Here is a 60,948-nt window from a genome sequence, read left to right on the forward strand (position 1 = left end):
CCCAGTGCTGACCGGTCGAACACTACTTTCTTATTCTTAACTATATGTTCGATCGATCGGGATGACGTCATAAATTTGCAAAAAGACCAGACATACGTGTTACACGTACCGGGTGTACGTGTATACTTTAGAGGTTATACAATGTTTCCCTTGCTATCCATTCAGTTACGCAATCTGGTTAAATGTTACGTCTAGACTGCATACGTTACCACAAGAACATATGACTACCATTTTCACGACGTTGTTTGAGACACGACATGCCCAGCCAAGTGGATGCTAATTGTACAGCAATTACCTTATTCATACGTCAGGCCCGGGTTACGCGTCTATGATCAGCGCTTATACTCAGTAACTCAAGATGACGCAACAAACAGTTGCATGCTGAGAGCCACGTTTATCAACGTGCGTGTGGCAACCTGCAGGATTTACAGCTTGCTCTGCATCATTCTGGGTCGATGTTATTTGTCTCATGTCCTTAATGCGCCTCTAGAAGCTGTAGTACCGATGGAAATTAGATACAGTTATGGATGTATTATTATTGTTATTATTGTTAGTAATAGTATCAGTAGTAGCAGCAGCAGTATTAGTATTAGTATGTCAGTATATACTGGTACATTTATCAAGGATATAATAATAATAATAATAATAATAATAATAATAATAATAATAATAATTATTATTTGTGTTGTATAATGCAATACAGGACAAGTTAAAACGAATAAAAAACAACATGCGGCCTCAAGGTCGTAGAACCACAAAGAGAACAATATAAAAGCATAAGGTTTAAACAAAATAATGATAAAATTAATAACACAAATTTTACATTAAAAATTCTACAATCAAGTTGAAATCCATACGTCAGTCCCGTGCGCTGTATTCATATATTTCTATTTGTCCCGTATTTGGATACTATAATAGCACAATGTATCTCTTGTGCAAATAATTTAATTTCTACGAATGTCGTTTTCTTTTGATTGGTTGTGAAATGTTTTGTTCATACAGCTGTGATACTGTGGATGACGACACGTGTTGTGTTTATTGTATCCGAATCTGACTGCAGGCGTTTGGTACACGTGTTACGTGTGCAGGAAGTGACGTCGATGTGACGCACGTGGCTCGGGACACGTTACCGACAGGTAGATGACCCAGCTGCCAGCTTAGATCCACACAAATGGAAACATGTGACTGATATTTCCAGAATGGCATAAAACAGGAGCTACTAAGCATTAACACGTGCCCTTACTTGAATCACTTTCATGTGTACACGTGTTTTTAAATGGCAACATGTAAACATCTTAAGTGGCATATATCATACGTTTGCGAAAATATTTAAATCGCTAAAAATAATTACAAGGTATTTGCTTTGCAAAATTATTCAAAATACTTAGGTATTACGAAAATTTCCTATAAAGTAAAATATATTTGATCAATTGTAAGGCTAAAAATGGGACATGTTTCTCGAGCATCGACGCGTCATTATAAATTGAGCGTCAGTCATATTTATACTGTCCCAAAATAATTTGTTTTTAATAAAAAATGCATTCCTACCGCCCTCGTCACGTTTTGAGTTCCCAAGAAGCATTTGATATTTTTATGCAGTCTTCCAAAGGAGAACATGACAGCATACGTTCAGGGTGTAGACATTTATTTCTATTGATACCCTGTACACGCCAGCAGCTGCACGGAATACTGGTTGTGTATCGTATTGTGCTTTGCAATGCACGCTGGTTCTATCGTGTTAGTCCGATCTCCTAAGTGAGGCTGCCACCCGAGAGACAGAACGACCCATGCATGTCCACAGTAATTCTGTCATCCAGACCCTTAGGAATAAATTAAAAAAATAACCCAACTCAAATCTAGATTGATTTGTCACGTCTGTTTGTAGAAAATAGCATTGTTGGCTCCATTTGTGTTTAATATTGTAATTTGTAGATATATATTTTAAAATTAAGGATAACTTTATTACTTGGACTGAATGTTAGCCTCATCCACAGTATACCCGTATAGTTCCATGCAAATGATGGACACAATGTTAGCACGTTGTTGTTCTTCTTCGAGATAAATGTATATGTATATGTTTCTACGATGGAGAGATAAACTGTAGTCTCATAGACTTCAGTCAGTTCCTGCCTGTGAGGATTAACCGCTGGAAGAACTTATATACAAAATCCCGAAGTTGTATATTATTGTTTGTTTGCTGTTTAACGCCGCAATATTCCAGCTATATGACGGAGGTCTGTAAATAATTGAGTCTTGGCCGACCAGACAATCCAGTGATTGACATCATGAGCATCGATCCACGCAATTGGGATACGATGACATGCATCAACCAAGTCAACGAGTCTGACCACCCGATCCCGTTAGTTGCCTCTTACGACAAGCATAGTCCCCTTATACGGCAAGCATGGGTTGCTGAAGACCTAATTTACCCCGGATCTTCAGGGGTCTGTACATCATTCAATTCATCTATACTGGGAGAAGAATTCCATTATTTGGTTGAGTGTATTGCACTACCCAAAAAAAAAGAAGGAAAATCTTTGTAACCTATGTATTATCATATAAATTCAAACTGTAATGTCTGTTTAATGTTTGGAAACAAACCCTTTATATAAAATTGCCAGGATGGTGCCATGTACACACCCAGAGATTTCCAGTCGTAAACCTTAACCAGTACATTTACTTTTGTACAATAACTCTCTATGTACACGCACCACTGTGAGTGGTCGTGTGGAACGTTGTTGTTGCATTAGGTGTTTAAGAGGTCGCCTTCTGCCTAGGCAATTTCGGCTGACCTGTCCCTCTTTGGGACTCCTGTGTGTGAGAAGGGTTCACATATCTATTGTGAGTTCGGTGTTCACATAATTTCTGTTTTTGCATTGATATGATTTCTATTTTCTTATATTGATATGATTTCATTTTTATCCTTGGCTGCTCTGTTTATATACGTTCGAGCAGCTGTCCATCTCTCAGAAATAGAGTTAGTTTGGCCTTCGCTATTGCATCTCTTGGCTTTAGGAGATCGTGTGGAACAAACCGATTGATTGTGAAGTAGATGCAAGATACGTGTGAAAGACCAAGACCAGGTGAGCTGTAAGGTGTGTCAGGAACGCCCAGGACGAACTCCATCTCTGACTAGGAATTATCTCTCACACGCCTGATCCTGCGTTTAATCCAGGCTTGTATTGGGATAAACTAATACATGCTCACCAGCGTGGCTGTAAGAAGTGACACTGTTTTGTTATGCCGGCAGACAATATGTCAGTAAATAATATAAAACACCTCCCTAATGACGGATTAACCAGATGTACAACAAGGGCTTAGCGAATGGGGTTAATTAGCAACAAGAAGCTAAATTACCTGGACTGGCCCTACACCTGCACATGGCATGCTAACGAAATGTTTATTTGACAGAATCCTATTAAATGGTAACATCATTAATCCCTCCGCCAAATAGTCCTATTATTTGTAATGTGTTTTAACGACGCGGATCTTCTGAAGATTTTGTATAGGGAACAAAATATAGTATACATATATAGTATACATATATCAATCGTGTCACGTATGATACTAAATGGCATGTGGTGAACATTTTATGTACTTGTATATTAGTGAATTATTTGATACAACAACACATATCTCATTTCAATGTGCTTCGTCGCGTCATAAACAATGGGAAATACATTTACCATCACGTTTTTCACAAGTATTCACAAGCAGCTGGTGTTTCTCGCTGGTGAAGCTGTGAAGGCCATATATGCAAATTAGGTTTACTTGTAATCAAGGAGGACATTCTCATGATTTGAAATGTGTAATCTGGATAAGTAATAAAAATTGTAACACAATTATGTAGATTTTACATTAAATGTGTTATAATAAGATATATTGTAATTATTACACTGAAATACTGACCGTTTCCAAGTCAAAGGATTAATGTTCATACAAAAACAAGACGTCAACGCCAGAAATAATTATCTACCTTTTCAGATTCTGTTTGGCATAAGCGGAAAATTAGTGGTGAAAATTAAAGGAAGGCATAACTGATATTCATTGATGACACCAGGTGTTGAAATATTACCAATGCAAAATAAGTAAACTACGGTTAAAACGAACACAAGGGGACCACTAATTTTAGTTCGTAATAACCGTAGTTCGTTATAAGCATGCATACAGCATATATACAACAAATAATCGGGACTAAAATAAAAGTTCGTTATATGGGTCAGTTCGTTATAAGCGTGTTCGTTATAAACGTAGTTTACTGTATCAGACTCATTGAGGATGCACACGCTAGAGTTAATGATATAGATCAGCACGTTCATGCACAGCTATAGATACACGAGAGTATAGAATCCATGTGACATAGTGGTTCAAACACAGAATTATTACACACATTTGAAATATATACTGGCACAGTAGAACAATAGTTATCTACTGGCAGATACATATTTACTCACAAGCTGCGGTCATGATACATGCAACAACCTCATTAACATGGGATCTCAGCGCTTGCTTCAGCCAGATTGTATCTGTCATCAACACATACATTCCTTATGTACAGCAGATTGGTGTAAATGTAGGTGTGGGAATTCAAGGCAGATGTAAAGTGTACATGTCTGATCAAACCGTACATACGTTGTGTAAAGCAATAAACGTTCAAAGGTTCAAAAACAAACACACCATCCCCCACACACATACACCCCCCCCCCCCCCCCACACACACACACACACACACCATCACACACCATAACACATGACACAATCACATACACACACACTACCAGACATACACACGATCACATATACACACACCATCACACATATACACAATCAATCACACATGACACATTCACATACACACAAACACACACTACCAGACACACACACACACTAACACACACACACACACACACACACACACACACACACACACACACACACACACACACACACACACACACACACATATACACAATCAATCACACATGACACATTCACATACACACACAAACACACTACCAGACACACACACACACACACTATCACACATATACACAATCAATCACACACCATCACACATGACACAATCAACCACACCCACACACCCCATCACACAAACTACCACACATACACACGATCAATCATACACCATCACACATATACACAATCACACACATACACACGACATTACATAATTGTACTAACTGTTAATATGTTCAAAATAAGTTAATCTTCTTCAGTCAGACGTACATCGTATGAGAGTAAAACGTCAGATTTTAATAAATTCGAATTGTACAATAGAAACAATAAACAATTCCCGTTCAAGAATATTTAAGCTGTTAAGAAAAGTTTTATGTAGCCTTCAAGTCAAGTTTTGCCTCTCCTTACACAACTGAGAATACTGTAAGATTTATGTCCTGGGCATCACAGTTGGTGACACAAATTTCCTACTGACGCAATCATATCACTTACAGATAGGGAAACGCGATTCCTCGAGAGAAGGATTTTTTAACGACCTTAATCATGACAGAAAACATCCTGGTAGCGACAATATAAACTCAAATTCAAAGTTAACAAGTTTCATTGTCAGTTTGAAAAAAAAACCCAACATAACCCTTGACCTAGATTTAATACACCTATGAAGTCAGCAAAATATACGTAGACTGATGCAACGTTGTGATATAGTGGGCCAGTGGTAATGCGCGACAGCCACTCAAGATGTGCGTGGGTGTACAATGATATTACTGTTTGCTGAGTGTCTATATGTATATTTTGAAAAGGTACCGATACAGCTGTGGTATATGACGTCGCGGTGTTTGGAAGCAATCAATGTACTAACTCGTCCAGGGAGGTGTAGATATCATGACATGACTATCTGCATTCCTGGTGTTAAAACAAAGCAAGGGTTGATTCATGACTAGATATGACGTGGAAATGGAACCTTGAATGTTTATGTATATGGTGTAATGCCATATCTGTTTGTTTTACGAACCGTGTATAATTGCTGTTGAAATACTACACCGTGAAATAGTACACTTACATAAAAAAAATCAGTTTTAGACAACGCACTGTGCATTCGCCACTTGCAGCTTTGATAAGGGATGCATTAGGGAGCGACGGCTGTAACAAGATCAATACTGACAGCGATTAAAACATGTCCGGTGACAATTATATATAACACATTGTTAATAATGGGAATAATTGCAGTTTCAACCCAAATCTACTTGAGGTGATAGCTACTACTACTACTACTACTACTACTACTACTACTACTACTACTAGTAGTACTACAACTACTGCTACTACTACTACTACCGTAAGACTATACATAATATTGCATACTTGGATATAAAACCTACTTTTGGTTTGTTGGGAGGAAAACCCGTTTTGCAATACACGTATATGAAATATTGATTACTATCGTTACAAGCTGGGCATTTATAGTATGAAAGTACATATAAACAATCATATTGGACACTCATGGATATGTGTTTACCTCCGGGGAAAATACGATATAACAAACAGTATTATGAACGGATACCCTGAATTTGGTGACATGTTCCAATATGAGATTTCACCCATGTTCTGTAGATTATTACCTGTGTAAGATAACGTCTGTTTAACAATGAGTAATGGTCGTTTAGGTGTTATGTGGTATGTATGGGTATAATATACTTGAACTTTGGCAACACGGAGGACAATACGAATCGTTACAATATAATACCCCATGTTGTATAAGTGATGTTTATTAAATTTGTGTCACAACATGAGTGTTAAGTTGTTTTGTTTACAGGAATGTTCTACACTATAATTTGTTTACGTGAACATAATCAGAACTAGAACGAAGTTATTTTCATTTTCGCTTTGTTGATATATCAACAGCCGGGCCTTGCATACCGAAACACATTGCGTCAGCAGAGGGATTCTCCCCGAACAAAGACTATGATTTGTCTGTACTATAGCAACGTCTGCTACGTCACACGAGCATGAGTTATATGGGTTATTGAATTTCCTTATATAGACCAATGAATAACCGGAGAGGGTTTCCCAAAGCCTTGTCATAGACCACGTGACTGCACGGTGCGCTCATATCACCCCACCTCGACTTTCATTCAGGAAACTCATAGAAAGAAAATAGTCCTTAATGCACACTGCACTAGAAATATAACTGCAAATCGGATTCTGGATTTTAAGGTCTACATATACTTTGGAGTACAGTTTTGCAGTTGTTGGTTTTCTTTAGTGAGCATTTATTGCGTATTAGAAAATCGAATACACATTCGCAATAGCCGGTAATATTTGGCGGAGGGATCAACCATAGTTGGTGTGTGACGCGTCGTGGTTTCCTCACGTCGTAATTACACGTAGCTTCACAATGGCGTCTCAGGCAGATTCAGTCGGTTGTCGGTGCGAACTCTAATAAGGGGAGGGGGAAAGAGGTCCCTTCCCAGGTTAAGTAACATAGACGACCAGCTGCCGGAATCATCCAAGAGTTACGAGACGCAAGACAGAACGGGATAACATTCAGCAAGAGGTGATCATCGTGATATTCGGACGCCGGCCACACGAAAATTTGTGACGATCAAGGGCATCATCTGGTTATAGGGAGAAATCATTTCGTCATCTGTTGAAACACATTTCGACGTGACGGAATATTTCACATACGCAGCAGAAGTTACAGGACCTGGGAAGAGGGAGTACCTTTATTAATTGATGGAATACAGACCACGTTTGTCCCACGGACTTCGAATTACGTCTCATGGACTAAAGAAAACAAACACGAGCACCCTCGAGCTCATTGTCAGTTGAAATTGACAACGGTGTGTATTTCACAACTTGCTTGCCATTTCCCAGAGTATAATTTCATTATTTCATCTTCGGTATGAAAGTGTGCCTTAAGTAACTTTTCTACATTTAGAAAGGATTAACTAACGGCGTTGTTCCTTTTTATCTCACCAAAGAACATTCCGATTTCCGGGAAGACATTTTGTTTGAAGAAGCCGCCTCACGTGTTGCTACACAAAGGCAACCCCCCAACAAAGGCACAGCTACGGATACCTTAGTGCAGATTCCAGGGTCTTTCCATCAGTTGAGAATTGGTGCTCTCAACAGATAACTTTATTTTATCGTGTTCATATGAGCTTTCCACGCCAACGGCCCCGGCCCTTAATTGTGAGTCATGGGCCACGTAAAAAGTTTAATAATTATGAATCGCAACCAAACGTAGGCAACCTCAGTCCAGATTTACAACCCAACACACCACCGGTCTTTCAGAAACCAAGTTCACAGAATGTTTTTAAGATTGGAAAATATCTCTTGGTTGAACAAAGTGAAGGGAACGAAATCTACAAGGCTGTTAACTTGACATCTGGAGATGAAAGTGTTTGCAAGGTATGTACCATTTATTTACTTCTACAATATTATCCATTTTTCAATATCCTCTTTGTGGGTCATTTACATGTTGTTAGAACCTTTCACTTAATGCGTTTTAGTGTATATAATAAACAGATGGACCATTTGGGAGACACAATGGGATTACCTTTCTACAGGTTAATTAGGTCCAATACATTGTTCATACAATGTCTGGATGGCTCAGAAACTGGCTTACCTGTTTTCTTTGCAAATTATTTGATCCTTAATTAACAATACTTTAAGGTGATTGTTTAACAGGCTTTGTTTTTATGTCCGCCACAAGTAGCTCTTTGTTCCCATGGAACAAAGCCTGTAATTAATGAGTCTCCATTAGAATTTACCTAAGAAAACAATTACGATTCTTATGAATGCTTAGACCATGTAGACTGCAGACTTTATACCCATTTAGTGATGTTAATATATTTTATATACCAAACTAAATGAACCGACCAGCTTTACAGTGTTTGTTGTCACTGCTTGGTTTCCAAAATAAGATATTATAACATGTCAAGTTTCAATATTGGCATATTTAGTTAAACCATTGCACTATTTTGTGAAACTGTTTGGTCCATCGGATGACCCCCAGTCTAACGAGTCACCTGTAACATGGGATAGTGTGAGTCATGCTGACTGGGCTCTGCATACCTGCTCCAGTACAAAGTTGCACAGCATAGTGCAAGACTGGTGACAGATTTCAAGCTTAGTCATTGGCTCTGGGACTAAAACATCAATCACAGTAAATACTAGGTTGTAATTTTGTGTAAAATAATAAAGCTAATGTTTAACCTGAAACGTTGTATAAACTTGTTGAATTCTTATTAGGTTTTCAAGTTATGACTTACCAGTTATGGCTCTAATTATCAAACAATATCCATAACAATATATGAATATGATGTTCGGTTGTGTAGTCCATATCTTGTTATTTGCAGTGCGATATGATGTAACTTCAATATTTCCGATTGTTCATTGTTCACACCACAAAAAAGGAATTATTAAAATTCTTTAATTTTTATAATTTGATTAAATCAAACTATTCTTGCACACAATCAATTACTACAGCCCCTTGGCATTAAATCATTTAGTGCGCATTCTTTCAGGTACAGTCAAGTTCATTGTAGTAAGCTGGGTTAAGATTTGTCCATATGTTACGACCATCTACTGAAAAATGATATTGTAAGTTTCAATTAGTTTGGTCAGTAGGCTTAAAAGATTTTGACGCTTAAGAGTCATGTGATCATGAGCATTCCATCTTGGTTGCATTTTGTTTTCTGTATATTTTTTAGTTTTCTTAACTATATTTTTGTAATCTCTTTCCAGGCCTTTCCAATAAACAAGTACCGGGATATCTTGTCTGCCTACTGGCAGGTTGACTGTCATGAACACGTGACAGAGGTTGCAGAAATCATCCTTGGTGAATCCAAAGCCTACATCTTCTTTGAGAAAAACTTTGGTGATCTCCACTCCTACGTCAGGTCTAAGAAGAGATTGAAGGAAGAAGAAGCTTGTCGACTGTTTAAGCAAATAATTCAAGCCGTACAGCACTGTCATGAGAATGGCATTGTGCTTCGAGACCTTAAGCTTCGGAAGTTTGTCTTCAAAGACGAAGCAAGGTGAGACGTCATTGCATCACAGTGGCACATAATTCTGTCTGATTTTCCATGGGTACAGATATTAGGATAAATTGGGTGTTCATGGTCTGCGAAATTGGTGGCCTTTTTCAGGACTCTATGTGAGAAAACAATTGGGATTTGAGGTGAAAGTGTGATTCTGTAATTGCTGCATCAATATTAACATTATTTCCGTTTATTAAACCTTTTGACAGTCGGAAAAACTGAAAATGAAAGGTGTGTCATCAACAACTCAGTCTGTCACATGATTTCTATATATAGACTGCTCTGTCATGTCTGTGGGAAATAGACATGAAGCAGTGTCTGACAGTTGGTGTTTCCTGCTTGATCGTGTGATTGACATGCAGTGAAATATATGGCTGTTAGTTTCAAATGCCCAACACAATGTATAGTAATCATGTTTGATGTGATATACTGCAACTAAGTAATCTTTGTTATGCGTCAGTTTTTAAAACACATTATTTTCAATTTGCTGATGTGATTTTTTTTATTGTTTCAGAACTCAGTTACGTCTTGATGGGTTGGAGGATGCTGTTGTTCTTGATGAAGAAAACAATGATATGATGACAGACAAGCATGGTTGTCCGGCGTACGTGTCTCCGGAAATCCTTAGCGCTGCTGGTAGTTACTCCGGAAAAGCTGCGGATATTTGGAGCTTAGGAGTTATGTTGTACACCATGTTGGTTGGACGATATCCATTTCACGACTCAGTGCCTGTCGCACTGTTTGGCAAAATACGCAGAGGACAGTACACAATTCCCGACAGTGTGTCGTCTAGGGCAAAATGTTTACTGAAAAGTCTGTTAAGGAAGGAGCCTAATGAACGACTTTCAGTGGAACATGTTTCACAACATCCATGGTTGAAACTGACATCCTTTTCCAGTTATGCACGTTCAAATAGACAAAGTCAAGATCAGACTGTTCCGGAAATGTCGATCGTGGATAATACAGACTCGTTCTATGTGTGACGCTGACGCTGTGATCTAGGTACTCAACAAGAAGTGTCAAGGGACATGCTTCTCAATAGTCATTTGCTGAAATGAACACAATCAAATGATGTGGAAATGACATAGGTCGCTCAGGTCCTGATCTCAAACAGTATTTTCTGAATAACTGAAAGGTATGACCGACTTTGAAACAGATGTGATATTTACTGTGTACGCCAGTGCTGATTTCAGTCGTCCATCTTTAAATACTGAAGCAATTTCGGGTAATGGTTCATATGTAATGGTGCAATCTTATTGGCTGACGAATGGGTCGAAGCGTCCTAAGTGGACAGTTATTATTCAGATTACATCTTAATAGCCAATCAGAATTCATCTCAGAGGCAGCGTTGCTATGGAGATATATTATATTGATGAACATCTCATTTTCCAGCATACATTTAAGTAAGTGTAGGGACGATGTGTGTACTTGGATTGCCTGTGGTTTGCCCTTTCCTTGGTGCCAAATGCCCTCATGATCACCCGTGTGACTGTGTGCTAGCTGTGTGAAAGTGATGCCCATGAGATTAAGTTTGCCATGAGTGAAAGATTGCTATGCTTGTGTGCATGTATCATTTTCTTCATTCATATGCTATCAAAGCATGAACTCAGTGAGCTGGAATTTCATTTTCTAGGAAGTTGTATATCTCCATAGCAACTTAATGTAACATAGTGTCCATGTATCTATGCTTACAAGCAATCCTTGAAAAATGGCATCCATCTAATAACTGTATAGAGATGTTATTGTATAGAGATGTATATCAGATGTAAAGGGCTGCTTTGTACATTTGCTTTGAAAGGTCAAGCTTCAAGATTAACGTTTACCCACCAAAGACTATGGGAGCGGCAATGAGGTTGTGAAATACATCTAAATTTGTGTCAATCTTTTTCCACAATTTTCACTAATCTGATACAACAGAACAACAATGAAAGAGACTCACATTATACCAGAACCCAGGGATTTATTTTACTTTTAACAAAACAGAGGACATGGTCAAGGAAGAGTTATTTCCCTTGCATTGAACCATCTGAATGTATTGGTTAGGCTGTTCACTGTGAGAGAACTGAAGTATATATCTAGTTCTGGTTAGAGGGCAGTTGATAGGGTGTGATGTTGTCAATGTTTAGATGGAAGTCACCATGGAAATGAATGTTTAGGTATGATAGGACCAACTGTAGTTTGGGAACATGTCCTCTTGTTTGTGGTGTCCTATTTGTCAGTTTGACTCAATATTATTGTCATTGTTATGAAACCTAATTTAATTCTTTGAAGTAAAACCTTCATTTCTGTTGTATAAATATTAATTAATTATTAATTTATCCCCTTCTTGTTGCCAGTGAAAGAATTGCTTTCATTGTTCAAAATGAGTTACACATGGCTGTTTTGACAGGAAGCATGGCTGTTGTATGCTCGCTGAATAAACAATAATGAATGAAACATGACACTTTGTTGTACTTTTTCAGACCATTTGCTATGTTTACTGTGAACGTTTGTATGAACTGGTCATCCTCTGCTGGTCTGGAGCTAAACTCCCTAAATGACCTTGGTCTTGATCCTTGTCATCCTCAATTATCCAGTGCTGCATATTTCTATACTTCTCCAAACAGCTAAGGACCATCCGATTCTTTCATACTACTAGTTAATCTGTCATGGCATCGGGTTGTCCTTAACATGTTTTAGAGAAGTATATTGTGATGTTGATCAAAATGTTCCCTCAACATGCTCAACACAACACAACACAAAAATGGTCAATATCTTCAAGTGTATCACTTTGGTCTTCCTTCCCAAAGGCTGACATGCATTGAAAACCTGTTTGAAATTTTTGGTAAGAAAATAGGTTCCCAGCAATCCATGCTGTAAGACGAGGGGTCAACCTGACTTAGTTGATTGCATGTCATTGATTCCAATTGTGTGGATTGATGCTCCTGATGTCAATCCCTGGATTGTCTGGTCCAGACTCTGGAATATTGCTGAATGTAGAATTAAACACAGAACAGAACTAAAACACAACTAAAACAAGCAATGAATTCACTGAACTACTCTTATCTTAGTGGCAACAGAATCCAACAAACTCAGTGTGATTATGGTAACATGGTTACAATGATTGGAACCTTCAACAACTGTTTCACAACATTAGACACCCTTTGCACTTGGAAATACTGCCTCAATATTTATAATATATTCAGTACACTGTTTCACAAAGCCAAATTTTCTTGGTGATGTACCTCTGATAGAACCAGATACATGTATTCTGAGTATACCCTGGGTCTGTGTTTCCGACATCTAGGGGTCATTAAAACACCCAGGTGAAGATTGTAGAAACACAACCTTGGCACTTGGAGACAAAGTTGTGCAATACAGCTGCCACTAGCCAGGGTTTGTTGGATTACCCCCAGCGTACATTGAAGCCAAACATGGAATCCCAACCAGGAAGCATTATGTCTTCCCTCGGCCAATTAATATTTACTCACTGGAACTATTTACGAGATTACATGATCAAAATAAGGCTTTGTTAACAAAATGCTTAAGGACAAGTTTAGGCAGTGATCTGAGGGGTCGTTGTTTTGCTCATAGGCAGCGAGAGTGATATTGTGAGAAATGATCATTGATCAAGCTATAAAAAATTATATTATTTCGAGATGTTAGGCTCTCTTTTTTCTATACATAACGCACAATTTTCCAAATCTTGCCGTACGACCTTATCTAGCAGCCGTGATTAATCCCGAGAGAAATGTCGCAGGTTCAAGTCTGGCCTTGGGCACAGTGTCTACGTGGTGGGCAGATGTGCCCACGGGAACGATGGCTTTGCATTATCCAACAGTCGAGGCCAGAAGTATCATGAATGTCACCGGCCGAGACACGTGACAGAACATGGTACATTCCTCGCTGGCCTGTAATTTGTGTACAAACAACATCGTTCGGACGAGTATTGTTTGGGACGTCTGTGTATTACGCATAAGCATTTCCCTCATGCTTCGATAATTTACATATACTCAAAAAGGTTAATCCGTACGATGTCTCGGGTAACGGTTCGTCTGTGTTCGTTCGTCGGGGGGATTTCACTGTTTCGTATGACAGAGTTGAACGGGAAATATTATAATTCCCGATATCACGAGCTAAATGAAAATTGTGTTCATTCTTAAAATTAATAAAATGATCGCAGCTGTTATTCGTGCCTCGCTGGTTGTGTTTTATAGCGGCCATGTTAGACGGGTTAACGTTGATTAATAACCGATGTGGGTTAACCCAGTTTCACTGAATCAACCCTAGAACGTCCAACGCTGATGTACACTGATGCCACTGGACGACTGGCAACTTTTTTTCCATTTGCATTTAAATATTTTATTTATTCTCTGAAGAACTGATTCAAAATGCTGTTGTAAATGATGTTTTACTTAAGATTATTTTAATTATTTTATTCATTCGCCATGGTTAGCAAAACGTAGGTGGACTGGCGCCTCAAAACACAGGTTATACGCAGAAAAATAGCAAATTAACATAACCCCCTTCCTTTGTTTTAGGATCTAGATAATGAATGGAATGTTAAAATCAACAGCCTTGCTATATGTTTTGAATTTATATCCGAAAAAATAATTCCTGTGCACAGAGAATGTCGTGAATTGAGAATTACGCACTTGATGCATGTGTGATTTCTACCATATGCTGGGTTTGGCATTAGGCGCGGCACTGCACGATGTCACTCCCGGCCATTAATCAATAGCAATTCTTACGCGCCAATCCCACCATTCCGATATTCCTCCGCCAGATATTGACCCCCAAGTCTATGATGCCAGGCCCTTCTCATGATCATGGCGAAGATCGATTACCAGGAACACTTCTTCATTCATAAATATCTCGAGCTCCTTGCAGCGTGCTCGCTAAAACGTGTACACCAATCAAATACCGCGAGACTCGCTTGCACAACCGACCAAATATGTTTTAATACCATCGTATCTATTAATAATCAACTTGATGTACACATCAATTTCTTGATGACAAATATGTTTGAATTTTCTTGAGCAGTTATAGCGAGATGTGTAAATACTAATAATAGCCTTGTGGTTGATTCTATAAGTAAACGCTGTGTTGAGTTTTAAGTCAATGACGTCATTGCCTCATTTCGTAGGCGCTCGCCGAATACTAAATGAGGTCATGACGTCATCAAATAGATTTATTTTCGCCAAGAACAGGTGTTTGTCAGAACGACTGGTTGATATAGGAAGCTGTTATGCAATTCTTATCTTGATGTCATTGCAACATACAATCCAATATAGACTTAGTCTGTCCAGATAGACGCTGTGACGTATATGGACGATCAATATTCTAGGTTTTTGATCAGGTAGTCACGTGTGGTAGGCTTTCGCGCCGCCATGTCTTTTAAGAATGGTGGATTTTTAGGAATGGTATGGCGTCGTAATTTACGACATCAACATCAACGTCAGTATCAACGCCACTCAACCATGCACCATGCACCGACCCCTCCGTGATATTGTTAGCCAAGCAGCCACGTGTCTCTGGGTTCTACATGCATCATAGAACCAGATTTTAACCCGATCTTTACATTGCAGATACTTGAAGACAGAGATAACATGCTGACCTAGGACAAGGCTAATAATACCTTTTAGTATTCTGACATAATCCGTTTTATGATATGCTGGCATGATGACGACAAGATTTGTATAATATATAGAAGATATTTCACGACACACATGAAATATCCTATTTATTATATACTTTTTGTGTTCTCCCGATCAATAAAATTATTTCATAAGAAATGTAAAACGTTGAAACGTAAATTCTCCCTACCTGACACACAGGGACGGTTCACCACCACTTGTATTTGCGACTAAAAATGTAGTTTCATGTTTGCAAAATCATAATGCGAACAAAGGTATCCATCAATATTTAGGGTCACGAAAATTCTTTGTCATACATTTCGATATGATTACATACAAAATCAACTTTAACAATACATATTCTCGAAAACTAGGCGAGCGCTGTTGGAAGCGAAAGATTACTTGCTGGTCAAGTAACAGAAAAATGGCGCTTTGCGAAACGAACAGTCTCCATTGACGAGTTCAATGAGAAATTAACAGTTTATAACGAAACATTTTCGAGAGAATAACAAACAGCAAGAAGTGTTATTAACTCCATAAATGACCATCTGTCCTAATTTTGCCTTGTCAATGTGGAACTAACGTATAAAATACGTCAACAGTTTGTGTGTGAACGGGCTTGACACTTACGACAAAGGGAGATAATTTAAGGGGAGATAACTCTTTTTGACAATAGTTCCGTCATGTGTTATGATTACTGCAGTGAAATATCAAGTGTTATGTTCACTGCAGTGAAATATCAAGTGTTATGCTCCCTGCAATGGAAATATCTCTTTTCTCAACTTAAAAAACTCAGTCTCTCACACTGAAGTATATAATGAAATATGCTGGCATAATTAAGACAAGATTGGTATTATATGATATCCTGGCATTATTCCGACAGTATTTATACAATAATGTTGGCAAGAAGGGAGTGCAGTGTATAATGATTAGGATTTTGAGAAAATAGTAAGGCAATATGGGGTAAAATTATTGTTCAATAATTAAAAACGGAAGTTGAACTGATAATTGTATCAATGACCGACAATGCACCCCAGCACAAACCAAAGTTAAAAGGTAGTTTGTGATAAGAGGTCCAGGTTGTCGTCAAAATGTCGAAATGAGTTTTCAGGATACTTTAGTTTTGTTTTCTATTGTTTGTTTTCAATTCTGCCCCACAAGTTACCCAACTGAGGAGCTACAACCCTCTTTTGATTGTATATGATCGATTTTCAATTTAAAATATCTGAAGTTAGCGTTAATATAAACAAATAATGAACTGTCGCTCTTAGTTAGCACTCAAAGAATGCTATATGGTTATATTTAAAAAACCAAAGACAAACATAATTTGATATAAAGATTTTTAAAATAAAAAAATTGCATAATACACAACTGCTGATGACATCTGAGAGATAGTATCTGAGACATCTTACCTTTGAAAATAAATATAATTGCTTTTTTCAGCACAAATGTGGTTGCAAATACATTTCTTATCTCAAAATCTAACCAAATCTAATTTTACACCAAATTACCCAAACACAGATTGCTCTTAACAAACTGTTGCTGGGATGTGTGGTGATTAAAGATGCCCAATCAAAGTTAACAACAGTTCTTTCAATTTTCAGTTATATAAAAAAGTAAACTCGGTGAACTTTGTTTTGCCCCTCAGTATATGTCAAATATTTACGGTAATCGAAAATGGACATTCTAGAAATAATTTCCTAAACAGGTTTTACGAATGAAGTAGGACAGTTTATGCCGTACAAGGAAATATCTATATGGTACAATATCATGCTCGTCCACTTTGAACTTGGATTTGTTATTCTTGTTTGTTTGTTTAAGGCCGCACTCAGCAATATTCCAGCTATATGGTCTGGAAATGATCGAGTCTGGACCAGACAATCCAGTGATTGACATCATGAGCATCGATCCACGCAATCTGGATACGATGACATGTATCAACCAAGTCAGCACGCCTGACCACCGTTACAAAGTGCTCCGATACAGGCCGCATTATCTGATGTGTTATCATCTTAGTTTTGCTATTCAGGATATTGTAATAAATATTTTTATTGCGTTTACAAGGTAATACGTTTCAAATATGGGAAGGGTCCGTTCCGGAGGGTAACTCATAAACTGTTTACTATTGTTTAGAAAGTCTGTCTACACATTCGGCAAGTTCTGAATGGCTTCCTTTTGCTATTTAGGCGTTTTTCAAATTGTTATGCCTTCCGTTTCCAAGACAAATTGGTTTTAATGAGGACATTATTCGTTTCTGGAGTATACATACATAATCGTTCCATATTTCTAGATGGACCTTTGCATGCAATTAAGATACCGGACGTCCCGGGTCAGTACTGGCCTCCAGCAATCTATGCTTCATGTATTTGAGTGAGTGAGTGAGTTAAAACTTTACATCGCATCGGCAGTATTGCAGCCATATCGCGATGAGAACAAGATAGTTACTATGATTAAAGACCTGTCGTCTAAGGACAGTAAAACAGTAAGGTAAATACCACAGTTTCGATATAAAACAAACCTTAGCAATAATAAAACAAAGAATTTGCAGTAGATGAGTTCATATGAATTAAAACCAGGCTACAGACCACTAGCAACCAAAGCTAGACCACCTTACTGGGAATCATGGGGACTTACAGTGCTTTTGCTTCCTGCATGACTCCCGGCAGGCTTTATGCCATCACTTTGGTCACCAGTGGTTGTGTGTCATACTAACCAATAATTAAAAATAGAAGCACAATCAATACATTAAAACACTCATGTATTTGAAGACTAAATGGATTTGGTGTGTGGCATCGTACCCTAACAGCGTGGAACGCTGCTCGTAATATCAATCACTGGTTTGTCTGGTTCAGAGTCGACTATTCACATGTCACCGTTATACTGGTGGGATAGTACGGTGTTAATAAAACAAACACACGACACACCACATATCAGTTGTTTATTCTTTTGTATTTTATTATAGAAATATCAGAATTTAGTTTCGAAAATGTTATATTTTGTAAAATTACTATTTCATGAAATCGCTATATGGCTGATATAATGCTGATGGGACTTTAACTTTTAACTCACTTTTACATGATAAGTTCTGTCTATTGAAAGTACCAGAACTTAATCCTTTTAATGGGATTTATAAAAAAAACCTATAGAATATAAGAAATCATTTCGCGTAGGCTAAGCATGAGTGTTTGATTCTGCCTACGACATGTATAATGTCACATGATTGTATTCACAAGATTTATGAATAAATAAGATTTTGATTCGTAAACTCAGATATTGATATCACACACAGAGGCCGAGCTAATTCTGGGCCATGCTGGTCAAAGGGAGATAACTATGTTTCACAGTGTGTTCAGGCAACTCCATCGTCAGTACTTCAATGGTTGAATAAACAAATACGTTCACCCACATCCCCCATGACGACATATGTACAGGAACACAAAGGGAAAGATTGATCGTGTTATTCTTTATATTTGGGTAGCATTTATCAACGTTTAAAAATAGGTCCATTGGCCTGACGCAAGTAGCATCACAGTACTGCTGTCCAACGGAAAATCACAGAGAATAGTTGATTCCTCACAATCATTCGAAATCAGAATTGCCTTATTGTGGTGTTTATGTGTATAAGTGATGAAAATCGCGCTGAATGACAATTATGCTGAATTTTGACTTTGCAATTTCGAATTGATTAATTTCAGAAATATTTCAAAGTTCAATTGTTTACCTCCTAACGTTATCGTGTGTCTGTGAGTGCGTGCTTGCCTGCGTGCATTTGTTGTTCAAATCGGCATATGAATAACCTCGCGGCCATGTTGGCTGTACACTGGAAGGCGAAGCGCCCTGGCTGTTATGCTCTGTTCACTGGACCCCGTGTGGATTCTGGGTTAGTATAAGATGTCTCGGTGACCCGTGGGACGTGGCTCACAATATCAATCACTTATATGTCTGGTGAAGGTCCTATAGGTGGAATATTACATACTGAGTGCAGTGTGTGGCGTATAGCTCCTTCAATTCGTCTTCTCAGCCTATATATTCAGAGCAGTGACAGCAAATCATAGGTGTGTGAGTATGTGGCGTAATAGTCTGGATGTGATTCCAGAAGATCTCTCACTCACTCACTCACTCACTCAGACTTGGCTCTACTCACAGTGCTTATTCACAGGTCTCAGCAAGGTGTTTTACAGACGAACTTAACACCATATATATGTGCCATATTATCTGTATTTTACGGTAATATTTTCTGTCACCAAGTGATCTTCAGAGGTTGTCTCAGGATAAGCGGGTTTCCATTTTTTAGATTAAAATACACATTTTACAATTTATATAAACAATATATTATACTTTAATAACAACGTATGTTTGGCTTTTTAGGGGGATATCAAGATACCGTATCTTGTGGAAAAGTAGGGATTAGTGTTGATACGTGACACCATGTTGGTAATTTTACGTTCGCTTCCCTTGACAAATGTACGTCATATGACCGCGTGGATAGGTGACATTGACACATTGTTTAATGTGACGAGGTCGTGACAACTAGAGAAGCACTGAGCTATGGGTAACATAAAGAGTAACATCATCGCCAGGGCTCAATTCTTACAAAACTGATTCACTCGGGGCAGATATTCAGTAATTATAATACGTCGTAGATCCTGGGCTATTCTCAAAATATATGCACCATCGTGTAATTTTACATACGCTTCGTTAGTTTTGCATCATCTGACAGGCCAACGACAGGGGTCATAGACGATAACGCTCGTGCCCGCCGTGCTGGCATCGCAAGTGACTACCCGCAACAGCAAAAAATCACAGAACCTAATGGCTTGAGTTCTGACCTTTCCCCATAGAGCAAGTCTGGGACATGATCGAACACTAAGATTTCCACACTGCACATTTTAAACTCTAAATTTCTCCGTAAGGTGAGGCGTGGTGAAATAGAGTCGTTCACAAAATAAGCAGTATCATGAGCGTGTACCACATGGGTTACCACCAAGAAAGGAAGAATAACTGATTCAGAATATTTCATACTTGTAATGTGTAGGCTTCCAAGTTTCAACATACAGTAAACTACGGTTATAACGAACTCAAAGGGACCTCTTATTTTAGTTCGTTATAACCGTTGTTCGTTATAAGCATATATACAGCATAACAAAAGCAAATAGTCGGGACAAAAAAGGAGGTTCGTTATATTCGTCAGTTCGTTATAAGCATGTTCGTTATAAACGTAGTTTACTGTATATCGTATCTTGCTGTTTTCACCCTCGCAATGGTCCAGTAGTGAAGGTAGCGTTTGTAGAAATAAATTTTGCAAGACGTCCCTGTTTGATTATAAATATCATGAAGAATCTTTATAGAATCCTCTTGGCTGTTGTATTAATATTTTCCATATTCACTTGACGAAGGACTTAGGTAAATACGAAGCAATCTAACGTTGTCTTTAAGGAGAAAAGGGCCGGGGTTCGATCCCGGTCACGTCATACCAAAAAACTTTAATAGATGATACTTGTTGTTACATTACCTGGCGCTCGGCATCAAAGGGCTAAGACAAGGACTGATCGGCTCGGTGTCAGTACACTGTGATACATTCATGTTAAACTGCGACATGGTACTGGTATCTCGGTGAGCTAGCACTATAACATTGGCATTAGTTCGAACTTGTACAAGCAGCTACACACACACACGCACGCACGCACGCACGCACGTGCATGCACGTCGCTATATAAGCGTAATAATCTTAAACGCGACGTTAAACCCCATTTCACCTCACCTCACCTAAAGGAGAATTTAAAAGTTTAAAATGTGCAGTGTGGAAATCTAAGTGTTCGATCATGTCCCAGACGTGCTCTATGGGGGAAGGTCAGAACTCATGGCTGGTCATGGCGATGCCAGCACGGTGGGCACGAGCGTTATCGTTGTCGAGCGAAAAAACCGTGGATCAGCATAGCGCGCAAACGACTTTTGGCGCCGGTATGTTGTCTCGGGAGTACCGTCCAGTGACCCGTCCATGACAATATGCTGTTGCCTTCAGGCAGTCATAGTGATCCCGACCCATATCATTACAGACCTACCCCCAGTTATGTCATGTTGCCATACGTTGACGTTCGGTAGGACGCCTCCAGGCACGTCCCCGCCTATCCAGAAAGTCCAGAGTGAATCTGGGCCCGGTTCCACAAAGCGATCTTAGCGGTAATATGATCGTAACTCCCATACTTAAACATAGGCTTACGGCAGTCGTAGCGCTTAGATCGCTTTGTTGAACGGGTCCCAAGACTCATATGGAAACATTACACTTGACCATCGGAGATTTCCACAGCTTCTACGCCCTAAACACCATTGGCGTCTAGCTAGAATGTGTCGATTTGATAACAGTGTTAACCATTAACTGCATGCAGACGATTTATAATTTTTGGGTCAGTAAATTGAACTCCGGTTGTCTGGCCCAAGTGAACAGCGATTTGATTTCTTAAAGCCGGTTTTTGATTGGTTGGTCCTTGACATGTATTGATAACACAGGGCGCCCTGTGCGGGGCCGATCATTAACATTTTGTGTCTGCAGAAACCTGTTCCAAAGTCTGCAAATCACAGACTGAGATACATTGAACATATTGGCTGTCTCTCCGTGAGTTCTACCAGTTTAAGGCATGCCACAAGCCCATATACGTTCATCACAGTGTAGACGACGCTCACAGGGGCAAGGCAATATAACAACTTTGCCGAAGTTTAATACTTTTAGGGATCACAAATGGTTTGAAAAATGGAAATACCGTAAAACGGATGTTAAAATACGACAGACAAAAAACGAAAAGTTCTTCCACTGAGGGGAATCCCCTTAGTGGAGGTTAAAACGTGCTACCGGTGTTTGACGCGCTGCGCAATGTCAACGATCGGACCGGCGCCCCGTCTGCCTGGTTGTTTATTGGGAGTATTCTTACTTGTCCAGCGCCTATTGTTATGGGTACAAATGTACCCGAACGTGGTGATTGGCACGACATTAGGGGATTACTGGGCTCATCTCACATAAGCGAAGTAAATGGTGAATATCTCATAAAATATAACGACACAACTAATTCGTGAACTCTATTCACATACGAACGTCAATGTAAGGCAACATGACATATTTAAGGGTGGACCTGTAATAATATGGGATGGGATCACTATGACTGTCTGAACGCCATGGAGTGGGTGGGTGAGTTGTGTTTAACTCCGCTTTTAACAGTATTCCAGTTATATCGCGGCGTGTCAGCTTAATGTGGGAGGAAAGCCCGAAGTGATGCAGGTCTCAGACGTTTACCACTTCGGTGAAACCCACAAGCACGGATATGGTGCTGACAAACCTAGAAACATAATCGGGGCGAACCGGGATTCGAACCAACAATCATAGGTTTCTGCCGTGTCCAAGGGACGTAACTCTGCACAGCGAATCGCTGCGCCTTAGACGACTGGGCCACCCGTGCCCCCTATTGTCCATGGAAGGGTCACTGGACAGGTCTACCAAGACAACATACTGGCGCCAATAGTTGTGGCATTTGCACGCATTGCTGGTCCACGTTTTTTCGCTCGACGACGATAACGCTCGTGCACGTATCGTAACTTACTACCCGCAACAAAACATCATCACAAAGGCGTGCGTCCTGACCTTTCCACCACAGAACACGTCAGGGACACGATCGGGGGACGTAGACGTCAAAGCCCACCTGCTACGTGATCCGAACGGACCAGGCACTGCACGAGGAATGGACAAGACCATGCCTCGCCGTAAAAACGAATGTGTAACCAACCATGGGGGCAGCAAGTCATCTCATACGTTCATTTGTTTACTACACACCCCTGCCGTTTGCCCTTGATGTTTCCACCCTTTTAATACACCGTCAACATGTTCTGTTGAATGTCATGTCACCATTCTTCCTTTTCTCAATTCTATTACCGTGACTCGATACCGCTTTGTATTGATGTAAGTTGGTATTTTCGAATATCCGTTACTTGTTTGAAAACGCAGGGATATAGCGATCGGCATGTCCGTTTTCCCTTCCCGGAGCAGAACTTCCAAACCGCTGAATATTTTTTTTACGAAACTTGCTCTACAGATCAGTCAAGTGGTGAACTAGTGCCTTTTTTGTTTTTGTTGTTGTTTAACGCCGCACTCAGCAATATTCCAGCTATAAGACGGCGTTATGTAAATAATCGAGTCTAGTCCAGACAATCCAGTGATTGATATCATGAGCATCGATCCACGCAATTTGGATACAATGACATAGTTACACCAACCAAGTCAGCGAGCCTGACCACCCGATCCCGTTAGTCGCCTCTTACGACAAGCATAATCGCTTTTTACGGCAAGCATTGGTTGCTGAAGACATGCCTTATTTTCTTCACTGAACTACCGGTACACAATGGAAAATGAACCAAATGTTGGGTATAAGTAGTCCTTTTCCGACTTGCACCAGACGGGGGGATATAGCATCTTCTGATGACTCTTGTTTTGGGAGTATATTATGAAATATTTTTGAATGTAGTGAAATTTCAAACACGTATACTATAACTTTGCACAACGGAACTATATTTATTCTATTGCAACAGTTTCATACTAACAAACGCAGTCATTGTTGAAATTTAATCACTAGTTTCAAATTTGCAACTTAATCCTCAATATTTGAGAACAGATCAATGCAGACAACATCTGATAAGTAGCTTTATTTCTGTACCCTTTAACCGTCGACCATATATCCAGGCGAGCCTTGTTTTACTTCCAAATGAGAAGTACATTTAAGAAATGCAATCTAACACGCTTTCAGAAGTTGTAGTTTCCCGACAACTACTGACACGGCTTGAGGTGACTAGCGATTTGGGGGCGGTTGTTGGTGTAGGCGTACTCTAGGGCGGCGTACAGTTGAGGGTCATGGTGCTTGATGTAGTTGCGAGACGCCTGCTCTGACGGACACGGCTGAGACGTACCACACCTGTTTCAAACAGTTTCAAAACTTGTTGTTGGATTGAATTCCATTTTGTGAAATATAGGATAGAACATTCATTTAGATGATTTTGATATGTAACGGACAGTGCGGACAGGCAATAGCAGCGTTGTTCTCGCACCGAACAATTATGGATTCATATATACGCTAGAACCATCACTGCGGGAACGTGTGTTCAAAGCAGTGTGACATTGCTGGCAATAGCGTTGTTGATAGCATGGGGATAGTGACTGATCACGCACAGTGTAGCCGTTCTCGCATCGAACAATTATGTATTTAGATATGCTAGAACCATCATTGCAAGAGCGTGTGTTCAAAGCAGTCCCGACCTGAGGATGACATTACCACGTTTCATTGACCTGCAGTAAATCATTTTCGTATTTAGCGTTAAACAAACCTTTCTTCAAGCTATGACCTCGACCTTGCGTCAGAAGCGTGTGTTCAAAGCAGTTTGACATTGTTGGCCTAGACGCAAAGGACTGATATCGAATATTAATTTTACTCACGACCCCTTACGATCAGTCAAGTCTACAAATAGTTTTGAGACTTAGAAAATACTGTTGTATACGTTATCACATACAATGATACAACACAGAAGAGACCAAACTGGAACTCCGATGTGATGAAATTCGTTGGGTATAAGTATGCGAATCATCATTCTATAGGGTAAGGACTCACATGTCCATTCCTCCTGTGACGTCAGTTCTCTTGATTGACATGAAGAAAGAGGAAGTGGCTTCTGCCCAGTACTCGTTGTGGTTGGCCATGGCGTACGTGTTCAACGTCCATAGACGGTGGGCTTTGGCGTGATCGTATGCTGCGATGATCTGTAATTAACCGTTGACTAATATGTGTGTGTGTGTGTGTGTGTGTGTGTGTGTGTGTGTGTGTGTGTGACGACGACATGAGCGTGTATGAACCAAGCATCAAGTTTAATCATGTTTGTATGTTTGTTGTTTTACGCCGCACTCGGCAATATTCCAGCTGTATCACGGCGGTCTGTAGTGGGTAAGTGAGTATGGTTCTACGCCACTTTTTAAAACATTATTCCAGCAATATCCCATACATTGTACCAATGTCGGGAATCGAACCCGGGTCTTAGGCATGACGAGCGAACGCTTTAACCACTAGGCGGTCTGTAAATCATCGAGTCTGGGTCAGACAATCCAGTGACTGACATCATGAGCATCGATCCACGCAAATGGGATTCGACATGCATCAACAAAGTCAGCGAGCCTGACCACCCGTTAGTCGCCTCTTACGACAAGCATAATCGCATCTTACGGCAAGCATGGGTTGCTGAAGACCTATTCTACCCCGAATCTTCACGGGATTCAGGTTGTGACGTAAGATATGTGTGAGTGTGGGAGTATATGGTCATAAAGAGGATGTTAGACGATTACAACTTTGGTGAAACCCTGACTACGGGTATGGTGCCTGCAAATCAATAATAACATACATGGTCAATCAACGATTGGAACTAATGACCACGTCATAGGTTTGCCACGCCTTGTGGGAACAGGGGGATGGGATCTTATCGAAATTGTCCCAGAAAATTCTTGAAAAACATAAATCATGCTTAGGTGACTGAAACACCCTTTTTCAATCTCAGTCACGACCTTATTTCACAGACCTGCAGTAAATCATTTTGTTTAGCGGTAAACAAACCTTTTTTCAAGCCATGACCTCCAACTTGTGTCAAAGTATATTTCCCTGAACCTCCTTTCACGAGGGGGCGATCGGGTAGCCTAGTGGTTAAAGCGTTCGCTCGTCACGCCGAAGACCCGGGTTCGATTCCCGACATGGGTACAATATGTGAAGCCCATTTGTGGTGTCCCCCGCCGTGATATTGCTGGAATATTGCTAAAAGCGGCGTAAAACCTCACTCACTCACTCACTCACTCCTTTCACGAAACAATCTCAAGACGCAAGTCTATGTTAAACTATGGGAGTTATGGAGTTATGGTTATCGTAATGCTAACGGCACCTTGCGCTTTTAAGATGTTTATGCTTATAATGATAACCGAAAGTTAGTGCTCAAAAAGTGCGGCGATGGCATTCCAACTCTGACGAAACCAGGGCACAGGGCTTAAAATTACTGAATACGTTGCCCACCTTATTTCTCCAAGTACCGGGCATGTACGCCATGGTGAGATGGCCGAACTCGTGTACCAGAAGATTTTCCTTGTGGCCGTATCCGTCGTGGCTGTCACAGAGAACGTTGTGGTCAACTACCACGCTTCGAGAATTGGACAGGGCGGCGAGCGATTCGTACTTGCGTCCGTCAAACGTACACGTATGTGAGCAGCTCCCAGCACATGTACCTACATAAATATATTTATAGTTGGGTAATATTGAGTTGCTGTTGCAGTCGTTTTGGTAAAAAATAATTTAAAACTATGTTTTTGTTGTTTGTTGTTTAACGCCGCACTCGGCAATGTTCCACCTATGTGACGGCGGTCTGAAAAAAACCCAATCAAGTCTGGACCAGACAATCCCGTGATTGACATCATGAGCATCAATCTACGCAATTGAGCTACGATGACATTCATCAACCACGTCAGCGAACCTGACCACCCGATCCCGTTAGTTGCCTCTTACGACAAGCATGGTTTGCTTTAAAACAGTGTGGGTGGTGTTATAACATGCATGTATGTTGTTTATTCATCTTAATATTGGTTTTTGACGTCTCTAGTCTCGACAGCTGACAATGTTTCCAAAATAAAAATCAAACTCTTTACCACGGCACGCCGACGTGTCAGCTAAATTGGCGTTCTCTGGGAAAGCTGTCAATTTGTCGCTGGTTGTAAACACCCCGACACCATGTGACGTTGTCAGCCCATGAAACACGTCATTCGGCATGTGACGCGTCATCAGACTGACGATCAAAGCTGCCTGTATATCGAAGAGAAGAACAGGTTAAACATTCTATAAAATCACTAATGAAATAGGAGAATGTGCATTTTCTCAATATGAATGTGATTACCTTCACCAGTTATATATTTCTACTTAATAAACCGCCGTGATATGACTGGAATACTGGCGTTAAATCCAACTCACTCACTCACACACTCGCTCACTCACTACGTAATAAACACGTGTAACATAGGTCAAGCATCACTTGGTACATGGTATGATGCAACGTAGAGAGAGAGAGAGTGAGAGAGAGAGAGAGAGAGAGAGTCCTGAAAGAATTGTTTTATGCAGCGTAGAGAGAGAGTCCTGAATGAATTGTATTATGCAGCGGAGAGAGGGAGTGAGGTAGAGGGAGAGAGAGCGAGAAAGTCCTGAATGAATTGTATATTATGAAGCGGAGAGAGAGAGGGAGAGAGAGAGAGAGTCCTGAATTAATTGTATTATGCAGCGGAGAGAGAGAGAGAGAGAGAGTCCTAAATGAATTGTATTATGCAGCGGAGAGAGAGAGAGAGAGAGAGTCCTGAATGAATTGAATTATGCAGCGGAGAGAGAGAGGGAGAGAGTCCTGAATGAATTGTATTATGCAGCGGAGAGAGTCCTGAATGTATTATATTATGCAGCGGAGAGAGAGAGAGAGAGTCCTGAATGTATTGTATTATGCAGCGGAGAGAGAGAGTCCTGAATGAATTGTATTATGCAGCGGAGAGAGAGAGGGAGGGAGTGAGTCCTGAATGTATTGTATTATGCAGCGGAGAGAGAGAGAGAGTCCTGAATGAATTGTATTATGCAGCGGAGAGAGAGAGGGAGAGGGTGCTGAATGAATTGTATTATGCAGCGGAGAGAGAGAGAGAGAGAGTCCTGAATGAATTGTATTATGCAGCGGAGAGAGAGTCCTAAATGAATTGTATTATGCAGCGGAGAGAGGGAGCGAGGGAGAGAGAGCGAGAAAGTCCTGAATGAATTGTATTATGCAGCTGAGAGAGAGAGAGAGAGTCCTGAATGAATTGTATTATGCAGCGGAGAGAGAGTCCTGAATGAATTGTATTATGCAGCGGAGAGAGAGAGAGAGTCCTGAATGAATTGTATTATGCAGCGGAGAGAGAGAGGGAGAGAGTCCTGAATGCATTGTATTATGCAGCGGAGAGAGAGAGGGAGAGAGAGAGAGAGAGGGAGAGAGTCCTGAATGTATTGTTTTATGCAGCGGAGAGAGAGGGAGAGAGGGAGTCCTGAATGAATTGCATTATGCAGCGGAGAGAGAGAGAGAGAGAGAGAGTCCTGAATGAATAGTATTATGCAGCGGAGAGAGAGAGGGAGAGAGTCCTGAATGTATTGTATTATGCAGCGGAGAGAGAGAGGGAGAGAGTCCTGAATGAATTGTATTATGCAGCGGAGAGAGAGAGGGAGAGGGTCCTGAATGTATTGTATTATGCAGCGGAGAGGGAGAGAGAGTCCTGAATGAATTGTATTATGCAGCGGAGAGAGAGTCCTGAATGAAAATGTATTATGCAGCGGAGAGAGAGAGAGGGAGGGAGTGAGTCCTGAATGTATTGTATTATGCAGCGGAGAGAGAGAGAGAGTCCTGAATGAATTGTATTCTGCAGCGGAGAGAGAGAGAGGAGAGAGTGCTGCATGAATTGTATTATGCAGCGGAGAGAGAGAGAGTCCTGAATGAATTGTATTATATATGCAGCGGAGAGAGAGAGAGAGAGAGAGAGTCCTGAATGAATTGTATTATGCAGCGGAGAGAGAGAGGGAGAGCGTCCTGAATGAATTGTATTATGCAGCGGAGAGAGAGAGAGAGAGTCCTGAATGAATTGTATTATGCAGCGGTGAGAGAGAGGGAGAGAGTCCTGAATGTATTGTATTATGCAGCGGAGAGGGAGAGAGAGTCCTGAATGAATTGTATTATGCAGCGGAGAGAGAGTCCTGAATGAAAATGTATTATGCAGCGGAGAGAGAGAGAGGGAGGGAGTGAGTCCTGAATGTATTGTATTATGCAGCGGAGAGAGAGAGAGAGTCCTGAATGAATTGTATTCTGCAGCGGAGAGAGAGAGAGGAGAGAGTGCTGCATGAATTGTATTATGCAGCGGAGAGAGAGAGAGTCCTGAATGAATTGTATTATATATGCAGCGGAGAGAGAGAGAGAGAGAGAGAGTCCTGAATGAATTGTATTATGCAGCGGAGAGAGAGAGGGAGAGCGTCCTGAATGAATTGTATTATGCAGCGGAGAGAGAGAGAGAGAGTCCTGAATGAATTGTATTATGCAGCGGTGAGAGAGAGGGAGAGAGTCCTGAATGTATTGTATTACCTTTTCATGAGCTGTGGCACTGGTGTGCTGTGTTGCGTCTATGGGAATGCTGGGCTCGGAAGGCTTGTGGTCATGGATTGAACCGCTGCGCACGACATATTTGTGTTTGAAAGACGCACGGTATCCATGGAGAGCTCTAGAGCTGAGACAGTGTAAGACGAAACGGGATTAAATATAGAATCTTTAACACTATAAATGATTGATTGAGCGCTGTGGTCATCAATTATCTGAAACACACATACAATATTTTTCTTTTTTTCTCATCACTTTGCCAAACAGGAAAATGTTCAGGTAGGTAAAGTTTTAGTATGTTTGTTTTTATTTCGATTTACAAAACAATACAACCTAAATTCAAAAGATGGCACAGTACTGTAGCTCATCTTAATATGTAATCAACAGTTAAGGTCAGCAAAAAAATTAACATGACTAAACATATCGTACCCGGACGGCATAGATCGTTGATTAAAATGTCAATCACTGGGTTGTCTGGTCCTGACTCGATGATTTACCGACGTCCGTTATTTAGCTGGAGTGTATAGTAGAGACCAAACAAACACAACCGTCTCACGAAGTCGGAAATTCGACAGGTCTCCACGGATTGTGAATGACGTAATGGGTTTAATTAAATATATGCGAGATATATGCTCACCTGTTTAACCCTGTGTCAGACAATGGAGGGGAGGGGATAGCCGCTACAGCTGAAATTGAGAACAAGTATAGTGAACGTGTTGTGATCTTAATACTGTTTTTACAAACACTTTGGAGAATGGTGGAATGTACAAACATGAGTCAAAGTTAGTATGGATTGTAGCTATACGCATGAATATGGAAAGAGTTTTGTCGCTTTTATTTTTGAAAAAAACGCATAGTGATGTCGTTCTGACGAAGGGTGTTGCACGTGGCGCAGGAAATGTTAATCTATATTCATCAGCCCAGTAAGTGGACAGTGATTTGTTAGTGAGGCCTTTAAGAATATACCCTATGGTGTTTCAGGCGAGGTGAAATTGGGTTTAACGACGCTTCCAAGATTATTGCACTCATATAGCGACATGCATACACGTGTGTGTGTGGGGGTGCTTGTACTAGTCCGGACTCATGCCGATTTAAAGTGCTAGCTCACTGAGATACCATGCCGCAGTTTGACACAGACATAATATACGGACTCCGAGCCGACCAGTTCTTGTTTTAGCCCCTTAATGCCGAGCGCCAGACAGGGTAACAACAAGTACCATCTTTTAACGTATTTTGGTATGACGCGGCCGGAAATCGAACCCCGGACCTTCCTCTCTACGGTCGGACTCTCTACCACTAGGCCACGGAGGCGGTCTTGGGATTCAGTGTGACAAATTACTCAAGGCATTGATTTGTTAATTTGTATAAATGTTAATCATGAAGATATTGTTATAAATGATTAAAATGATTAAAATAAACTCTGTCCATAATCATAAGAACCTCACCTTGTGACCAGGAATATAGATTTTCAAATGATATGTGACTACATTACAGTAAACTACGGTTATAACGAACTCAAATGGACCACTAATTTTAGTTCGTTATAACCGTAGTTCGTTATAAGCATATATACAACATCTTTACAGTTAATGTCAAGGACCAAAAATTGAGTTCGTAATATCCGTCAGTTCGTTATAAGCGTGTACGTTATAAACGTATTTTACTGTACTTCTTTCTGTTCTCGACTATGGCTTTGGAAACTACTAAAAAAAAATTACCGACGCAATTGCCGTAACTCTGTGTGATGTATGGATGACACTGTCTTACGTTTGTTAAGTATTCAGTGTTGAGATAATATCAAATTATAACCAAAATGTCAACTCACCGACTACTTGCAAGAATAATGCAAGCAACATGCTGCGATAGAATACAACGTTGTAATGTAATTTTAAAATATAGGTTCACTTGTAACATCTGTCGTTTTCAGTACCTTCCCACTATTTAATGCCACGTGTAAGTTGTCCTCTGATAACGCGGCCAACGACATTAGGACCCATGTATTGTCAGAAAAATGAGCGTGCAGTTATATAAAAATGGAAAGAGATAACTTAATCTCTGTACAAAATCCGCATATGCACAGATATTAGGTTGAAGTTTTAAGGCATCTTGTTTTATGTTAAATAAGAAATACCTATTATATTGTTTTCTAAATCACACGGAAATATAGACGCACACACGTGTGGCTTAAATCACAGGGTTCAATATACATAATTTGTTACTCATTTCCTTTGGATTCGAGAATCGATGAGGAAGAATCAAGAGAACTTGTACGCAATATCCTTATCTGAAATAAGGTTACACTGTCCATAAAGTACATGTGTACAGCCATTCCCTCCGCATTCCTGACTTTTTCCTCATTGTCGTGCACGCGACGTAATGGGTCTAGTAGTCAGGCTCAGCTGATGACGTAGCATCGTATCCCCTCGGCGTCAAACGTTTCCCATAAAATTAACCTTTGGTCTCTCAAGCCCACACTCAATTATTTACAGTCCGCCGTGATAGAGTGAGTGAGTATGGTTTTTCGCCGCTTTTAGCACTATTCCAGCAATACCACGGCGGTGGACACCAGATATGGGCTTCACATATTGTACCCATGTCGGGAATCGAACTCGGGTCTTCGGCGTGACGAGCGAGCGCTTTAACCACTAGGCTACCCGACCGCCCCGACGCCGTGATAGAGCTCGTGTGTGGTGTACTGTGGCGTTAATTTACAAATACAGAATACACAAATATAACTAACAAATAATTTCAGAAAAGATAATGATTGATTTAACATATTATATCCAGCATAATATTAAAACATCAATGTCTGTGAAAAGGTGTACAGACATGCGATTAACATTTTAATGCCAACTATATGCGGACAATGGGTGTAAATTCTATTTTGTGTTTCTAATTTGACCAATTTGATTATCGAAATTAATTTGTATTGTGATAGAGGTTGGAGTCTTTCCATCAGAATTGCAACTGTGATAAAACAAACACCAGGCTACATATACACAGAACCAATCACAAAAGTATTTTCGTTGTATGGATACAGTCACACCTGGGCATACCTTTGATGAATTAAGCGTTGACTCAACTATTTTGTAACAAGTCACATGTTGACCAAAATACAGATAACCACGTGGTAGTGTATTATTTTAAACCATCTGCTGACAGAAAGGTGGTGGTGAATAATTAGAACCACCATATTACTGAACCGCGTGAGACCAAATCGATACAATGTGGAGTAGAGGGTATATAAAGTCACGAAGCATAGTGTTTCAGTTCTTCGCGGCATATTCAATATTTTGTACATTTACAGTACTGAAATCAAGATGACACATCTCACCCGGATTCTTCTTTTTGTCATTGGTAAGTGAATGATGTCATGCTACAGTAAACTACGGTTATAACGAACACGCTTATAACGAACTAACGGATATAACGAACTAACTTTTTAGTCCCGACTATTTGCTGTAGTTATGCTGTATATATGCTTATAACAAATTACGGTTATAACGAACTAAAATTAGTAGTCCCTTTGAGTTCGTTATAACCGTAATTAACTGTACTTCATCAGCTACTTGGATCAGCATACCCGTGAAGATCCTTGATAGAATTGTCTACAGTAGCCCATGAAGTAAAAGGCGACTTACCGGATCGGATTGTCAAGCTCTGTGACTTGGTTGATGCATGTCATCGTATCCCAATTGCGTGGATCGATGTTCATGATATCAATCACTGGATTGTCTGTTCCAGACTCGAATATTTACAGGCCGCCGTCATATAGCTGGAATATTGCTGAATCCGGCGTAAAACAACAAACCAAACCAAAATCATCAGCTACTTGGATAAGCATACCCGTGAAGATCCTTGTTAGAATTGTCTACAGTAGCCCATGAAGTAAAAGGCGACTAACGGGATCGGATGGTCAAACTCTGTGACTTGGTTGAGGTATGTCATTATATCCCAATTGCGTGGATCGATGCTCATGGTATCAATCTCTGGATTGTCTGGTCGAGGTTCGATTATTTACAGAACGCCGAGTGTGGTGTTAATCTACAAACCAACTTGCATCAATCATCAGTACGACTGCCTCTGTGCTCTAGTGGTAGAGCGTCCGCCCGGAGAGCAGAAGGTATGGTTTCGATCCCCAGCCGCGTCATACCAAAAGACGTTAAAATATGGTACTTGTTGTTACCCTGCCTGGCGCTCGGCATTAAGGGGCTAAAACAAAGACTGGTCAGCTTGGACTCAGTATACTGTGTCTGAGTGGGGCATTCATGTTAAACTCGGCATCGTATCTCAGTGGGCTAGCACTATAAAATCAGCATTAGTCCGGACGAGTACAAGCAGCCACACACACACACACACGCGCGCATGCACGTCGCTATATAAGTGCACTAATCTTGGACGCGACGCTTAAACCCATTTCATCTCATCAATTGGTACGATGACACCCATGCAATCGGCAAGGTCGCCTAATCTATATTTCTGTCGACTTTTTCAATCCAAGCTAAGATACCTTAAAACAATATGTGCATAAGTTCCATCTGTTACCTCTGTGAAGGTTGCAATATACTATATCACATATCTATACTATCTCATACATGCTATTTATCTTGACTCGCTATTTCTTTAATCCTATTATGGAAATAGAAACTACATGTTTAGTAATTTCATTTTTTGTGTGTATTTCAGCAGTTCTGTGTGAGATAGCACCTGTAAGTATACGGGGTACCTGGATGCACATACAGTAAACTACGGTTATAACGAACACGCTTATAACGAACTAACTTTTTAGTCCCGACTATTTGCTGTAGTTATGCTGTATACATGTACATATATATGCTTATAACGCATTACGGTTATAACGAACTAAAATTAGTAGTCCCTTTGAGTTCGTTATAACCGTAGTTTACTGTACGTTGTTGTGTCTATCACACGGAAGATGCACTTCATTTCTTTCTTACGTGTCCCTTAAGCAGTACATTAAGGCAAAATATTATTATTTCGTAAAAGGCTACGATTTAAATTCAATTTTGAATAGTAATTCACATTTAACGACAGTAGCAAATCTTGAAATTTTGAAATCAGTGCACAGTTTTATTCTATCTTCTTGCCGATTTAGAGATTTTGTCTGTCTTTTTTTAAAATGTTGGCTTTGCTTTCCGACACTGCCATGTTGTTGTGCTTGATGTACATAATAACAAAGCTGTAGTTACGAAAGATAATCGAGCAATAAAACACTTACAGAACAATAATTATCTTTAATGTCAATTATATAATGTATATTATTTCTCATGTCACTTTCAATACGTTGTAATTTGTATATGTATCATGTATATGTATTATGTCAACACATTTGATACGCAACGGTTTTCATATTTTACACGTCAGTAACCAAAATGATGTCCTATGCAATTCCCTATGCTCCTGTTTTTCAATTCGGAAGGATACGCTTGATGATATCGTTCTATAATGGTCAATAGCCCATTCCCTTCCACTGATTTACTCAGAACTTGAATAAAAGAGACCAGTGAAACTGCTTCATCTTTTTTTCATATTTTGGGCCTCAGTAACGTTCTCTAAAGTTTTATGGTAGGCATGTGGAGGCCATTTCCAAATTTGTCGCATCAGTCACACAACTGTAATCTGATGCAATTTCATATTTTGAGTTGTGCTATATATTCCCGGTTTTTTCTCCTTTAGGTGAACAATTGACTTAACTTTGCATGTGTTGGTGACTGGTGCAATCAGCGGGGGAGGTTTAAAGATAATCGTTTCGCTTGTTATCATCGTTATTTGACAGTTAACTTCATTTTCAAAATACAGTTTATGATTCTATTTGTCTTTTTCAGACGTGTGGCGGAAAGAGGTAAGATGGTACAATTTTTATGCCATTTTTATATTTGTGTGCATTCTATTTGTATTTTAATCATTGTAATGTTTTCTTCTCAGCAATCAATACACTAGATGAGATATATTAACACATACTAAACATTATATATGCTACTGATTTAATACTGTATAAATAAGCTTATATGTATATGTACATATACGATACATGAACCAGCTTATTTTATAAAGAAATAATGTATATATGTATTTATGGCCAGAAATTCATTATCAAGGGTAAAATCATAATTCTGATATCGCACAATTAAGGTTTAAAAGCCAATCCCCTTGCACTGAATTAATAATCTGAGCTAGAAATAAAAAATACCTCAATTGTTTGACAAGAGGTGTGACTTCAACTTTGCAAAATTCAATTGTTCCTTTATGACGAACACTATTTCAGCAATTCCAGCCTTCTATGTCCACATTTCACAATTTTTAAGGATCAATCGAGCATTCTCGGTTTTCGAATATTTCAAATAGCTTGTTTGTGCAGGAGGTGAGGTGAGGTGAAATGGGGTTTAACGTCGCGTCCAAGATTATTGCACTTATATAGCGACGTGCATGTACGTGTGTGTGTGGCTGCTTGTACTAGTCCGGACTGATGCCGATTTATAGTGCTAGCACACTGAGATACCATGCCGCACTTTAACATGAATACCCCACTCAGACACAGTATGCTGACTCCGAGCCGACCAGTCCTTGTATTAGCCCCTTAATGCCGAGCGCCAGACAGGGTAACAACAAGTACCATCTTTTAACGTCTTTTGGTATGACGCGGCTGGGGATCAAACCCCGGACCTTCCGCTCTCCGGACGGAAGCTCTACCATTAGTCCACGTAGGCGGTCGTTTGGGCAGGATATGCTCACCTCTTCGCGTACACCTACCTGGTAACATCACTTCTTGCTCGGGATTCATCAACACATTCGTGTGATATAGTCGGAATCGTAAAATGGAATGTTATATTGTTGTTGTTGTTGTTGTTAACGTATGTTCCATTCTCAAAGAAAAGTTATAATATATTCCAAACAATAACATGACTTCTGTTAATAGCGAGCTCAATGATATGACAACCACGAAAGAAACGTACGTGCTGACCGATGCAACTCTGGCCAAGCCTAATGTCAGCTCCTTGGGAAAGTCCAATGTGGCCACTGATTTTCCTGATGGGTGGGTACCACTGCACGCATACATTGAGCACTGTCTTAAAATAAAACACTGACGCAGTCGCCTCAGGCGACGCAGTTCGCTGTGCTGAGTAAACAATCGGCAGTGTCCTGACTATATCACGGCGGCCTTTTAACAATCGACAATATCCCAACTATATCACGGCGGCCTGTGAACAATCGACAGTGTCTTACTTTATCAAGGCGGACTGTAAACAATCGGCAGTGTCCTAACTATATCACGCGCCCTGTAAACAATCAGCAGTGTCCTAACTATATCACGGCAGCCTGTAAACAATCGACAATATCCCAACTATATCACGGCGGCCTGTGAACAATCGACAGTGTCTTACTTTATCAAGGCGGCCTGTAAACAATCGGCAGTGTCTGAACTATATCACGGCGGCCTGTAAACAATCGGCAGTGTCCTAACTATACCACGGCGGCCTGTAAACAGTCGGCAGTGTCCAGACTATATCACGGTGGCCTGTAAAGAATCGGCAGTGTCCTAACTATATCACGGCAGCCTGTAAACAATCGGCAGTGTCCTGACTATATCACGGCGGACTGTAAACAATCGGCAGTGTCCTAACTATATCACGGCGGCCTGTAAACAGTCGGCAGTGTCCAGACTATATCACGGCGGCCTGTGAACAATCGGCAGTGTCTTACTTTATCAAGGCGGCCTGTAAACAATCGGCAGTGTCCTAACTATATCACGGCGGCCTGTAAACAATCGGCAGTGTCCTGACTATATGACGGCGGCCTGAAAACAATCGACAAACATGTCATACAACTGGTTTGGTTTGATTTTATGATACGTTCCAGGCCCTCGGGTTACAGTGGCACGCAGACACCCAGCCTAACCTCCCGATCCAATTAAAAGTCGCCTCTTTACACAGGCATTTATGTTAGTGATGCATAACGCTATCGACTTTACGGACACCTGGTGTCATCATTATTTTAAAGTGATTCATGAATACATGCTCATGATATAGTCGGAATTGCACAATGGACACCTCTTTTAGCAGAGATTCCTTTTGACTATAGGAAGGGAATTAAATTGTCGCTTATATTTTAATGTTATGTTATTTTGTTTGTTGCTCAACGCCGCACTCAACAATGATCCAGATATACGATGACTCAAAGTTATGAGGTTGTTAACATGTGTCCCACCCTCCAAGAATATTTTAATATTCGAATATTCCTAAATTTATCATGACTTCTTCTTTAAATAGCGAACTTAAAGATATGACAACCACGAAAGAAACAAACGTGCTGACCGATGCAACTCTGACCAAGCCTAATGTCAGCTCCTTGGGAAAGTCCAATGTGGCCAGTGATTTTCCTGATGGGTGGGTATCATTGCATGTATACATTTTGCATTGTCTTATAATATAAAACCGGTCTGGTCGTCTTTGGCGCCGCTGTTCGCTGTGCAGAGTTGCGTCCCTTGGGCACGCCAGAAACGTGTGATATTGAGTTCGGATCCCAGGTCGCCGCGATTGTGTTTTTAGGTTTGTCAGGACCACACCCGTGCTCTTGGGTATCAACAAAGTGGTAAACGTCTGAGACCTGCATCACTACGGGCTCTACTCCTACTTTTACCTGACACATCGTGATATAACTGGAATACAGCGTTGTTCCCACCTTCTAACTGTCTCACTCACTAAAACAATGTAAAATCTTCGAAAAAACGTTTTTGTCTTTGTTTGCTGTTTTACGTTTGAATCGGCCATTTGCTATCCATATGGCGGCGGCCTGTAAACAATCTGCAGTGTCTAACTATATCACGGCGGCCTGCAAACAATCGGCAGTGTCCTAACTATATCACGGCAGCCTGTAAACAATCGACAATATCTTAACTATATAATGGCGAACAGTGAACAATCGACAGTGTCTTACTTTATCAAGGCGGCCTGTAAACAATCGTCAGTGTCCTAACTATATCACGGCAGCCTGTAAACAATCGACAATATCTTAACTATATAATGGCGAACAGTGAACAATCGACAGTGTCTTACTTTATCAAGGCGGCCTGTAAACAATCGTCAGTGTCCTAACTATATCACGGCAGCCTGTAAACAATAGACAATATCTTAACTATATAATGGCGGACAGTGAACAATCGACAGTGTCTTACTTTATCAAGGCGGACTGTAAACAGTCGGCAGTGTCCAGACTATATCACGGCGGCCTGTGAACAATCGACAGTGTCTTACTTTATCAAGGCGGACTGTAAACAATCGGCAGTGTCCAGACTATATCACGGTGGCCTGTGAACAATCGACAGTGTCTTACTTTATCACGGCGGCCTGTACACAATCGGCAGTGTCCTAACTATATAACGGCGGCCTGTAAAGAATTGGCAGTGTCCTTACTATATCACGGTGTCTTGTAAACAATCGACAGTGTCCTAACTATATCACGGCGGCCTGTGAACAATCGACAAACATGTCATACAACTGGTTTGGTTTGATATTATGATACGTTCCAGGCCCTCGTGTAACAGTGACACGCAGACACCCAGCCTAACCCCCCGATCCAATTAAAAGTCGCTTCTTTACACAGGCATTTAGGTTAGTGATGCATAACGCTAAGGACTTTACGAACACCTGGTGTCATCATTATTTTATAGTGATTCATGAATACATGCTGATGATATAGTCGGAATTGCACTTCTCTTTTAGCAGAGATTCCTTATGGCTATAGAAAGGGTATTAAATTGTCGCTTATATTTTAATGTTATGTTTGTTTGTTTGTTGCTCAACGCCGCACTCAACAATAATCCAGATATACGATGACTCAAAGTTATGAGGTTGTTAACATGTGTTCCACCCTCCAAGAATATTTTGATATTCGAATATTCCTAAATTTATCATGACTTCTTCTTTAAATAGCGAACTTAACGATATGACAACCACGAAAGAAACAAACGTGCTGACCGATGCAACTCTGGCCAAGCCTAATGTCAGCTCCTTGGGAAAGTCCAATGTGGCCAGTGATTTTCCTGATGGGTGGGTATCATTGCATATATACATTTTGCATTGTCTTATAATATAAAACCGGTCTGGTCGTCTTTGGCGCCGCAGTTCGCTGTGCAGAGTTGCGTCCCTTGGGCACGCCAGAAACGTGTGATATTGAGTTCGGATCCCAGGTCGCCGCGATTGTGTTTTTAGGTTTGTCAGGACCACACCCGTGCTCTTGGGTATCAACAAAGTGGTAAACGTCTGAGACCTGCATCACTACGGGCTCTACTCCTACTTTTACCTGACACATCGTTATATAACTGGAATACAGCGTTGTTCCCACCTTCTAACTGTCTCACTCACTAAAACAATGTAAAATCTTCGAAAAAACGTTTTTGTCTTTGTTTGCTGTTTTACGTTTGAATCGGCCATTTGCTATTCATATAACGGCAGCCTGTAAACAATCTGCAGTGTCTAACTATATCACGGCAGCCTGTAAACAATCGACAATATCTTAACTATATCATGGCGGACAGTGAACAATCGACAGTGTCTTACTTTATCACGGCGGCCTGTTAGGAATCGGCAGTGTCCTGACTATATCACGGCAGCCTGTGAACAATCGACAGTGTCTTACTTTATCAAGGCGGACTGTAAACAATCGGCAGTGTCCTAACTATATCACGGCGGCCTGTACACAATCGGCAGTGTCCTAACTATATCACGGCGGCCTGTAAAGAATTGGCAGTGTCCTTACTATATCACGGTGTCTTGAAAACAATCGACAGTGCCCTAACTATATCACGGCGGCCTGTGAACAATCGACAAACATGTCATACAACTGGTTTGGTTTGATATTATGATACGTTCCAGGCCCTCGTGTAACAGTGACACGCAGACACCCAGCCTTACCCCCCGATCCAATTAAAAGTCGCTTCTTTACACAGGCATTTAGGTTAGTGATGCATAACGCTAAGGACTTTACGAACACCTGGTGTCATCATTATTTTATAGTGATTCATGAATACATGCTGATGATATAGTCGGAATTGCACTTCTCTTTTAGCAGAGATTCCTTATGGCTATAGAAAGGGTATTAATTTGTCGCTTATATTTTAATGTTATGTTTGTTTGTTTGTTGCTCAACGCCGCACTCAACAATGATCCAGATATACGATGACTCAAAGTTATGAGGTTGTTAACATGTGTTCCACCCTCCAAGAATATTTTGATATTCGAATATTCCTAAATTTATCATGACTTCTTCTTTAAATAGCGAACTTAACGATATGACAACCACGAAAGAAACAAACGTGCTGACCGATGCAACTCTGGCCAAGCCTAATGTCAGCTCCTTGGGAAAGTCCAATGTGGCCAGTGATTTTCCTGATGGGTGGGTATCATTGCATGTATACATTTTGCATTGTCTTATAATATAAAACCGGTCTGGTCGTCTTTGGCGCCGCTGTTCGCTGTGCAGAGTTGCGTCCCTTGGGCACGCCAGAAACGTGTGATATTGAGTTCGGATCCCAGGTCGCCGCGATTCCCTCTCTAGGTTTGTCAGGACCACATCCGTGCTCTTGGGTATCAACAAAGTGGTAAACGTCTGAGACCTGCATCACTGCAGGCTTTCCTCCCACATTTACCTGACACATCGTGATATAACTGGAATATCGTTAAAACAGCGTTGTTCCCACCTACTAACTGTCTCACTCACTGAAACAATGTATAATCTTCGAAAAAACGTTTTTGTCTTTGTTTGCTGTTTTTCGTTTGAATCGGCCATTTGCTATCCATATCATGGCGGCCTGTGAACAATCGGCAGTGTCTAACTATATCACGGCGGCCTGTAAACAATCGGCAGTGTCCTAACTATATCACGGCGGCCTGTAAAGAATTGGCAGTGTCCTAACTATATCACGGCGGCCTGTAAACAATCGACAGTGTCCTAACTATATCACGGCAGTCTGTAAACAATCGGCAGTGTCCTAACTATATCACGGCGGCCTGTGAACAATCGACAAACATGTCATACAACTGGTTTGGTTTGATATTATGATACGTTCCAGGCCCTCGTGTAACAGTGACACGCAGACACCCAGCCTAACCCCCCGATCCAATTAAAAGTCGCTTCTTTACACAGGCATTTAGGTTAGTGGTGCATAACGCTAAGGATTTTACGAACACCTGGTGTCATAATTATTTTATAGTGATTCATGAACACATGCTGATGATATAGTCGGAATTGCACTTCTCTTTTAGCAGAGATTCCTTATGACTATAGAAAGGGTATTAAATTGTCGCTTATATTTCAATGTTATGTTTGTTGGTTTGTTGTTCAACGCCGCACTCAACAATAATCCAGATATACGATGACTCAAAGTTATGAGGTTGTTAACATGTGTCCCACCCTCCAAGAATATTTTAATATTCGAATATTCCTAAAACTAACATGACTTCTTCTTTAAATAGCGAACTTAACGATATGACAACCACGAAAGAAACAAACGTGCTGACCGATACAACTCTGGCCAAGCCTAATGTCAGCTCCTTGGGAAAGTCCAATGTGGCAACTATTTTTCCTGATGGGTGGGTATCATTGCATGTATACATTTTGCATTGTCTTATAATATAAAACCGGTCTGGCCGTCTTAGGCGCCGCTGTTCGCTGTGCAGAGTTGCGTCCCTTGGGCACGCCAGAAACGTGTGATATTGAGTTCGGATCCCAGGTCGCCGCGCTTGTGTTTCTAGGTTTGTCAGGACCACACCCGTGCTCTTGGGTATCAACAAAGTGGTAAACGTCTGAGACCTGCATCCGTGCGGGCTTTCCTCCCACATTTACCTGACACATCGTGATATAACTGGAATATTGTTAAAACAGCGTTGTTCCCACCTACTAACTGTCTCACTCACTGAAACAATGTATAATCTTCGAAAAAACGTTTTTGTCTTTGTTTGCTGTTTTTCGTTTGAATCGGCCATTTGCTATCCATATCATGGCGGCTGTGAACAATCGGCAGTGTCTAACTATATCACGGCGGCCTGTAAACAATCGACAGTGTCTTACTTTATCAAGGCGGACAGTAAACAATCGGCAGTGTCCTAACTATATCAGGGCGGTCTGTAAACAGTCGGCAGTGTCTAACTATATCAAGGCGGCCTGAAAAGTTTTGGCAGTGTCCTAACTATATCACGGCAGCCTGTAAACAATCGGCAGTGTCCTAACTATATCACGGCGGACTGTAAACAATCGGCAGTGTCCTAACTATATCACGGCAGCATGTAAAGAATCGACAAAATCTTTCACTATACCACGGCAGCCTGTAAACAATCGACAATATCCTCACTATACCACGGCGGCCTCAGAACAATCGACAGTGTCTTATTATATCACGGCGGCCTGTAAACAATGAACAATATCCTGAGTATATCACGGCGGCCTGTAAACAATCGACAATATCCTAACTATATCACGGCGGCCTCAGAACAATCGACAGTGTCTTACTATATCACGGCGGCCTGTAAACAATGAACAATATCCTAACTATATCGCGGCGGCTTGTAAAGAATTGGCAGTGTCCTAACTATATCACGGCGGTCTGTAAACAATCGACAGTGTCTTACTTTATCAAGGCGGACTGTGAACAATCGGCAGTGTCTAACTATATCACGGCGGCCTGTAAACAATCGGCAGTGTCCTAACTATATCACGGCGGCCTGTAAAGAATTGGCAGTGTCCTTACTATATCACGGCGTCTTGTAAACAATCGACAGTGTCCTAACTATATCAAGGCGGCCCGTGAACAATCGACAAACTTGTCATACAACTGGTTTGGTTTGATATTATGATACGTTCCAGGCCCTCGTGTAACAGTGACACGCAGACACCCCGCCTAACCCCCCGATCCAATTAAAAGTCGCCTCTTTACACAGGCATTTAGGTTAGTGATGCATTACGCTTACGACTTTACGAACACCTGGTGTCATCATTATTTTATAGTGATTCATGAACACATGCTGATGATATAGTCGGAATTGCACTTCTCTTTTAGCAGAGATTCCTTATGACTATAGAAAGGGTATTAAATTGTCGCTTATATTTCAATGTTATGTTTGTTGGTTTGTTGCTCAACGCCGCACTCAACAATAATCCAGATATACGATGACTCAAAGTTATGAGGTTGTTAACATGTGTTCCACCCTCCAAGAATATTTTAATATTCGAATATTCCTAAAACTAACATGACTTCTTCTTTAAATAGCGAACTTAACGATATGACAACCACGAAAGAAACAAACGTGCTGACCGATTCAACTCTGGCCAAGCCTAATGTCAGCTCCTTGGGAAAGTCCAATGTGGCCAGTAATTTTCCTGATGGGTGGGTACCATTGCATGTATATCTTTGCATTGACTTATAATATAAAACCGGTCTGGTCGTCTTTGGTGCCGCTGTTCGCTGTGCAGAGTTGCGTCCCTTGGGCACGCCAGAAACGTGTGATAGTGAGTTCGGATCCCAGGTCGCCGCGATTTTGTTTCTAGGTTTGTCAGGACCACATCCGTGCTCTTGGGTATCAACAAAGTGGTAAACGTCTGAGACCTGCATCACTGCAGGCTTTCCTCCCACCTTTACCTGACACATCGTGATATAACTGGAATATTGTTAAAACAGCGTTGTTCCCACCCACTAACTGTCTCACTCACTGAAACAATGTATAATCTTCGAAAAAACGTTTTTGTCTTTGTTTGCTGTTTTTCGTTTGAATCGGCCATTTGCTATCCATATCATGGCGGCTGTGAACAATCTGCAGTGTCTAACTATATCAGGGCGGCCTGTAAACAATCGGCAGTGTCCTAACTATATCACGGCGGCCTGTAAACAATCGGCAGTGTCCTAACTATATCACGGCGGCCTGTAAACAATCGGCAGTGTCCTAACTATATCACAGCGGCTTGTAAACAATCGGCAGTGTCCTAACTATATCACGGCGGCCTGTAAACAATCGACAGTGTCTTACTTTATCAAGGCGGACTGTAAACAATCGGCAGTGTCCTAACTATATCACGGCGGCCTGTAAACAATCGGCAGTGTCCTAACTATATCACGGAAGCCTGTAAAGAATTGGCAGTGTCCTTACTATATCACGGCGGCCTGTAAAGAATTGGCAGTGTCGTGACTATATGACGGCGGCCTGAAAACAATCGACAAACATGTCATACAACTGGTTTGGTTTGATATTATGATAGGTTCCAGGCCCTCGGGTTACAATGACACGCAGACACCCAGCCTAACCTCCCGATCCAATTAAAAGTCGCCTCTTTACACAGGCATTTAGGTTAGTGATGCATAACGCTAAGGACTTTACCAACACCTGGTGTCATCATTATTTTATAGTGATTCATGAACACATGCTGATGATATAGTCGAAATTGCACAATGGACTCTTCGTTTAGCAGAGATTCCTAATGACCACAGGAAGGGTATTAAAGGTAAATTGGTCTTTCCAGGGTATTCTCACAATAGTCACTTCGATTATTTGTACCTTTTCTCCCCATACCGATTGTCATATCTCTCCTAGTTTGGGATGCGATCGTTCGGCCATTGCGTTCATCTGCGCGTTCCTGCTACGTCTGTAGGGAACAACTCACTACAGACACTTCCCTCTCAAAAATAACGTCGTCCAATTTACGACGTCATCAAGTTGCAAGAGCGTTGTTTGAATCTCTAGAAATGAAGCCATGATAGAACGTTGTTTCATCGTAAAATAAACCACTCTTAGTTCTTTATTGTTCTTTGCGATTTATCGCGTAGCTATATTATATATACGAATAATCAAACAATTAACATGACTTCTTCTTTAAATAGCGAACTTGGTGATATGACAACCCCGAATGAAACGTACGTACTGACCAATGCAACTCTGGTCGAGCATAACGTCAGCTCCCTGGGAAAGTCCAATGTGGCCACTGATTTGCCCGATAGGTAGGTACCACTGCACGCATACTTGTGGCAGGTCTTCAGAATCAGCTGTCTTTACATTTTCTAGGGACTACCACAGTTAAGATAAGGTGTACAAAAATAGACATCAAAATCAGAGCTAAATCTAAAACATTAATACAAAATATAAATCCGTTTTCTAAGATACAACAGTTTAATATTCATATAAAATCTATTCTGATACATGCATTTGTATGTTCGCCTTCAAGGTCTAGGGTATCAACGGCTACGGCGCATCTCCTGGTATTGAAGCAGGGGTGTGGAAACTGGACAGTTTTCCCTGACAACGACAGACTGTATCTGTGGCATGGGGGGAAGGCCACGGTAATGTGATTCCCTGTTTTGTGATTTACATGAATTTTTTCCGGCAGTTGATATTGAATTTTCACGACAAAGCCAGGATAAGTTGAGTTGTGACCTGGCAATTAACCCCGTATGATTATGTGTGAGGTCCGCCCACTATCGCGTGCCATTGTGAACATAGGGGTAGCGGGTGGTCCGCGGCAAGTAGTACGATGGATATGTGCGTGTCCTGTCGCGGCTAACAACGAGTGCTAGTGGCGAGATCAGTAGCACATAATAGTACGTGTTGATGTGAGATAACTGATGACTGTGAAAACGGTGACAAAAAATTTGCATAGTAATTGAGAAATATCGCGACAATGAAGGAATTCATTTGCTGTAAAAATGGAATCCTGTTTTTACCCAAGAGAGCAAAAATGAAAAGTGTCATGTCATTAATCAAATGATTGTGAAGGTTGAGACCTTAACGCAATGATAGTGGCCTCAATGCCATACTCCTTAATTAAACCCATTCTTTCTCCATGTAATTTAGACCCGTGAAGATCTGGGGTGGAGAATAGATCTTCAGCAACCCATGCTTGCCGTAAAAGGCGACTATGCTTGTCGTAAAAGGCGACTAACGGGATCGGGTGGTCAGGCTCGCTGACTTGGTTGATGCATGTCATCGATCCCAATTGCGTGGATCGATGCTCATGATATTAATCACTGGATTGTCTGGTCCAGACTCGATTATTTACAGACCGCCGTCATATAGCTGGAATATTGCTGAGTGCGGCGTAAAACAACAAACCAACCTACCAACCAACCATGTAATTTATGACATTATCGGACAATTCTCCAGACTGATAATGTATAATTTGGTCATGCTTGCCTAGCTTTGACATGTTTATTTGTTTGTAATTAACTTCTATCAAACAACGTTCAGAGAAATCTAGTATCGACTTGTCACATCCACCTTTAAATAGTCTTAAGAACAACACGTGTGTCCACGGGAGCTAGTCAATTTCATTGTCATGACCTGCACGTGCACACATGCGTACACCCTCTCTGCTTGTAACAACCAAACGTGTTTGTTCAAATTCTGTGCACCGCCTACTTATCTCAAACTCCTTTGGTGAGTCGGTTCAAGTTATCCTGATCACCAGTAGTGCATGTCACAAATTCCTCAGACTGTTCACATTTTAAAAGAGTTGTCGCTCATATGCCCAAAACACGTATTCCCATTAGGGACCCAGGGGTCAGAACACATCACAAGCATCATGGCGGGTGTTCAGGGGTGGTCGGTACACTCACAGAGGGATGTTGCTGCTGATGATACTCACCACTGGTCTGCTGGTGTGTGTGCGAATGCGTGTTTGTGTTCGAATGCGCTCGCGCGTGCGTGCGTGCGTTGTTTAACGGCATACCCATCACTAGCCAAGCTATATGATGGCGGTCTGTATTTAGTCGATAATCCGGTGTTTCTCACCATGAGAAACCTGATGTATGTTTGTTTGTTTGTTGTTTAACGCCACACTCGGCAATATTACAGCTATATGACAGCGGTCTGTAAATTATCGAGTCTGGATCAGACAATCCAGTGATTGACACCATGAGCAACGATCAAACCTGATGTATGTTTGTGTGTTTGTTGTTTAACGGTCGACGGTCTGTAAATTGTCGAGTCGGGATCATGAGCATCGATCTGGGCAATTGGGATTATGTGACATGCATCAACCAAGTCAGCGAGCCTGACCACCCGATCCCGCTTGTGTGTAGCTTCAAGACACCTGCTCAATAACTGAATTGTAATGTCCTCATTGTTTCCAACATTGCTTCACACAGGTTAAAACGGTCGCCGCCAATGGAACAGTGCAACAGGAATGTTTGGGCAATCCTTTAAATGATGCCGACTGCTCATACGCCGTTGGCGTCCCAGCTGGAAGGTACAACAGCGTCTGTCCAGAGGAGCCCGGTGTCTTCACATGCATTGTCATCGGAGCATCGGTCCAAAGTAAGCACAATTATCCGTCTAATTCATCAGTGTAAATAACGCTCGTGTGGTCTGACTGAGCATTTAAATAACGTTTCAACAGCTAATTTCCCTGGATAGTGGTTTTACAAGTTTTCTATTTTTTTACGCAATTCGTTCGTTAATTTAATTTCTCAAACATATTTATTTCTGGTTACCATGAAAATATGCGATTGGTTTGCTCCAGCATAGTTTATTTAATGTTTTGGGTGGTGTGTGGGTGTCATTAAATACATAACATATATTCATCAACGTACCTGCCCACAGACTCATAACATCAATATACCACTATATAGGAGTAGACTATGTAGGTAGAATACCATCTTCCCGAGGCAAGAGAGTTAACTGACTTTAAAAGTCCAGTTTCCACCCTTGCCGAACTAGGCTGGAATTCCTGGGCGGGAGCGTAGCGCCACCAGTGGCTATTACGAGTTATGTCCTTTCTATGCTCCTATTGGCCAATCAGATTCAACCTCTCGTATCACTTGCATTTGTTTCAAACAAAATGGCGGCTCCCTGTCAAGACGATCTGATCGATAATCAATATCTCTATTGTGATAAAACGAGTCTTACATCGCGAAGTGCATCAAATCACGTGAGCACCTTGATTAAAAACATGAAAAGATTTGGAAAATATCTGTTGACAACGAGTTAGCGGTGCACATGCTTTGCAAATCCTGCAGTCGACCGAAATCTGCACGACACTCTACGAACCGGATTTCGATTTCGGTGCGCGATTTTGATTGGACTATGCATAGACTCGGTAGCCCAGCCAAAATGTAACTCCATAATACCAGCCTAGTTCGGCAAGGGTGGAAACTGGACTTTTATAGTCAGTTAACTCACTTGCCTCGGGAAGATGGTAGAATACCCACTGCCAACGATTGGAAAGACGTGTCGAAGTCTGTCACATTTCGGATACTATAATCATCTTTTGCCTGGCCAGTCACAGAGACAAACCACACACGATATGGGGGATAGTACTGACAGTAATCATGTGATTTCCAATCTATAATTCTGTAATATCACTTTTTAGACGGCGAAGACATATCCGACAACGACATGCCGAACGCGAATCTTCAGCATGAAGACATAGCGAGAACGTAGGAGTGTAACTGGCTCAAATAATATCCACCGTGTAGTCATTGGTGAATAAACACGCACATGGAAGAACAAAGGTGTTTTGTCATTTACACGTACATGTATGTGCCGATGTTATCATAGTTTAACACAATAAAACGCTCTGTTCTCGGTCCATGCAATTGGGATCGTTGACATGCATGAACCAAGTCAGCGAGCCTGACCACACGATCCCGTTAGTCGCCTCGTACGACAAGCATAGTCGCCTTTTTCGGCAAGCATGGGTTGGTGAAGACCTATTCTATCCCAGATCTTTACGAGTTCAACCCACTACAGTAAACTACGGTTATAACGAACACGCTTATAACGAACTTACTTTTTAGTCCCGACTTTTTGCTGAAGTTATGCTGTATATATGCTTATAACAAACTACGGTTATAACGAACTAAACATAGTAGTCCCTTTTAGTTCGTTATAACCGTAGTTTACTGTAGTTGTGTCTCAGGTGTGACATAGGTACACCTGGATTCGTCACTATTGGATGATGATTTAAATACACCATGACAGGGATGTAGTCGGAATCCTACTTTGGATTTCTTTGATAATGGAAAGAGTTTTGTCGCTTCTATGAGACGTTTACCAGGGATGTAAAACACACGACCTCGGGCGCAAAAACCGGTGTTCATCTGATTGTGCTTATTTAGTCTCGTTTGTATATATTACTGCGTGTGTGATGATGATGATGATGATGTTGACACGTGTTCGTGCTTGCGAGCCTGCGTGCGTGCGTGTGTGCATATGTTCTCTTTTTCTATTCTGTAAAATGCAGGAATTACTTCTGGGGGCACTAACAAGTAACTACTAACTTTTACTGGGTTGTAGACTCCGCGTTTGGAAACATCGGAATGACTGAAAGTTAGGTTTTATGTGTGTACGATGTAGGCATTCCACATTGACACAATTGCGAATTTTGTTCAAGGTGACCCCAAACCCCAAACTCATTCACTCACTCGATACTCAAATAGGGGATCTTCTCATTAACAACAAAACCTCTACAGATGGTTAGCACAACAGCGTCTGTCCAGAGGAGCCCAGTGTCTTCACCATCTGTAACAACAAAACCTCTACAGATGGTTGAGAACTTCATTCAGAAAGTTCAAACAATGATAATATAATATAATTGTCATCATTTTCAACGTGTGAACATTGCAGGCATTCAAGGTCATGTCAATTTTAAATATTATATGTTATTTTTGTATACAGTGTGTCTTTCTGCCGCTATCCGTGATGCATGTTTTACCTTTATTGACATATTTTTCGTTAGAATTGAAAGAAGGCATTTACAATTTTGACTTCTCAAATATTGAGAAAGAAAGACTACAATAGTGATAAACATGCGCTTCAAGAATTTATTGCGTGTACATTTTCATACAATATGTATGTACAAACATCTTCATTAGCAGGTATACTAGCAGATTAAATGCATGGCTTGAGGCCGCTCCTGATCTGTGGTCTGTTGTTGGTGTAGGCGTATTCCAGGACTTCATACAATCGCGGGTCATGTCTCTTCAAGTAGTCTCTAGCAGCCGCCTCGGACGAACATGGGCTGGATGTGCCACACCTAATATAGACGATTTATATTTTGCTATTTGATATACAGTATAACCTTTGCCAATTATATAATGTCATAACTTTGTAGAAGTATACATTCCTCATCATTTAATGAACCAGACGTTTATGATGTACTCTCAGAAGGATTCTGTTAAAGTGAGGAAATTAATAAGCATCACAAGAACAGGAAGTACATTAACGAGTGAGTGAGTTTGGTTTTACGCCGCTTTTAGCAATATTCCATCAATATCACGGCGGGGGACACCAGAAATGGGCTTCACACATTGTACCCATGTCGGGATTCCAACCCGGGTCTTCGGCGTGACGAGCGAACGCTTTAACCACTGGGCTTCCCGACCGCCCCAGTACATTAACGAGGCATTTAAAAGTACGACATGACCACGCGGACGCCATTAACGATATTATTAAAAGGTGCAGGGACAAAACTGGTAGTCACATGTTCATGCCAGCCGTGACGTCCGTCCTAATGACAGCCATGAAGAAGGAGGCAGTTGCCTCAGCCCAGTACTCATCAGCATTCACCATTCCGTACACGCCAAGTGTCCACAGACGATGACTGCGAGCGTTACTGTATGCAGCAAGAATCTATAAATGAGAGTAAATGAGTGAATGTGTGAAGCAATAATATTAATATTAAAGTAAAGTCATGGTGGTGTACACATAATTGGACTCGGAGCTAAGAACCCCTTCGTACGGCCCACTCTTCGCTAGTGACATAAGCATGGACTTGCACTTCAAAACATAAACATCGACGTCTTAAACGTATTTGTAACACCTGTTTTAAGAATCTTGCAATGCTATTGGTTAATCCCCACCACGTGACGAAACAATACTTTTCGATGTTGACCCCAAGAACATGTGACTGACACAGACCTCGAATATTGTCTCGTCACATGATCAATATTGACCTGTCACGTGATGAATGTTGAGTCAAAATGGCGTCCCGCCTCATTTGACGTTTCTCCGTTATGTCGGAAGAAGATTCTTGTTGACATGCTGGATGACAGAGACAGCAGCAACACCAACGCTGTTATTAAGACAGCGAGGGGACGCCCAGACGATCACTGTGAACTCGTCGACGAGGAGGAGACGACTGTCAGTGACTTCAAAAGAAAGTTTTTTGCCGAAATCAGGAACAGTGAGTGAGTGAGTTGGATTTAACGCCGCTTTTAACAATATTCCAGTTATATCACGGCGTGTCAACTTGTGTGGAGGAAAGCGCGAAGTGACGCAGGTCTCAGACGTTTACCACTTCGGTGAAAACCACGAGCACGGGTATGGTGCTGACAAACCTAGAAACATAATCGGGGCGAGTTGGGATTCGAACCCACAATCATAGGTTTCTGGAGTGCCCAAGGGACGCAACTCTGCACAGCGAATGAAATCAGGAAGAAGAAAGGAGACGTTTACAGTCGATCATCGAAGGTCAGTATTCGATTTGGACTGAAAAGGTACTTCCAAAAGATGAGAAACTTTGGTATCATAAAAGATGTTCGGTTTAGGCCCGTTAATGACATGTTCAGAGCCGTTCTTGTGGGGATAAAGAAAGTAGGCAAAGAGGAGACACAGCATAAGGACATCACCACAGAGGAAGACAGGAAGTGAAGCCTTGTCCACAGACACCCCACACGGGCTTCAGAAGAAAGTCTTCTTCGATCTTATGTTCAACACCTGCAGAAAGGGGCGGGAAAACCTCCGGGAGATGTCAAAAAATGACTAGGAGCGGAGAATCCCAACATCCCAAAATCGACGCTTTTATGAATACAAAAACACCTCGGAGGAGATGATGTTGCTGTTGGTGCGGGAGGCAGAATCTATGATACTAGGTATGTATACAATCTAAGAACATCATCTACAATTATAATTATTTATATTTGTGAAATTTGCACCTATTTTTACCTACTAAGTACTCAATTTACTAAGATCTACTATGTCTACCAACTGAATCTTATATTAGCAATGTTTTTGTGTAAATTCTACAAAGTATTGAATATGTTTCTTTCAATTATGTAAATAATCTGAATTATCACATGTGAAAATATATACTTAAGTATCAATTTTCTTCTATTCGGATATTTTATTGCTTGTCTTTTTTAATTTGCAGGCAGCCCAAAGTGTCCAGTGGCTGCATTGGAAAAGCACTTGTCAAACCATAATCCTGACAATGAAAGCTTATGGCAAAGACCAATGAAAAACGTCCCAGTATTGGCATATGGTACGACAACACCCGTGTTGGTCATAATACATCGGGGAAGATGATGATGATTTGTAAAGAGGCAGGCCTGTCACAAATGTAAACCAATCACTGCATAGGAGCAACATGTATAACTGTGCTTGAGAACAAGGAAATAGAGGCTAGACACATCAGGACTGTAAGTATCCACAATCAGAGACATCAATTAAACATTATGCCAGGAATACGAGTGAAGAGAAGAATCATGAAATGTGTAATATGTTAGGGTAAGTTCTGTCAAATGTTGCTAAGAAAGAAAGTGACTTGATACCAGTTTCCAACGATTTTTTCATGCAGAAACTTATGCAAGAAACTGATTTCAGTGTGACAGAAGATGCAGAAAATAAAGAAAGTGCAGCTACTTTAGCATCAGTGCCCACAACTAGTGCATCAGGTGTAGATGTGTATCCTCCCTGGTTTGTTCTAGTGAAGTTTCCATGTCAGCTGGTGTGTACAACCTGTCAATGCAGGCCATGATGCCACATCCTGCTCCACACATAGTTCATTCTACAGCTCACATTCACTATGGCTTTACAAAGTAAAGTGAAAAGATATAAAAACGTTAAAATAAAGTCGTAAATGTTGAATTTATTTGGTGAAATGTAATCATTGTGGTTCCTCTAAACTCTTGGTAACAACGTATTGTAAAAGGATGGAAAGGGAGGCTACTCCTGACTGCCTATTGGGACCAGTGCTCAGTATAAGGGAGACAACCCTACCTAGGGAGTGTATTTCTCATGTTGACTGACCAGCAATGTATTGGTTTAATGAAACAGAAGAGTGCTCCATAAACTTTAAAGTGAATTTCGGTATAACAAACGAATGATTTCTCTTGACGAGTTCAATATGAGATAATGAAAGTAAAGTATTTCTCTGTGTTTGATGTACAAACCTGAAAAAAATGGACTAGCGTAAAGAATAATTCTTTCTCTTCTCTCGCTAATATGCATTACCTTCTTTTGTGTTTAGATAATGAGTCATTTCAAAAAGTTTTATTTAGCAATGAATTTATTCGATTCGGGATGAAAGCATGGATCTGTTATCATTATTAAGGTGTGTTAAAACGATTCCTAAATTATCCATTAGCCAGTCACTATAATACTACACAATAAGACTGCTACTCTCTCCACAGTAACATAGTAGACTTCTCTTTCAGTGAACTATCATCAGTAATACATGTCTGCATCACCTTGCTATTCCAGCTCTTGGGCATGTATCTCATTGTCAGATGGCCAAACTCGTGGATGAGCAGATTTTCCTTGTGGCGTCACACAACACATTGTCGTCCAGCACAGAGGAACGCTGATTGGTTAGACCGGCAATAGTTGTCCACTTCCGGTTGTCAACAGTACACGTGTAGCTGCACGCTCCATCGCATCTACCTGGTGCCAAACGAGAAATCGACAATGTCTTGCCACAAAACGACTCGAAAAATGTTGCCGAGTTCTTGATAGTACATGTTCATGATTATAGTCGGACTCGTACTATCGACTATGCTTTTAGCGGAGATTTCTATGAAAATTGAATGTGTTTTGTCGCTTTTAGTTTCAAAAGCGGAAGCAGCTTCCTAGAAGGCCCAATCTTACATACAGTCATGCATTTTCTGATACAAATTACTTTCGGTTTGGCGAAATTACAGGCAGCCTCCAATCAGATAGGTGAGTGACCGACCTGAGTTCAACGTCGCTGTATTTGGCTTAGTTCACATCCTGTCATCCGAATGTGGAAGGACAGCCCAATGTGGTTTGACCACTTTTGTGAAACCCACGCGCACGAAAATTGTGCTGACAAAACAGGAATCAAAATCAGGGCGAAACTATCACATGGTTCCGGCACGCCGAAGGGGTGCATTTCTCTAATGGGAACAGTTTATGCACCGGTTAAATAACATTGAGTCTCAATTTCAGCTTTTTTTGCAAACATGTCATACGACCACAGTTAGACCAGTACACAACGATGCAGGGCTACCTTAATAGTGATGACTGAAGGTCATTCAAGACTTTATTGATTCAGTGCTCGACCCAAAGGGTAATATGTACTACATGAAATCATACGACAGTTTATATAACACTAGAATTTATTAGCCCATGACCTTTAATATGATCAAAAGTGATATTCATCGGCGGCAGTCAATGTGGTATTGAAAATACGCTATGCATTGAAAGTAGATCATCGGGACTGTAATCACTGTCCTTATACAGTCCGAATCGTACAATCGACTTTGCTTTTGGCATGTCAATGGTATATTGTCATCATTCTCAACAAATAAGAAAGACATACTCTGCTCACTGTCTTCCACGTGCTTTCTAACCACTGTAAAAAGGTGTTGTACTTTCGAGGGGTGGCAGAACAGTTCTGAGTCTAAATACGAAGGAGGTATACTACACACTCAACAGTTTACATGTGTTATTTACACATCCTTACAGGCGGTATCTGAACCAAATGCACAAGCCTCCGAGGAAGGCAAAGGTGATGGCGTCAGTTTTGGGATTCCAAAGGTAATGTAAGGCCATTACTTGCCAATATGACGCTAATCTGCGAACCAACTGCATGGTAATATCAATGCTAAACGCCGTGGAACAATCACTAATGTGTCTTGTTACATCAGCCAGGACAATATACCTGTACATAAGTGGGTGAACGTCCTCCGCATCTACAAGATTTGGCACTGTCAGATAGTCCACATGTTTCCAAACCTCATGAAGGAACTGGTTATCAAGCTTTATTCAAATGGAGATGACGTCACTTCTGATAGGGAGGATGTTTCACACCACCAAGTGGAAGCCTTCTACACTTGTGGATTAAGGCACTCAAGCACTCAAGCACGTTTGCATGTTTTGTCGGTACAGTAGGCAGATTTACGTCAACAAATCGCTGGCGATTCATAGGTCCACATTCATAAAAACCAAATCAGTGTGTCTGTCATGTGTGATTACGCCCCACATCATTACACTACCACCCCAATCATGATCATGGTCAAGAACTGTCGCTTGCCGCTTCGTCGCCAACAACGCTTTCTGTGAATCGGAGGCAAAACCTTGATTCAACTGTATACAGTCATGATAATAGGCCATTATATAATTAGACTGAGAACTTTTCAGCCACTGTGACCGCTCGTATGTGCTTAGATCAATTTAAAGCTTTTTCTGAGTTCGACTATTCTTTTTCTTTTTTTTCAGTCGTGAATAGGCTGTAATAGTCGATATTATTCTGGTTCAATATATTGTCAAACCCATAACCTACAATTTTTATCATTCGGAATTTTGTATTATGTTTTTGTTGAAAAGAAAAACTTGATCATCTACCGAAATACAATAATAATGACAACATTGACGTTATCTTCTGATGTAATATAATATATAATATTTAGACTACCTTTATCTCAAGAAGTCATAATCAAACTCAGAGAAGTCAGATACATGCGACTACGTGCATTTATACATTTTATCGTGGCTGGTGGACCATATCCTGTTTTTAATTGATACCACTAAGTCTGTAGAATAATGATGTTATAAATTTGATATGGTTTGTTTTATACTTTAACTGTGATATCTACCCTTCCGTTTTACTGGCCTTTGTTGACAGGAATTTAGTAATGCTTAACCTGTTCTCATCGCGATGTTGCTGCAATATTGCCGATGCGATGTATAACTTTAACTCACTTGCTCATTATACATTTTATCCAAACTTCACTACTTTCAAACTTCGAATAGTATCCGTCACGTGTGTCAACATACCGCTACATGCTGCAGTGTCAGCTAGATGGGCGTTTTCAGGGTAGACCACCATCCCCTCGGACTTGGAGAAGATGCCAACCCCATGTGACGTGGCGATACCGTTAAACACGTCATCAGGCATGTTGCGTACCACCAGACTGACGTCAAGTGCTGCCTGCAAATGCGAAAGAATGCATGTACTAGATATTAGTACAATGAAGATGACTACAAAACATTGTATGATAAACGCTTCTGTGATAATGCTTAGAAGGTGAAGCGTATGCTTGTTATGTCTGTTTCCCATATCGATGTCATATATGACTGTCAAATCTAATACACAATTGCTGTAAATACATACTCATACATCTCACACAATGTCATTGTTGTGAGGATTTCAAGTGTGTGTTCAGTTAACAACAGAAAGAGGAAACTCATCCCTAATGTCTGGATGACATATTATTACTCTATGAATAACAACTGCCGGTTTATTGCATATAGCGACGTTTCGTACTTACTCATCAACTTCTAAAATGGCAAAAATCAAAAAACTATTACTCAAAGAATCTAGCTATCGCATTGGCCAGGCGGTGTCTTGTGATAACCAAGAAAATTTGACGGTAGGCCTGTACTGTAATCATAATATTATTTTATGCGTTTGTTTGTTTGTTTATTAACGCCGCACGCAGCAATATTCCACCTATATGCCGGCGGTCTGTAAATAATCGATTCTGGACCAGACTGACATCATGAACATCGATCCACGCAATTGGGATACGATGACATGCTTGAACCAAGTCAGCCGATCCCGATCCCGTTAGTCGCCTCTTACGACAAGCATAGCCTTTTACAGCAAGCATCGATTGCTGAAGACTTATTTTATGTGATGTCACTTGCTTGTGACGTCACAAATGATCCTGTGCACTCTACGTTACCGTATGGTGTCGTGGTCTTGGTGTACAAACACATTCAGCTAGTAAAATCTCGTACACCGCACTATTGACAATGTATCACATAATATGTACCTATGTAAAGGCGAGAAGTTCATAATTGTCTTTTGGTACCCGACATGTTTTGCCATGTGCTTCCCCATAGTTAACTGTAATATCAGTAGGGTAAACGGAAGTTTACCCTTTGATATGTGACAGCTGATTTTCTGGCCGGACTGTTTAATCCGAACCCATACGTCAAAAATGCAACGTCAGCAGAGATTTCGTATAATTATGGAAAACGTTTTGACGCTTTTGCTTACAGTTGGCCTTTAGGAGCACCCGCTTGCCTGGCCGTACTTCCATTATAACATGCACTTCTCATAGCCTTACTATGAAGGCAGTTAACTGAGATATTATTAATGGTTAATACGAGGATTGATTAGACAGCTTATACACAGCTCTAAACTGGCAATTGTAAATTGTGCGATATATTATCGCCGTTTTTGCCCTCGTAACCGATTGATATATTTTCATGTAAGCACAGAGTGGATGGCAAATAGTCCTTACAAGGTGTGTGACCAGAATCCTGTAGTTTATTCCTAGTTACCAACATGGAGGACTAGCTGTCAAAGCAGTATATAACTTATGTTATTTATTCGTATTATGTCATATTATATATGTAATTGAGATGAATGATGTTTTACACGCTTCTGCAGTCATCTGTGTTCATTGTTAGCTAAATGTGAAAAGGTTGGGACTGGGCAACCGGGCTACTGAAGTTTCAGAGTTCCCCCGTCCAGTTGTCTGACTGGCTTTCTTGAACCTCAGTTCGTCCGTTATCATCTGACATGTACTGATCAGGTGGGTTGGGTTAGATGGGGTTTAACGTTGCCTCTAAGATTATTGCACTTATATGGCGACGTGTTGCACGTGTATGTGTGTCTGATTGTACTAGTCCGGACTGATGTCGATTTATAGTGCTAGCTCACTGAGATACCATGCCGCAGTTTAACATGAATACCCCACTCAGACACAGTATACTGACTCCGAGCCGACCAGTCCTTGTTTTAGCCCCTTAATGCCGAGCGCCAGACAGGGTAACAACAAGTACCGTCTTTTAACGTCTTCTGGTATGAAGCGGCCGGGGATCGAACCCCGGACCTTCCGCTCTCTGGGCGGACGCTCTACCACTTGACCACGGAGGCGGTCTTGGGTTGAACGCCGATTTGAACAGTTTTTAGTTATAATACGACGTATCACCTCGATGAAGGAGGAAGTTCGAAGAGATGTAGGTCGTACAGTTTGAAATCCACGAGCACTGATTTTGGTGCTTACATACTCATGTTATGAGAGAAACAGCAATAGATTATAGAATAAGACCACTGTAAAAATATGTTGGAACCTAGGATCAATACATATTATGTACCATACCACAAAATCGGCAGTAACTGAAACTTTAATCATCTGGTGTTTCAATTGCTTGTCCAACATTTACAAATTATCTTCTATTTATAATATCACTGCATGTAATTTGCTCTGGATATATTACGAGACATACACAAATATTGATCGATTTACTTTTCATATGAAGAACGAAACTCACGATATGGTTGAGTTTTACATTTAACGTCGCATCGCCAATATGTGATCCAAATAGTGACGTGAACATTTTTCAATCATGCTTTTCTTGCAATGGGTAATGGTGCAATGATATTGCCGGGCGGGGAATAAAGCAATTTAAAATGATAGAAATTATGAAAATATTGTTTTCGGAAAAAGTCAATGAAAAGTCAAAGGATTACTGCATTTCTGGAATTGGTCCTCTGTGGAGGTTTCTTCCATTGCTGAAATTTGTTTACAGACCCGACGGTAAGAACGTTTGTTCTTTCTAACTATAAACTGTAGTCCACATTTGAGAAATTACCAACAACACCTTACCTTGTGTAGAGCCTCATCCGACACGTGGTTGGTGGCTGTGATGGTGATGTAGGGGAGGGTACTGAACGTGTTGTCATTTATGCCGCCGTTGTGGGTGACGTACTTGTGTCTAAATGTAGTTGCTACACGTTTGGTGCCTATCCATTCGGTCCTGTAGTAACAACGAGTAAGGTAACTGAGTCTTAGATGCTCAGTTTAGATGTGAGCGGTCCTATATGTTGAATGAAGGACAAGGACAAGTTATAGAGAAAACAATTGATCAACAGGCGATCAACGCAGTCATATGTAACTGCATAGACTATATGTGACGTTTAAATTACCATATTGTCCTGCAAATGTCATCGAAAACTTGAGAAACCTTGAAGAGACCTAATAATATATGCTTATTGAAAAAATATATATTAAAACAAATTTTGCAAAATTTATAACATTCAAGGTAACCATTTAGCTGTGTTACAGCATGTATTTTCATATGCGATCCCTGTACGTCAGAATTTGCTTGATATGTAGTTGTGAGTGACAGATATGGACAAGGCACCTGTTGGTAACCACGTCATCAGGTAGCGGCGAATAAGCAGACGCGACTGCAATCGACAAAAATGTACAAACAATATCAGAGATACGAATATACATCATAGAGCGGTGTTTGATTTATAAATTAATAAATTAAGGTTATAGCTAATTTACTCAATATCTATACGACCTAGGCTTTATAAAAGTTGTTTTTTGTGTGATTCAATTAAAAGAATATATTAAAATAACAAATACATAATACTGAAGAGATACACGTGAATATATACGCATTAAACATTGTATGAGTCCTTTAAAGATCGGTTTCGTCCGCTGATATTTACCTGCAAGATACAGAAAGAGAACCAACATCGTTGCACTCTTAACGCGAACTAAGTTCCTTGGCCCTTGTCATTATATAACCACAGATTACATGACGCAACTGTTTCGTGATAAGAATTTGTTCTACCACAATTCAGTGTCAAGTCTCCATGTTTTTATCAGCTCTTGAGATATAGCAAATGTTTTCTCCTACTAAATACCTAATGGGACTTTTATTATTTTAATATTGTTTAATAATTTGTTCCAATTTTGCAATAACAAATAAAATGTTCTGTGGACATGCTTGATGTCTTGAAACGATGGGCTGTAAAAAGACAATTGCCATGAAGCAGTTACCCAAAACATTTTGCCTCTATGAAAGAAAAACCCAGATATTGAACATATGTGGATTTGGCTAGATTAT

At 40.7% G+C, this 60,948-nt stretch overlaps 4 protein-coding genes across 7 annotated transcripts; 2 read left to right on the forward strand and 2 right to left on the reverse strand.

Moving 5' to 3' along the window:
• The first annotated feature begins 7,337 nt into the window (after positions 1-7,337).
• Positions 7,338-12,458, forward strand: LOC124149478 (tribbles homolog 2-like). The gene is made up of 3 exons (XM_046521092.2): positions 7,338-8,388; positions 9,727-10,019; positions 10,537-12,458. Exons 1-3 carry the CDS (start codon positions 8,134-8,136, stop codon positions 11,003-11,005), a joined length of 1,017 nt encoding a protein of 338 aa, XP_046377048.1. The 5' UTR covers positions 7,338-8,133; the 3' UTR covers positions 11,006-12,458.
• Positions 12,459-24,307: 11,849 nt separating this feature from the next.
• On the reverse strand, positions 24,308-31,782 carry LOC124149455. Its single transcript, XM_046521045.2, has 7 exons — positions 31,662-31,782; positions 30,474-30,522; positions 29,825-29,966; positions 27,342-27,495; positions 26,716-26,924; positions 25,279-25,427; positions 24,308-24,588 (listed from the first exon to the last, which is right to left on the reverse strand). The coding sequence occupies exons 1-7, from the start codon at positions 31,690-31,692 to the stop codon at positions 24,444-24,446; spliced, it is 879 nt and encodes a 292-aa protein (XP_046377001.2). The 5' UTR covers positions 31,693-31,782; the 3' UTR covers positions 24,308-24,443.
• Positions 31,783-33,097: 1,315 nt separating this feature from the next.
• On the forward strand, positions 33,098-49,342 carry LOC124149456. Of its 4 annotated transcripts, XM_048381920.1 has the most exons (13): positions 33,098-33,193; positions 34,523-34,545; positions 35,683-35,699; positions 36,774-36,890; positions 38,125-38,241; positions 39,787-39,903; positions 41,132-41,248; positions 42,328-42,444; positions 44,118-44,234; positions 45,720-45,836; positions 46,061-46,175; positions 47,979-48,147; positions 49,202-49,342. In XM_048381920.1, exons 1-13 carry the CDS (start codon positions 33,157-33,159, stop codon positions 49,270-49,272), a joined length of 1,251 nt encoding a protein of 416 aa, XP_048237877.1. In that variant the 5' UTR covers positions 33,098-33,156; the 3' UTR covers positions 49,273-49,342. The 4 variants fall into 4 exon arrangements, with proteins under 4 accessions (XP_048237877.1, XP_048237885.1, XP_048237879.1 ...); XM_048381928.1 differs by lacking the exon at positions 44,118-44,234; XM_048381922.1 differs by lacking the exon at positions 38,125-38,241.
• A 1,298-nt stretch (positions 49,343-50,640) lies between these two features.
• On the reverse strand, positions 50,641-60,611 carry LOC124149479. Its single transcript, XM_048403972.1, has 7 exons — positions 60,548-60,611; positions 60,232-60,277; positions 59,694-59,844; positions 56,848-57,001; positions 54,338-54,492; positions 51,314-51,462; positions 50,641-50,866 (listed from the first exon to the last, which is right to left on the reverse strand). The coding sequence occupies exons 1-7, from the start codon at positions 60,573-60,575 to the stop codon at positions 50,722-50,724; spliced, it is 828 nt and encodes a 275-aa protein (XP_048259929.1). The 5' UTR covers positions 60,576-60,611; the 3' UTR covers positions 50,641-50,721.
• Between the last annotated feature and the right edge of the window lie 337 nt (positions 60,612-60,948).

This window comes from Haliotis rufescens, unplaced genomic scaffold (genome assembly GCF_023055435.1).
Source record: "Haliotis rufescens isolate VD_foot unplaced genomic scaffold, xgHalRufe1.0.p SCAF_1, whole genome shotgun sequence".
In the NCBI taxonomy this organism is placed as follows: Eukaryota; Metazoa; Mollusca; class Gastropoda; order Lepetellida; family Haliotidae; genus Haliotis; species Haliotis rufescens.

What these genes read in the sequence shown, in the direction of transcription:
- LOC124149479 (XM_048403972.1), bottom strand. Translation starts at nt 60,575, where the DNA reads ATGTTGGTTCTCTTTCTGTATCTTGCAG. An exon ending in TCTCTTTCTGTATCTTGCAG is followed by an intron (nt 60,278 to 60,547) that starts GTAAATATCAGC and finishes TGTCGATTGCAG; the next exon opens with TCGCGTCTGCTTATTCGCCG. An exon ending in TGACACTGCAGCATGTAGCG is followed by an intron (nt 54,493 to 56,847) that starts GTATGTTGACAC and finishes GTTTGGCACCAG; the next exon opens with GTAGATGCGATGGAGCGTGC.
- LOC124149478 (XM_046521092.2), top strand. Translation starts at nt 8,134, where the DNA reads ATGAGCTTTCCACGCCAACGGCCCCGGCCCTTAATTGTGAGTCATGGG. An exon ending in GAGATGAAAGTGTTTGCAAG is followed by an intron (nt 8,389 to 9,726) that starts GTATGTACCATT and finishes ATCTCTTTCCAG; the next exon opens with GCCTTTCCAATAAACAAGTA. An exon ending in GTCTTCAAAGACGAAGCAAG is followed by an intron (nt 10,020 to 10,536) that starts GTGAGACGTCAT and finishes TTATTGTTTCAG; the next exon opens with AACTCAGTTACGTCTTGATG.
- LOC124149455 (XM_046521045.2), bottom strand. Translation starts at nt 31,692, where the DNA reads ATGTTGCTTGCATTATTCTTGCAAGTAGTCG. An exon ending in ATTATTCTTGCAAGTAGTCG is followed by an intron (nt 30,523 to 31,661) that starts GTGAGTTGACAT and finishes TCTCAATTTCAG; the next exon opens with CTGTAGCGGCTATCCCCTCC. An exon ending in GTCACAGGAGGAATGGACAT is followed by an intron (nt 24,589 to 25,278) that starts GTGAGTCCTTAC and finishes TGTTTGAAACAG; the next exon opens with GTGTGGTACGTCTCAGCCGT.
- LOC124149456 (XM_048381920.1), top strand. Translation starts at nt 33,157, where the DNA reads ATGACACATCTCACCCGGATTCTTCTTTTTGTCATTG. An exon ending in GATTCTTCTTTTTGTCATTG is followed by an intron (nt 33,194 to 34,522) that starts GTAAGTGAATGA and finishes TGTGTATTTCAG; the next exon opens with CAGTTCTGTGTGAGATAGCA. An exon ending in GCCACTGATTTTCCTGATGG is followed by an intron (nt 36,891 to 38,124) that starts GTGGGTACCACT and finishes TTCTTTAAATAG; the next exon opens with CGAACTTAAAGATATGACAA.